The sequence below is a fragment of the Cyprinodon tularosa genome, unplaced genomic scaffold (assembly GCF_016077235.1).
Source record: "Cyprinodon tularosa strain WSP-4 unplaced genomic scaffold, ASM1607723v1 ctg108, whole genome shotgun sequence".
Taxonomy (NCBI): Eukaryota; Metazoa; Chordata; class Actinopteri; order Cyprinodontiformes; family Cyprinodontidae; genus Cyprinodon; species Cyprinodon tularosa.
The window spans coordinates 519,048-590,983 of record NW_024037871.1 but is presented as its reverse complement, the minus strand read 5'-3'; the positions used below and the strand labels follow the sequence as shown (position 1 = coordinate 590,983).

At 37.2% G+C, this 71,936-nt stretch overlaps 4 protein-coding genes across 5 annotated transcripts; 1 reads left to right on the top strand and 3 right to left on the bottom strand.

The window, feature by feature from the left end:
* Positions 1 to 4,185: 4,185 nt before the first annotated feature.
* On the bottom strand, positions 4,186 to 19,994 carry caly (calcyon neuron-specific vesicular protein). Its single transcript, XM_038291065.1, has 5 exons — positions 19,735 to 19,994; positions 11,704 to 11,942; positions 10,950 to 11,069; positions 9,590 to 9,703; positions 4,186 to 5,740 (listed from the first exon to the last, which is right to left on the bottom strand). Exons 2-5 carry the CDS (start codon positions 11,830 to 11,832, stop codon positions 5,507 to 5,509), a joined length of 597 nt encoding a protein of 198 aa, XP_038146993.1. The 5' UTR covers positions 11,833 to 11,942; positions 19,735 to 19,994; the 3' UTR covers positions 4,186 to 5,506.
* A 22,671-nt stretch (positions 19,995 to 42,665) lies between these two features.
* On the top strand, positions 42,666 to 48,368 carry LOC119787264 (trace amine-associated receptor 13c-like). Its single transcript, XM_038291031.1, has 2 exons — positions 42,666 to 43,530; positions 48,160 to 48,368. Exons 1-2 carry the CDS (start codon positions 42,789 to 42,791, stop codon positions 48,276 to 48,278), a joined length of 861 nt encoding a protein of 286 aa, XP_038146959.1. The 5' UTR covers positions 42,666 to 42,788; the 3' UTR covers positions 48,279 to 48,368.
* nsmce1 (NSE1 homolog, SMC5-SMC6 complex component) lies at positions 45,322 to 51,874 on the bottom strand. 2 transcript variants are annotated; one of them, XM_038291044.1, is made up of 8 exons: positions 51,817 to 51,874; positions 51,153 to 51,275; positions 49,662 to 49,783; positions 49,477 to 49,554; positions 49,153 to 49,299; positions 47,800 to 47,916; positions 45,898 to 46,024; positions 45,322 to 45,691 (listed from the first exon to the last, which is right to left on the bottom strand). In XM_038291044.1, the coding sequence occupies exons 2-8, from the start codon at positions 51,268 to 51,270 to the stop codon at positions 45,657 to 45,659; spliced, it is 744 nt and encodes a 247-aa protein (XP_038146972.1). In that variant the 5' UTR covers positions 51,271 to 51,275; positions 51,817 to 51,874; the 3' UTR covers positions 45,322 to 45,656. The 2 variants fall into 2 exon arrangements, with proteins under 2 accessions (XP_038146972.1, XP_038146980.1); XM_038291052.1 differs by having other exon boundaries at positions 51,744 to 51,871.
* A 4,402-nt stretch (positions 51,875 to 56,276) lies between these two features.
* On the bottom strand, positions 56,277 to 71,506 carry vps37a (VPS37A subunit of ESCRT-I). The gene is made up of 11 exons (XM_038291017.1): positions 71,061 to 71,506; positions 68,340 to 68,414; positions 65,391 to 65,508; positions 64,833 to 64,936; positions 64,421 to 64,634; positions 60,554 to 60,624; positions 60,328 to 60,455; positions 60,173 to 60,231; positions 60,021 to 60,089; positions 59,793 to 59,936; positions 56,277 to 57,690 (listed from the first exon to the last, which is right to left on the bottom strand). The coding sequence occupies exons 1-11, from the start codon at positions 71,165 to 71,167 to the stop codon at positions 57,610 to 57,612; spliced, it is 1,170 nt and encodes a 389-aa protein (XP_038146945.1). The 5' UTR covers positions 71,168 to 71,506; the 3' UTR covers positions 56,277 to 57,609.
* Positions 71,507 to 71,936: the final 430 nt, after the last annotated feature.

The following is a 71,936-nucleotide window of genomic DNA, read 5'->3' as shown; positions in this document are numbered from 1 at the left end:
CATGACTGTTAAAGCTTTGTGTTCCAGATTTGGCGGAATCAGGTTAAAAAATCTGATTCCCCCACTGCACGTTAAGGTACGGAAATGTTCTGAAAGCTGTACAAAATGAAAATTCATTTTGTATACACTTCTGTGTTCAAAATGACAATAAACTTCTAATAAAAGTATAAGTCTAAAAGGGAATGGGATGTTTGAGATGCTAACATCTAGTGACTACGGAGTAAAAATGTTCAGCAGGATTACGAAAGAAAACAAGGTGGACCTCTAAATTGATTGATGCTACAAAGTCCAAAAATAGGTTGGGCTGAGTTCATGTGAATATTTCTACGTCATTTTACTCCGGCTCTGACTCTAAGCCTTTTTGGCACAACTTGCTATATTTTGATGAAGAATGGGATCCTTAAATCCCCTAGTAAATATTCTTTAGCACTTCCCTGGGCCAACAGCTTCTAGAGTACATTGTCCTGTAATGGTTAGGAGAAGAAAACCCTACAAGCTAAACTAAGCGTAATGTAGCTTTAATTAAAAGGCCAAGCATATAGCTGCTGTTCTCACACTATACACACTCTGAGAGATGCATTAAAAAAAGCTTCTAATGCAGAGTTTAAGGTTAAGGATTTCAAGTGTTTTACACGCACATATTTACACAGGTTTCAGGTCCTCACTTCTCTGGGTTTAAAGCAATAGTGTTAAAATATGTGGCTGCAAATGAGATGCAGACAGACTCACACCAGCGAATCCAAAAATCTGAGAGAACGGAGGGATGTGGCTTGGCTTTGAATTACTAAACTATAGTTTGAGGGGAAGGAAAGAGTCATATTTTGAATTCTAAGCATAGTGAACATCCCTGTGCTACGAAGTGTAAAGGATCTGCACATTTTTCTTTAGCTTTTCTACTAAAACTTAGGGAACTTTATCTAATAACAAAATATAATATTTATCACTTTAAGCATTTTAATTTGAGTCAGAGAGCAATAAAGGACAATTGTCATTAATGCTGAGCTCCTTATAGCATTTTGTCAAAAGATTAAACAAAATTTTAAGCAAATCCGACAAATGAAATTTTCCACTTTATATTTACCCTGCATATCAGAGAACGTCAAACCAGAAATGTAGAAAGATCAGATGTGAAACATTATTCAAAAACAGATAGCTCTTTTTTTTTGTTTTTGTTTATTTGGTTGATGTTTTTACACGGGGCTTTATTCCACAAAACTCCTGTCCAGAAATCAGTTGCTTGGACAAGCATTTTACTTTCAGGTTTTTCTCTGTGTATCAGTGTGTGAATGTGTTATACCACATTCACACATAAAACAAGCTTATGACCTGATTTGGCTTTTTGAGAGTCAAATCTTGGATCAGCAAATCTTTTGACACACAAACAAGGATGGAGCCCAAAAGGTGCACATATTAGTGCTTTCCTGAAGGTTCTGAATGTACAGTTGGCCTGATCTAACTGATCAGATGACTGAGAGATGCAAACATGGCAGAGCCACTTGTGGCGTCTGGATCATTCCAACTGCCACAGCAAGTCAAAATAATTGTTTTACTTTTGAAAGTAAATTTACTCAGAAATGTCCAAGACAATTCTTTCAGACGCTCCAAATGCACAAAAGTGCTGAATTTATGAATGTATATGTTCTCAGATTTCTTACGGTATTATTATTATATAGTTTAAGACAATTATACAAATTTAAACTCATATAAAGTAGCATTTAGTTAACCAGCAGACCTTTTCCAAAATAAAAGTTTCACATCTGCGTCGACAAAACAGAAGAAATTAACTTTTTCCTTTTCTCTTACCAATTATCATCATTCCTAGAACATGATAACAAGAATAACATTAACTACATGAGAGGTAGTGTAGATAAAACCATGAAAAATGCTCAGTCCTCTTTGGTTAGGCAGCACCTTTATATCCATCATCTTTATATCCATTTTTGCAAGGTACCTTTCTAGTAGATGATGGTGAATAAAACTATGCACCTACAATATAAGGGGACAGATAATCCCCATGGTCCCACTTACCTTAAAAAAATGAATCCAGCACTGCTGTAAACCACCCAAAGAAAACCACTCTGGGTGATACCACTTAATGCAAAGGTGTAACGTTCCACTCACATGCAAGAAAATGCAGTAGTATAAGGAGTATTTACTTGGAAGTTATTGGATGGATTCTAGTTATGGCTGGCTCCAAGTCAGCCCTTAGTTTCTGGGTTCTCCAGACCCTTAAGTTTTACTCCACTTTAGTTTATAGATGCTTCCCTTCTCCAGCAAATTTTAATCAATCAAGTGGCTCATTAACAGGCCTTCAGCAAACTTAATGGCAACATGGCAACAGACATATTCAATCATTTGAGTCAGCTGTGTTGGAGCAGGGATGCACCTCAAGGTTACGATGCTGTAGAGCAGTGATTCCCAGCAGGGGGTATGTGTACCCCTAGTGGTCCGCGAGGGTATTGCAATGGGTACATGAAAATATTTTCTTAGGTAGTAAAATAAAATAGGGCTGGAATCTCTTCTGCTTTGTTACAACCCAATTTAAAAAAAAAGAAAAAAAAAAGATTTTATCAACCAAAAAGTGTGTTTTTCTTTGATTTTACCTTCGGCTGTGACACACCAAAACCAAGCAGAGGAACATCCTGGAAGTAAAGAACAGCCTGTCATCAAAGCAGGTCAGGTGTTTTGATGAAAACAACTAAGATGAATTAAGTCAGCCTGACTATCATTTTTGTTCTTCATTTTGTTCCCAATTCATCAAGTTTAAATGTATTTATAAGGGAGTTACTCAGAGTAGCTACAGTTTTATAAATACAGGTTTATATTATGATTTTAATTTGCATTTATTTCTATGTCTTACTAACTTCCAGGCAACATATTTAAGATTTTCTATTTGAGATGGAAAGAAATACAATGATAAGAATTAAAGGCTCAAATTAAAGGATTAAGTAAAATTGTCTTTATTTTATTTTTATCAGTTATTGTACGTTCCACTTTTGGACAATCTTCAATACTTTGACTGAGAGGGGAACTGTAGAGGACCATAGTTGGAGATCCTGCCTGAGTTAATACAGCAGCCCCAAAACAGCATTATAGTGATAGATTTGTTAATATCTAAATGTCCAGACATTTTAGGACATATACAGAAGACTCTTTTTCTCTGTTGTCTGTCATTGCACTGTAGTCCATTCAGCTACTATGAGCAAAGGGATTTTTGCAAGATGCTCTCAGATTTGATCAATTCCACTAATTGATAAATTCTGATAAATGCATTTGCATATTCTCTTACCAGTATTTTACATGTTCTGCTGATCAGCACGTTCCACATATCAATACAAAGAGCTGCAAATGCTGCGCTTCTCACTTTACAGTTGCAATCCTTTGTACACTTGGTTAGAAGATCGGCTTTTCCCATGCTATCAAATTTGCATATATACCCTATAACTTCATTTGATTAGGGCCAATGTCTGTAAAACACACATGTCAAAGAATCAGTGTCTCCAGCACTATCAGCGAGATATGTACACTTCACCAAGGGGATTTTTTTTTTGGTCGTGTCGAAATTATTATATTTCTGAAAGCTGCAATGGAAAGACTTAATTTTGCATAATACGAGTCATGCAATCTGTGACTGGACCTTTCTGCCTGGTACACGACAAACAAGACCAGCAGTAGTTGCCTGTTGGCGCCCACAGATGGCTGAAATATGGATATCTCATGTGTTTACATCCATCGCTGCCATGTTATTTTCAGTTAACACTTGAACAAATATATTCTCGTGAAATTGTAATTATCTTTATATCTAATGGAAATACTGCAATCGTGAAACATTTTTCCAATATGCAGAATATCAAGATAGTTTTGTGGACATTTGTAAAGGAAATTGAGCTACTATTATTCTACACAAAGCAAGAAGGGACTACAAGACCTAGAGCAAAATGTTGGTGAGAAAACTAAATAAATACAATAAATAGATGGATAGATAAACAGATAACAAAAGTGAACAAAACAATTTATACTTTATTTGTATTCAGTAGGTAATGCCAGAGCAGTGTTTGACTCTTGAACACTGGGAAGAGGTTTTGAGCTTATAAGTATTCGAGATCACTTATAAACGTTTATTCTAAAATATTTAAAAAATAATAAGAAATATGTAGACGACAATAAGGCAAATAGCACAATTAGTCAAGTAAGTTCTGTTTATTTCCCTATAAACAATATTTAGGTTTGCTTTAAATTATATCCTATATGGTTTCTTTATGTTCATGTCAACAATTTGTTTACAAAAAAAAAAGAAAATGTAAATGTCTGAATGATTTATACATAAATAAATATCTACAGTACAAACATTATGCCAATGAATAACATCTAGCTATAAGATTAAGCAGGTACTGTACACATTAATAAGACTTAATACTATTTTTTATTTTATACATCTAAGACCAAGAAAGTTAATCTTCTTAGAAAATAAGAAAATATAAATACTAACAGAGGCAAGGACAAAGATGGCACTTAGATGCATTGTGTTTACATTTAGCGAACCGTCATGAAGGTACAGCATTACTTAGATGTAGTTCTCATCAGCTAATACATAATTAGCAACATTCACAATAGAGTAAGAAGCTCATATCATTATTTAGCAAAAGATTAGCTTAGTGAATTAGACTCCAAGGCTCTGAAATCATCAGATCCCGTTTACCTGGTGTTCATTTAGTTGCAATTTTGATTAAACACTGATTAATTTACTTACGGTGAAAATAAACTAGTTTGCAATATCTTAAAAAAAAGGGTACAAAAATGCAATTTAGTCAGGATATTAGAGGAATTTACTCATCTTAGATGAATGAAATATAATTATCTCGTTAGATTGAATTTGGAGCACTTCCTCATGTTAAACATTCTACATCCAGTCTGATGAAGACATAGCAGGAATACAAGATTCAAAACTTTGCAGCAATATTAATAAAACGTGTTGACTTCACTTCTCACTCCAAATTCTCACACAGCCTTGTTTCTTTCATCTTCAATTTTCTCACATAAGTGCATGTTACACAGTATTAGACACATGTGCTTAAATGCAAATATGCATGCACTACCTAAACCTAGCTATACATGTTTATAGAGATCGGGGTATTTACATGAATGCATGCAAATCTAGTTTTTTTTTTTTTATTAAGATCTAGTGTCATTCTAAAAATGAGCCCCATTGCATTACTCTATGTTGCAGAGTGAATACTCTATCTAGATGAAAAGGCTTGGAATATTCACACAAAACACAACTACAGACCTATCTCTAATTCGTTTTTTCTCTCTTTTTTGATATTTCAGATAAAGATATCCCCCTTGGATATATCTATGTGATCTTCAACTAAGATTCCCTTTAAGTTGGTCTTCTGTTAGTTTATGGTCCCCGATAGCTCTAGAAACAAGTATAAATACATGCATACACATATACACATTCACACTACCCTCTTCTGTTGTTTCAACTTTTTTTTCACTAAATCCTTTATTTTTCTCCTTCTAGCTCTTCTTTTAGAGGCTCGTCTCTTTCTTTGGCGTTCTCTGCCCCTTGTCTGATTACTGGTAACCACTGTGACATCAACCCGGTGCCAGACCCTTTGACCTGGTTGAGGCGGCTGAGAGCTGCATACAGCCCAGTGTTGGTGCTGCTGCGGGCCCCTGGATCCTCCTGCTGCTCGGTGTAATACATCTCCAGAGCTGCAGGGGTACAGTGCTTCTGCTGTTGTAACAGAAAGAAAGAAAAACTTTTGTTTGCATCAATAAAAGTTGTTTATAGAATCAACAAATACCAGAAAACATCGGGAGTAAACCTCTTTTCTATAACTTTGTATAACTTTAATACTTTCATAAGAAAAAAAATAGCTACAATGCTTTAAAAAAGTAATTATCAATGTGATCCAAATAAAACAAAAAAAATAGCATAAGTAAAAAAAAGCATTGTTCAAATGAAAATTTTATTTATTGACAGAAATCATCTGTAACATCACCCTGAACCGAGTAAAAGAAAAATGTCTGTCTTTGGTAGATTATTGTGATTAACCAATATTTTTATATAGATGGGGTAAATGCCAAAGTCGTCATTAAAACCAGAGCTGAAAAAAAAGAGAAATTCTTTAAAAATAAATTTTCTGTTAAGGAGGCTTTTTCACAGATGCCAAACAGAAGCCCACTATGTCCTACCTATAGCACTGCAGGCTTCACTTGCTAACTGTTTAGGAACTATCAAGAAGCAAAAAAAGCTTTAAACAGTAAAAAAAAAAAAAAAAATCCAAGGACTAAAACACTGCTTACCAAACAAAAACTAAAAAACAAAAAAAATTTGATAATCCTTTAGATTTAATTGATAACAGTAAGAATACATCTAGTCAATTAAATTTAGCTTGTAACAGTGCAATATTGGTTTAAATATTTTAAAACTAATCTAATGAAAACTGTAATGAAATAATTTTTTTTGTGGTATTCATACCCCCTGTCTTTATGTAATATAATCAAGCAGCCACTATTGTTAAACCCCTTAATAAGTTAATGTAGCAAACAATGAAGATGTATTATTTACAGAACATTACAAGGCCAATTGACTTTACATTTTGTTTAATTAGATTTTTCAATTTCAAACAATAAAAAACTTATATTGCAGCTTTAATGGGATTGTTTTGCTAACCCTAATGATAAACCTTTACATAAAATTTGGGCTTTGTTAAAAGAAGTAAAAAAAACTGTATTTGATAACCTAAAAAAGAACATCAAGACATATGCCTCTTTCAATCCTTGTTATGTTCCAGACAATGAACTAATGGGGAAAAAAAGCTAAACTTGTAACCTACAAAAACTTCAAAAGCATTGCCAAAGGTTCTCTCCTACTCCCCCTCTTCTCTTCCCTCCCACCCACCCACCGTTAAGCCTTTAATCACAGTTTAGTCATGCTGAGTCCTAATTAAAGACCCCTCTGATTCACAGGCAAGCATCCCAATCTTTGCCTGACCAGAAAGCAGGATCCATCGCTCCCTTCCCCCCCGGCCTCTGTCTCTCCCACCCTGTGGTTTTTCTTCTGCGTGACAGGCTCTTTAGCCTAACATGCGTGGCAGTGCTGGTGCGTTACACGATGCCTCCAAGGTGCTTTGGGAGATAATGAGTTTAGATTTCAGGCACCAGTTTACAAGGAATCCCTCTGAAGTGACAGTTGGGAGGGTGTGGCGAGAAACGAGAAACTATAGTCATGTTTGTCCACCCAAGCGGGTCAAAAGCCAAAGCGGTATTGATCTTTGAGCTACTTCATATCTGGCTTCATAAAATGCTTTGGTCCTCACTGCTCAAAACCTATGCACTTGAAAGTAGTGAATTTTTTCACTATTTATCTTGTTTATCTAACTAAATCATCTGCTAACCAATTTTCTATAAATATACTTTCAGTTATAAACAGTGATTTCACCACAAGATCTTATATTAAATTTCTGCAGTATTTCTTTGCTGTCCCGTAAAAGGCTATACCAATGCTGTCACTATGTGACTTTGGTGGGAAGTATGTTAGCTATTAAACTTAGCATTTGTTACATGGCCTAATTTCTGTGCTATTTATGGATCAGAGCTTCTATGTTCCTTTTGTCTACGTCTCTCTCTTTGAACCCCAACTTGGCTTTGGCAGATGGCAACTCACACTGAGCCTAGTTCTTTCTTCCTGTTAAAAGGGAGTTTTCCTCTCCACTGTTGCTGCATGCATGCTTGATGTGAGGGTTTACTGTCGCATCAATAACAAAATGCAGCTAAATATCTACTCTCGCCACATGCTTATCCAGGAGGAACAAGTGAAATCGAAAACCTTAAGTCAATCTGTCTGTATTATTTGACTGAATTGTCTCATTTAAGTGCCTTAAGATGACGTGTGGTGAACTGACAATATATGAAAAACACTAACCTGAAAATAAAATAAACTCATGCAGTTGTTTCTTTTCCATTTGTCTGAACTCCGTTTGACCATCTGTGGTTCAAAGTGTAAAATAAACAGACTAAGCCAGTAGGAGAGTTTGTGAAGCATTAATTCTACTTGTAAAGAAAGAATTTTATGTGTAGAAAGTACTGTAAGCTAAAAAATTTAGTTTGTGAGCAAAGTTCAGTACAGCACATTGATATTTATTAATATCATGCTGAGCTAAGCAAGGAGGTTTCAGGACTAAACTTAATTTTAAATGTTGAACATGAATGGGATGAGTTTCATCTTGCTAAATGACATATTTGATGAATCTATTATTCATTGAAAAAACTGACTGGTGTTAAAAGTCTGACCTAAAACCAATATGACGAACATGTAGTTTTAATGACTGATATAGCTGAGGGTGACATTTATCACATGACTCTGCTGCTGCAAGAAAATGTAAAGTAAAGATTAGTGGTGGGCTGCCAGGGCCTTTAAGGCCTTTACTGCTGGCCTAAAACCAATTAGAAACACTAACCTACATTCATAACCTAAACTTTAATTTTCTTCTATCCAACTGTATTAATTTATTCCAAACAATCAATTTTCATAATTTTGTAGCTTTTCTCTTGGCTAAGCTGCTTCCATTATATGTATGTGGTTGCTATATTTTATGTCCAATCAGATTTCAGCCTTAGTGCGTTGCTATGGCAATTAAATCTGCCCAGGGTGTTCAGAATCAGCACTGCTGGCTGATGGTACCTTAACAATAATATTGAGGAACGTTTTCTTCAACCAATCAGATTTAAGCTTTGCCCCAGTGTCAGCATTTTCTGCCCCCTGATTGGCCACGGCCACCCTGGCCCATTATGCACAGCCAGTAACGTAACATTAAAAATCACAAAATACACCAAGATATGAGTAGGTGTTTACCTAAGTCTTAATGTTTTGAACAGGCACGTTTACAACAATAGTAGATTCAAACCCTGAAATTATGACTTTTAGTTTCAGTGTGCCACTCCAAGATTTTTAGTGGCCCCATCTGGCCCCCCTATGAAACATATCTGGAGGCGTGATTAAAGATTAATTAAACTTTACACACTGAACTGATCAAATGGTACACAGGCTTTGCAGTCCATTTATGCTCATGGTCATGCACGTCTGAATTTTTGGTTACTCAGCTAAGACCATGTGCGCACTGCTTTATTATGAATAAATGAGATGGAGACTTTTCACAGAAAGTGGAAAAATTACTTTATAAAGAAAAAAAAAGTTAAAAAGAACAAATGTTTTTGATAGGGACCCCAGCTGTTTTCGGTGTGTATGACTCAGTTCTCTATTTCTACCTTTCCACTGCTTATGTGATTTGCTGATTTACTGATATGTATTTTGGGGTGAATAGTTTTGCATTAACTATAAATGGCTGCAGTGCTGTCCACAAAAACTTTAGACTTAGACAGATTTATTTTGTCATTTTGTATACACAAGTGTATACAAAAAGAAATTTTATTTAAAACAGGTCTAGATAATTCATGTTTTTTTTTAAACTGAGCAGCATCCCAAAACAAGAATATAATTCAGCCTTAGAGGAGCTTCCAAGGATAAAGGGTCTGACAGTGTAATTGCTTGTAATTGTATTCATGCAGTCGTGGAGCTCACCTTCAGGACAAAACCCTCTGGACAAGTAAGCTGGTCGTACCACATAGCTTTGTACATAAGCAGAAGGAGCAGGCTGGTCAGAAAGGCCAGCGTGATCAAGATCAGACCTGTGATCTGGATCACAGAAGAAAAAAACACAAAACAAGTACAGACAGAGCAAGTACAAGGTCAGAAACACATTTATGGATTTAGAAAAAAAAATCTATTTTGGTTTCATCTGAAAACAAGTTTTTTTCCAATCCTCTTCTGGATTATCCATTTGCTCTCTGGCAAACTTCAGCAGGACCTGGATAGGTAATTCCTTAAGCAGGGACACACACCGAGCACTGCAGGATCTGAGTCCCTCTGATCGTAGTGCATACTACCTTTTTATATTAAAATATAAAATATTTTGAAATATAATAATATAGATTTTTGTTGTTGATATGCAAGATAAATATTAAATCTTCAATGACTAGTAAAAATCCATTCCATTTTTCGTCAGATTGGTGATGTATTTCCGCCCTAGGGTGCAAAAATCTTTGCCCAGTGACTCGTTAAAAGCTGCAAATGTGCAGTAGCTCTGCAATACAGAAGTATAGGAGAGCTCAGAGTGCAGCTAAGCTGCGACCTGAGGTGACAGGAAGTGTATTTGCTCATCACCTCCCGCCACAGTCCAGACGTTTTGTGGGTGATTGACAGGTCGAGTTGTTGGAGAGAGAGAGAGAGAGAGAAACACATTCTCAAAAAATACATTTTTTTATATATATTAAAAAGTATAAAGCTGACTAACAGCGTCTCCATTATTAAACTGGTAATTTTTTTTTAGGTTTGTGACACAATGTTGGACCATGCAAAACACAGATTTACCTTCACAAAGCCTCAGAAGGGCAACATTTATGTACAAAAAGTAAACCTGTGCATGAAATTATGTTTTGTTTTTATAAATTGCTTTTAAAATTATTGTTTTTTGTTGTTGGAATTCATATAAATATATTGGTGTGATAACAGTATGCACTGGATTGTGTTTGTTAAACATCTATTTTAAAATTTATAGCCCCCACTGGAGAAACTCCACCAGCCCCAGTTCTTTCCTTGTTTGTGTTTTCAAAGACAAAAAACTGCACCCTAGTATTTTTTACTGTGTACTTGAGCTGGGAAACCTATTTTAAGCCATTTTTGATTATGATTGAGAGTCACAAAAAATCACTCTAAGGCCGTAAATGACCCGTGGGCCAAATTTGAAAACCCCTGGTTTAAAGAATCTTAACAGTTTATTCTGAAGAGGCCTTAAATAGCAAGCAAAATACTCACAGCTGATATTATACAAGTTTCTGGTTATGGTCGGATTCAGTTTTTATGTCATGACATGATGTTTTACCTTGACTTTATCTGAGACATCATTGTAGAAATTGATATTGAGCTTTTTAATGTTGGGAACGTAGAGCCTGTTCCTCTGCTGCCGCTTCAGCTGAAACTGTGTTTTTGTCTTTACGGTGACCTGGAGGAGGGAAAAGCAGTAAAAACAGCAGTCTGGGAAAAGCTTCAAATGTCCATTCAGGTCAAAGGATTAGGTTGCCTCTCGTTCTCAGCACTAGTTTAATGGTAACACATCCAGCAGTCATGCAAATAACAATTTCTATCTCTTAAAATAAACAATGCACATTTGCAAAAGCAATCAGTTTTATTGCAGGCTCTTAAGAGGACATTTGGGGACCGCTTGGTATTTTCATGATATTTCTCTAACAGCTCCCAATTCTGTCGAGCATTATTCAGAGCTAAATGCTTCCTCCAGCTACAAAATGAGCAGAGGCTTTCTGCTGTCGTTATATATTCACAGCACTGTGTATATTTGTGGGCTGATGCCAAGGTTTTAACGTGGGATGGTGGGAAAAGAAAGGTAAACACAATAAGCTAAGCATACAGCAGGCTTATAAAAGATAGGTAAGTGCACCTGTGGGACTGTTTTCATAATAATTGTCCCAGACTCTCTGCAGTGAGTGGTATTCTTTTTAGCGTGTATTTATTTCTGTTGTATAACGAGATTAAACAGCCAACTTAAAAGAACAACACTTTTGCGAGCACATAGATGGAGAGGGACAGAAACGAAGTGCAGCTGAGATGATTGTTCATACCTTGTCTGCCAGTGGCTGCTGAAGCTGGCTGACCTCCAGGGGTGTGATGAGGGGGACGTTATCAAAGCCATCATCTGCAGATGGCTGCTTCTCCAGCTTATCGGATAGATTACTGCCCAGCTTCACCATGGCTGCTCAGCTGCCTTAAATGGCCCCAACAGATTTAAGCAGCAGTGAGAGACAGCTCAGGTCAGGTTGACTCAGTGTGTTTCTATCCAAATGTAAAACGCTCAGTGGTCCTGGCAGAACAAACAGAAAACACACAGGAAAATAATTAAAAAGAAAAAAACACATATAGTTTTGCTACTATCAATGATGAAAATTCATATATTTCATGTGTGGCTGTGAAGAAGATATGAGCTAGATCTCTATTTTGGTACAAAAAAGGATTTTCTTATTTAGGTATATTCCCATATAATGCCAGATATCAAATTTAAAGCCCGATCAGTGAACTTTTAAGTATCTGTATCAGCTTCACCAATAGAATTCAACTCTAAACCAACTTTTCTGCTCTACTGTCTGGGGTTTTAATGCACATGTCTTGCAAACAGTAGTAAATGACGACTAAAGAATAATATGTTCATGCAGCAAGTCCGTGTTTCTTTTTCATGTTTCCTTCTGTGTTCTTAGATATTAACCATCTGTCCCAGCTGAGATCCACAGAGGCTAGCTGGGACAGAGGGTATATTGTCTTTACTTTTTACCTGTGAAAAAAAAGACTACAGGCACAATGAACATTTTTACACAAATTATTTATAATTCACTTAAAAACAGGCCGCAAAAGAAAATATGAAATTATTTGTGACTGTTAGAAGTTTTAAAATAAAACATAAATCTAATTTAAGTAATTATAGTGGGTATATTTTTTTTGAATTTTGTATGTGCAGCATAATAAATGAATGCGAAAAACCTGTTATGAAGTAGGAGTGAATGCAGTGTCCACAACATCAAATGTGTCATAGAAGCAGATAAGAATGTCTGCTTTCAGATTACTTATGTTCAAAGTGTCAGAAGTACACTTAAGTAAAAGTACAGATATTAAAAACCGGCCTGTAGTAAAAGTACAGACTGAATGCGTGAATTATATAAAAAAATAAACTGTCAAATAACTGAATGCTCTAAATTTTGAAGCTGAACAGTCTGAACCGATGTCCTCCATTAGCATCATACTTTTTAGAGCTTTGGTAACCACTGCATAAAGTTTACAAAGAGTATTATAATTATAATACAGGTTGAATCTTATTCAACATATTAATGTAACGTCTAATAAAGGAGGAATGTCTTTTGTCTCAGAATCAGATCCATCATCTGTAATTTTTTCCAGTCGCCTGCTTTTATTCATATCACTAACAGTGTTTCCTGTAAACTGACTGGGCTCCAAAAGGGACACATTCCCTTTAGGACTTTTCCTGTTTTATTACAGCTGTTACATGATGTTGTTATCAAGAAATATAGAAGTAATGAGCCAGTTAGGAGAAAGTAAGGAGTAGAAAGTAAAAAGGTTAGAAAAAGAGATATTCAAGTAAGTTTAGGTCTGGGTAAATCGATATATTGATATAGGGAAAATGGAACATCTGGGCTTCAATACACAAATCTGGTCTTTGACTTTATGCTACATCCACCATGAAGACCCCCTGTGAACAAAGTGGAATGTTTGATTGCTGTTAAAGCATAAAGTCAGCAAAGATCCAGTTGCACCTGTTTATCAACTCGTAATTCCAACTTTCAGCATAATTATGATTGAAATTTTTGACTTAGAAGTTGGAAGTTTGGAGTCCTGAGGACAAACAGAAGCCACGAATAATGCAGGGCAGCCCTGGAAATGACATGAGGTCTGAGCCTCCTGCAGGGCAGCGCTAACCATAACTTAACCCACCTAAGAATCTGCTTTTTGGTGTAACCTCACTGCGAAAAAGTCATAAAGATATCAAAAACTTAACTTAAAACAAGTCAATTTTCGATTAATTTGAGCAGGTAAGTAAAATGAACTCCCAATGGAATAAGTGTTTTGCTCCTGAAACGAAATATGTATATTAGTGATACAGTTATAACTGTATGATCTGACTAAATTGTCTTTGATTGACATATTTCGTAAATTAGAGCTATATAGATAAAATAACCTGAGGTTTTAATTAAATTGAAATAAGACAATAAAACAAGATTTTGTTACTTTTTTTTTGAGTGCAAACATAATTTTACTGTTAGGAATCCAGTTTGTGTGGGTTGTGTTTTTGTGTCTTTCTCTCCCTCCACTTCCAGGTGGTGCCCTGTCCTCTTTGGTCCTCTCACACACCTGCGGCTGGTTGACTCATCACTGAGGACTATTTGAGCCATGGACTGTCACTACCTTGGCGCCAGAGTGTTTGCCAGTTTTGGGTACTCTAGCCAAGCTGAGGTTTGCTGAGTCTAACTTAGTCTTTGTTTTTCGCTGAGCCTAACCTACTTTTTGTCTTTGCCTTTTTTGCAGGAAGCCTTCCTGCAAGCTGGAAGTTTGGCCTTCTCCCCCTGGAAGGATTGTTTGAGTCTCACACTGAGCAGGAGATAAACCTCCACAAGTTAGGTTGAAGTCCTCCTGGATTCCCAAGTGACAGTCCACTCAATAGCTCCTCTGGGTCTAACCAAGTCTATACCTGTCCGTCCTCCAACGAGTCTCAACCTCTGGAAGAACCCACAACGACTGGATTCTGGGAGTCCCGTTTTCTCTGTCTCACCAAGTCATCGTTCAAAGTTCCAACGGATCCTGAACTAACCCCTGATAAGTCCCTTCCCTCTTCCAGTTCCGGTTCACCAGTTTACTGTGTTTCCTGAATCCAACCCTGCTGGTTTCATCAATAAACCTGTTCAAACTGTTACCCTGAATCTCTGAGTGGTTTACTGCATGTGGGTCAGATCTCTTAAGAAAATCATGACATTTACCCTCACTGAAGAAAATGTGACTGACTAAGTCTTAGCTCACCTTTAGCTGAGTGACTTCATGTAGCATGGCTCCGTTTGAAGTGCCTGATTCCTAAAATCTAAAGCCTGATGTAAGAATCTGACGTTAAAAGACCTAAAACATTTAAACATGCTATTCTGGGGAATGCCATTAATCTTAAACTAAATACATTATTATAGCGCTCTATGAAATTAAGCTATTCTTTAACTGCTTCTTTAGTAATCTATTGGGGTTATGGTTATCAAAACCATACAGCCTAAAGCCTTATAAAGCAGCACAGCCTGTTCTGTGTGTTTATTCAAACAATCCGGGGTAAACACGTTTCATAACCAGTGTGTGTGATTCATGTTTGTACTTTTCAAGCCTATCTCTTTCTAGAATCTCTTTTCCTTAATGTTTCCGAGCAGATGCTTGAATCCAACCTATTTAGTTCCTCTCCCGCTTTGATAGTGACTACGTTTTTTTCACTTTCATCAAATGATCATCTAAGTGTGGAGAGAGAGATGAGCCACTTATCTCAATCACACAGAGCGACACAACACCTTCCCCCAGCCAAGGACCCCACTGGCCCGCTGAAGCCAATGACTCACAGCCATGATACACAAACCAGGAGGAAAAGAGCCACAATGTTGGCAGGGAGAAATCCATGAAGGGCAGGAAATGTGCTTTTAATGACGCAGGATCTGTTACTGGAGCTTCCAGCCACAAAACCAATGAACAGGTGATTGAATAAGGAAGTGCTTGTTGTCACCATGTGGGAGACACAGAGTGTCTTGCAAAGGGATGACAGTACGCAGTGAACCTTTTTTCTTTTTATCATACTGCAACCACAATCATCATCATTTAATTGAAATCTTATATGATATACCAACACAAAGCAGTGCGATATTGTGAGGTGGAAGGGGAAAAAAACTGTGGTTTTCAAAGTGGTTTAAGAAAACCAATCTCAAGAATGGTAGCATGCATTCTTTTGGTCATAATGAATCAATACTTTTAAAATAAAAAGCATGAAGTTGGATAAAATGAGTAACATACCGTAAATAATACCTCTATTCCCTTTAGGTAAAAAAAAAAGTCAAAGAATGTGTTAATTTAAAAAAGAAGAAGGTTTTTGGCAGCATCTCCAACTTGAGGACAGCTGAAGCTAAATTAATGACGAGGTTTACAACCGACTTGTGTCTCGTGGAAGAAGCCCCTTGATCTGCTTCTTAACAGACCAAGCTGGGTTATTGGTGACTCTGGGTGTTACATGAGCAGGACTGGTAGGGAGTGTCTCTTCATTTCTCCTTCTTGCAAAAATGCCTTTTATTTCTTTTTCCAAAAGTTTGATTTTGTTTCCTGTCCGTAGGATGGTTACCTCGTAGCATGCAGGCAACTGTGTAGGGATCTATTACTAAATGATTTAAAAGATGAAATCATAACAACCTAATGATGATTGTATTTGGACAATTTTAGGCGCAAAGTCAGTGGAATCAGCTTGATCTAATATCCAAAGGTCATTTTCAACCGTCGTAATCTGAATATTGAACTGTCTACTTTTATCTTTAAATACAGTTGTTTAAGGTCAACTTTAGAGGTCTGTAGAAAATACTTTTGCTGAAGCACAGACTGAGGTATTGAATCCCTTCATTTTTTCTTTGCACAGCAGAAGCTCAGGACGCATTTAAGAGGTCTGTCAGTCCTCATGTTTTATCTCACACCAGAGAAATGTACCTCTGCATTTAACCCATCCCCTAGAGGAGCAGTGGGCTGCCATTGCGTGGTGCCCAAGAAGCAATCAGGGGTTAAGGGTTTTGCTCAGGAACCCAGAGTGGAGGAAGTGGGGATTGAACCGGGTACTTGCAGCCTTCTCAGAGCACAAGTTCACGGCTCTAACCCACTAGGCCAACACTCTCAAATTGGATCCTTCTCACATATAGATATTCTCAGTTGTTTTAGGGTAATTTGCTGCTGAAAGGTTTACCTCTGGCCCTGTCTTCTTGCCTTATATCTACAGTAGTTTCCCCTATTTTCCAAGCAACTTTGACCAACTGTTCTGTCACTGCTGGAAAATAAAATCCCATTCCCACAGCATGATGCTGCAACCGCTATGATTCACCATCATAACAGACTGAGGCTTTATTTTTGCTAGACTTAAATTAGACCAATTGTTAGGAGTGCATCAGTGTGCTGTCAACAGATTATAAGCTTTGAATTTCCTCCAAAGTTGTCATGATCCTTTAGGCTGCTTCTCTGTAATTTCCCAGCCCATCAGATTAAGCCGATAGTAATGTCTCCGTTCTCGCAGTTTGAGTCATCTGTGTATTATACCCTATTTCTCTCCGTTGGCACGGCATCTCATGCTGCTTCTCTAGAGGCTTGGGGTAAGATGTCCTTCCTTAGGACAGAGGAAACTAGATGCTCAGTTAGGGGTATGAGGAACATTTGTTTTTATAATTGGCTTCTTTTTATCTCATCATTAGGGGGTCTCATCCCCTCATTGGTTTACCTCCACATAACACCTATTTATTTATCTAATTCTTTTCTTATATATATATATATAGTGGTATGGTTACAATGTGTGACATTGTTTTTTTCTGATTTTCTAGAGAAATATTTCCTTTTTAAATTAAGTTGTTCCTTTATTATTTTGAAGGTTGAATGTTCAAACCCAGTTTCAACCTTCTCTACAACTTCCCGCTTCGCTTTCAGCCATTTTCCTTGGGTTGCAGTGTGCCTCATGTTCACTGATGTTCTCTAATAAACCTCTTTGACTGTCACATAACACCTCTATTTATACCATGTTTAAATTACACACAGGCGGAATTTAGAAGTGAGCAGATTGTTGCAGTGGATTTTATTTAGGAGTGTCAGAGTACAGTGAGATGAACAGTTTTGGATCTAGAGGAAAATCTATAAGGCTGTGGTCCAAATGGATAAAAACAGGCAAAAGATAAAAAAAAAAAAAAAGAAACTGGCAACAGTACATAATTCAATATACTAAGGAAGCTAAAAAGCTAAGTAAGCTGAAGCTTAAAGCTAGCCTCAATTTCTAAGTAATTGTTATAGGAAATTATAAAGGCGAAATATTAAGTTGGACCAAGAGGCAAATGAGGTCGAGTGTATTCTGACAATGCACATTATAATAAGAAATACATTAAATAACCAAAAAACATCTTAGAATAAGTGTATCCTCCCCTAATAAACTAACTTACTTATATTTCAGTTATGGCATTCTGTTTTTCTAGAATCCTGTCCAAGAAAAGAAACATTTTATGAATAAATAAATGCTATACTTCTATATTTTGCATGATGATTCCATAATAATCTATAATTTCTACGATGAAAGACAACAATAACCACCTACATTATGAAAACAGAAAAAATTTGAAGGCATCTGGGAAAACATGCGTATGAAACAGTTTCACTTTATTTTTTTTTCCTTCTCTTCATCTGTAATCTCAAAACATTTAGAAATGTTTGAGCTGTTTTCTTTTTTGATATAAGCAAGTATATCCTAGTAATTTGGATCCTAGTAATGGAAAAGGTTAGGCTCTGCTTAAACCCTTTTATTCATTGTCCATTACTAAAAAAGGCCTGCAGTGTACTGTATGGAGACATATTTTAAAATTTGTTCTGATGACCAAAATGAAACTTAACTGAACTAAATAACAGGGGCCACGCTGCAAAAATTATCTAGAAATAAGTCAACATTTCTTAAATTAAGTGTATTTACCCTTAATTTGAGTAGGTAAATAAGATGATTACTTCCTTACTCTTAAGATAAGATAATTAGATAATATGCACTTGAAATACGACAATGCAATTATTTGTTCTTATTTTACATGTAAATTGTATTCTTCCATTGGGAAACTGACTCACTTACCTTCTCAATTCAAGAAAAAAATGCACTTATTTTAAGAAAAAAATACTTATTTAGATTTCCATTCTTTGCAGTGCAGTGCCAGCTTTACAGGGGTAAGGGCCCCTGTATATCCCTATTTAGAACCGCCCATGAGAATGAATATAAAATGGACATCACACGGTTTCTTATTTAGTAAAAGAAAACTTTGAAAACCGTATATAACATTCAGGCTTCCCCACATAAATTTTTTTTGGGTCTATTAGATCAGATCTCAAAGCAACATAATAATAAAAAGAAAATGTGGGAAAAAAGAAAACATTTTCCAGTGCACTGCAAATATATTTCAATCATTTGCTGTCATTTTGGAATATTTTTAATTGACAGGGAAGTATCTATGTAAAGAAGCAATAATTACTAGATAGTTTATGTTAGAAGAAGATAGTTGTGGAGAGGTGGGCGGGTGAAGCGGTCATCTGGTGCTGACCACCCTTTTTCCTCCCCACAGTTGGAGTGAAATGTGGGTACGATGAATCATCCTGTATCTGTGATTAACAAATGAACTGTGCTGCTGTCAAATACTCCATGTTCCCACACTCTGCTGCTGCGAACAAGTTCTGCGAGAGCTGTGAATCACATCTTTACACTTGCACTTGCAACATCTCAGCTTCCTTAAGAATTAAAACCCCTTTTTAATTTGGTTCCTTACCTCAGTCTCACACAGGGCCTCCATTAATGTAAAAAGGAGCTGTCTAAAGGAGGGATACACTCTGTGCTATGAATAGGTGAGTGCTTGGCACCTTCTGTCAAGTTCTTCAAGGTTCACTGCTCATGCATATCTAAACTTGGTGCATTGAAGGCTGCTGCAAGAGGGCATGCAGCAGGGAAGAGGAAAAATGAGCTGATATAACATATTTATTTCTCTCAGCATGTTTTTCTGAATAGGATCTGCATAATCACACTAAGCTGCAGTAAATGTCCACGAGTTCAAATAAATCAGCTTTTTGTCTTTAGGATCCAGAGCAAGACTGGATCCTTCTCAGAAATACATCTCCATAGACGTGAGTTTGTTTTTTTTATCTCCTCCCTGAAGCATATATTGATTATATTTAGCTTCATGTCTAAAAGCGCAGTAATGCGTGTCCCATTTCTGCAACTTGTTTCGCAGAAGCAGCCAGAATCAGCCTGATGGAGCCCGTCTGTTACGCAAACAAGCAGCCGCAGTGCCGCATGCGAGGAGGGGAGAGAAACTTACTGTGTGTCAGCGAGGAGCTCCTGGTCCGGGAGAGGATGCTGACCGGCTGTGGATGTGAAAGCAGGTTGCCGTGGTGATGAGTGATTCAGGACAGGACTGCGCATGTAATGAAAAACCCCAGCAGCTCCGTCCTACTGTGGAGAAAGCGCGTCTGTGCGCGATTCTGGACGAGACTGCTGCTCTTCAGGAAAAAAAGGGTCTGCGTGATCGCGCCGTGGGTTTATGTGGAGTGTTTTGTCACGGCGACGATGAGCTCACGACCCCTTGAAAAGGTCTGAGGTGGTCTGATCCAAACACAGAATTACCACCAATGAGGGCTGAAACATTTAAGGAAGCTTGACTTTAATACTTTTTTATTTCTTTTATTAAAATTGTACTGGTGTAAATTTGAAACTAGATCAAAGGTATGGAAATAAAATGCTTTCAACCAGGGGCGGAGCTGGATGGAGGGCCAGGGTTGGCCATGGTCACCCTTAGCCAATCATTGATTATCATCTTTTATACAGATGGTGGCAACAGTAATATCCTCAAGTGGAATATTCAAAATACTTTACATTTTTTTTGGTTAAATATACACATCAATATTTACTAACATCAAAGATGATAAGTAAAGAATTCATGCTCTTTTCAGAACTAGATTTTGTGTTATATGGGCTAAAGAGAAAAATATGTGTCTCTGCAAGTCATCTAGGAGTCTTCAGTGAAATCAAAGATAAATACAAATTTTAATAAAAACGTATCAAATAATCAATTTATGTAGATATTAGTGCTTGTAAATATCAATTTTATGCAGAATGTTTATTTAGGTAAGTAATGACAATGGAAAAGATTTGAGGCCCCTGGCCTCAAAACTGAGTTTTATCCACTGTGCCTTTTATCTAGAAATTACGGATATTTTAATATATATGCGTCTATTTCTTAGCAAAAGCTGTAGGAAAGTATAGTTTGTCTTTATTTAGAAAATATGGATGTTTTGCTCATTAATTTTCCTGTTGGATCAGTGTAGACTGACCTTCAGGTTCTGATGAGTATTCACTTTCAGCCACCCCTCAATGTAGATTGGTAATTGCCTGGCCACCCTTATAAATAATTTCTGGCCACGCCTCTGCTTTCAACGAACTTAATAGTTCATATTAACGGAAAAACAAAAATAAAACAAGCAATGCGACTTGGCTTTAAAGTGTGTGGCTATTTATGTATTATTTCCTCACTAAACATAATTCAATTTCTTCTTATTGGTTTGACTTAGTTATTGATGCATTTCAATATTTTTAATGATAGTTTCACCAATTGAGTGAAAAAAAAAGTGCAAAGTTGTTTTTATTGGTGTTAATTATTCTGCTGTTAACGGGAGTCACTGGTTGTTGATTGTGGTGTTCTGTTTACACTAGAAGTGCTTAAAAAGCCCTGTGCACTGTGTTGTTTCAAAGAGTTAACTGTCCAGCACTGACTGAAAGTGACATTCCACAACAGGTTCTTTCATTCTTCCATTTGGACAAAGGACATCTTGCTGCTCGATGTTTTCCACCAGTGAAATAGATGCCTTAAAAAGGTAAGGATCATATAAATATATTAAAGTTTTAGGCAAATCAGCCAGGTGTGAGGTTTAAGCTGTTTAAACTGGCCATCTACTAACTTTGTGTTTGGACTAAACTATCAACAGTAGTCTAACAACTAGACAAAACCAAGAATTTGCAGCATAAATACATAGGGCCTACATGTAATATACAGTAACCTAAACCTAATATTCCCTATGTTTCCTTTTCTTTTTTTTTAGTTTTTGCGTTACTAGTGGCGTGTTTTTTCTGACAGTAGGCTGACAGAAAAGGGAGGATGAAGAGGGGGAGAGACATGAGGCAAAGGACCACAGGTCGGATTCAAACCCGGGTCGGCCGCGTCAAGGACTAGCTCTGACGTGCGGCTGAAGCTGCTTTGAAAAAGTGAGCCTGATGCATGTTGGGCGGAGCTAACCTATCCTTTCTTTGTCTGTTACAATGGCAGCTATATTTGGTGTGATCAGTGGGAAAAAGTATTAACATCTACTAGCCATTTTGGGGCCAGGGCTGCCCTTTGTCACTGATTCTGTTCATTACCTTCATGGACAGAATTTCTAGGCGGAGCCAAGGTGTTGAGGGGATCCATTTTGGTGGCCTTAGGATTGCATCTCTGCTTTTTGCAGATGATGTGGTCCTATTGGCTTCATCAGGTCGTGATCTGCAGCTCTCGCTGGATCGGTTCGCAGCCGAGTGTGAAGCGGCCGGGATGGGGATCAGTGCCTCCAAATCCGAGGCCATGGTCTTGACCCGGAAAAAGGTAGAGTGCCTTCTCCCGGTCAGGGGGGGGGTGTCCTGCCACAAGTGGAGGAGTTTAAGTATCTCGGGATCTTGTTCACGAATGAGGGAAGAAGGGAGCGGGAGATCGACAGGCGGATTGGCGCAGCGTCTGCCGTGAAGTGGGTGCTGTACCCGACCGTTGTGGTGAAGAGAGAGCTGAGTCAAAAAGCGAAGTTTTCCGGTCGATCTACGTTCCTACCCTCATCTATGGTCATGAACTCTGGGTCATGACCGAAAGAAAAAGATAGGGTAAGAAGCTCGGTCATCCGGGAGGGACTCGGAGTAGAGCCGCTGCTCCGCCACGTCGAGAGGAGCCAGTTGAGGTGGCTCGGGCATCTGGTGCCAGGAGGCTCTAAACCTTGGATCCAATATTCAGACAGACAGAGCTGGAAGAGTTTAACAGACTTTATTTAACAAGCTGCGTGAAAACGGTGCGTCAGCAGGGGCGGATTTCACGGATCCTCTGTGGAAACAGAAACTCAGGTCAGTGACTAAGAATGGATGGCTGGTGGCAGTTAAGAGCTAAAGTCACTGACCTGGTTCAAAGTTCAGTCCGATCACAGAAGGAGAGGAGGAATCTGTGAAGGGGAAAGGTCCTCCGCCGCAGGCGGGAGCTGCCCCCGAAGCGCAGTGAGGAGAGCAGTGCTGAAGCCAAACGGCGCCGAGGAGCAGGTGTTGCCAGAAAGGGAGGATCCAAGCCGAAGTCGAAACAGAACCAAATTTGTTTACCAGGAGATCTGAGAGCCGATGAGGTACCAATGAGGGAGTCCAAGCCGTGGTCAGGAAAACAGTCCAGGTTCGGTAAGCCAGTTGCATCCAATACACAGTCCAGAGCCGATCAGAATAAATGAGCAGACAGGGGCGAAGCAAAACTCGGGATCCACAAGACAGAAACAGGTCACCAAACAGAATAATCAGAAAAGTAGTTCGAACGCTAGAGTTACTCTCACTAGAACAGCTAGAATAATCTGGCACTGGAAGCTTGAAACCAAACAGTATATATAGGGGCTGGAACCAGGTGGAAGGGATAAGAAATGATGAGAGAACAGGCAGAGCTAAACAGGTGGGTGGAATAAGCAATCAAGCCACCAGTGCCAGGACCATGACATCTGGTTAGGATGCCTCCTGGACGCCTCCCTGGTGAGGTGTTCTGGGCATGTCCCACCAGGAGGAGGCCCCGGGGAAGACCCAGGACACGCTGGAGAGACTATGTTTCTCGGCTGGCCTGGGAACGCCTTGGGGTTCCTCCTGAGGGGCTAGAAGAAGTGGCTGGGGAGAGGGAAGTCTGGGCCTCCATTCTTAGGCTGCTGCCCCCGCGACCTGACCCCGGATAAGCGGAGGAAGATGGATCGATGGATGGATAGCCATTTTGGTTGGTGATGAAAAACATAAATTTAGAGCCCTGTATGTACATAATGCTTTTGCTCTTTGGTACACCTGGCAATAGACTGACAGTGGGAAATTAAGCTAAATATACAGTGCTGCATTGCATGGTGATCAATGCACACTATTGAAAATGTTTATAGGTATGGTATGTAGAATTGCCAGATTCAGATTTGCAACTGTACTGCCCATTGCCAAATTCGAACTTTCCAGGAACATTAAAAACACTAATAGTTACTTCTCTTGTACAACATTACTTGTTACAACAACAGCCCATGTCAAAATGGATACAACCACAGTCATATATTAATTAAATGATGTGTTGTACAGCTTTCTTTTCTTTAGACCACTCAACACCTTCTACTTCAGATACCGCATCTTCTCTCACACACACCTTGTCCTTATCATCAAGCGACAGCGACATAAGAGAAAAGAGCATTACTACAGGTTGTAGTAGAGTGAACAAAGAAGGTAGCCCATCTGTGGTGAAAGCTCCCCTGTCAAAGACTGCAAAAGAGGTAACATTTTAAGAGAACAGTCGTGTGTTGTCAGTAAACATACCACATTTCTGTGGCACAGACACAGGCAAAGTTTCATACTAAAACTCCTCAAAAGCAGCAAGAAAACCACTCAAATATAACATCTGGTACATGACACTTGTTTAATAATGATGATAATTACTTTTGTGTTTTTTGTGTGTAAGCAGATGGACAAAAACCCGCCTTGCTTCAGAAATCTGGAGGAGAGGACATTCTTGAAGAGTATAAATCAGAAAACACGCTGAAGCACTGCACCAGGACGCAACTTGTCAACATACTGGCAAGTGATAATACTGAGAGACTTGGGTAAGAACTAGCAATTGAACTTTGAGATGAGTTTAGATTTGTGCAAAAATGTTATCCTACCTGTCAGTACTAAGTGAATTTCTTGTCTTGTCGCTATAGCCGGATTCTCACCCGTCAACAGAGGGAGAAGTATTCGCTGGGAATAATTCTACTTTTTCCTGCACTTAAGGATCCCTTCTCACTAAAAGGATATGTACGTTTTGCATTGATTTTTAGGTGTCAGTAGAAAAAATTTAATTGAAAGGTGGCTAATTCAACCGATAGGATGGTTATTATTGCATTATATTATTTTATTCATAGCAACTGAAGCAGCACACTTTAATGAAACTGGAGTATGCTATGAACCTTTATTTGAAAGTACAGAAGAATCATTGAGATAAATGCATGACTTTATATAGGTGATTTTACCTTTGTTTCCTTTGGCTGCACCTGATGTAAGACTATTTTGATGTTCTTTCATTTGTTGCTGAAGCATTTTTATGATGCAGAGAAAGGCAGTGGATATTTGGTGTGGCGTCTGAAGACAATGGGCAGGGCTGCAGCAAATGAGCCATCATTACCTAAAGACCAAGGGCCAAAGTGGAGAAGACAAGTGGGACACTGCCCGAGCAGCTTGCTGGTGACGACTGCAAGGAAGCCATTTAGTTTTTTATTATTCACACCCCTGAAGAAGCAGGGGTGCTGGAGAAAATGAGGAGAATGTTTCAATATCGTCAGGACTTGGTGCATGACCCAGAAAGAAGCGCGGATGCCTTCAAAACATTCCCACGTTTCCTGGATGTAAAAGGGCTCCTGAGTAGAACATTAATTTCCTTATAATTGAGGATTCTTTTGTTGTCCACCAAAGACATTTAGGTTTGAGACGAAAAGATTAATATGAATTAAAAGTTCAGAGTGTCAGCTTTTTTTCCTGGTAATTAAATCTAGATGTGTTAAATACTTTGGATCCTAACATACACTCTTTTTGGTTTCCATGCATGTAAATATAGATGACATCAATGACCTAAGGTCAAACTGAGAACACCCTACATCTTAAATGATAGTTGATACAGTCAGGAGCAAACATAATTCATATTTTATTTAAAACAATATCATAAAATAGTTAACAAAAATGAAGCTAAGTGCATTAAACAACAGGCCATGTTTAATGACCTTGAAGTTATAATGAAGTAATATTTACTAACCATTAATCACTAACTAATAATAACAATTTTCAAAGTAAATGTGAGTTTAGCATTCCAATACTGACCAAAGAAATCAATTTTTCAATTTAAATCATCACTTTGCTGAAAATTAATTAATTAATTGGTTAAAAACACGATTAACTGGGTTCAGATGGTGCACTTTCAGCGTCAAAGTTTAATGACCTCTAGAGGTCAACATAGGCCAGATAGAACTCAACATATTGCAGATTTCAATTCAGCACACACAAATTGACAAAATAAGATTGTTTGCATACTTTGTCTCAAAATGCCTTTGGGTGTCACAATCTAGGATTTCTGTGCTATAGTGATCAAATGTTGAGTAGACAAGGCAGAGGGTGAATTAGGTGAAAAAAAGGAGTTTGAATATTGTTCGGTCCTTCAGTTGTGCATCAATGTTTCAACCTTGCGCGATAAGCGCACTGGTGGCTCAATCCAAGAGCTTGGATTGAGTTTATTACTCACTTTCTTCACCATCTCCTTATCTTTCTCCATCTGTATCCCTCACTCAAAAACATATATACACAGAAATTCATGCACATGATGAAGGGTGAATATGAGCTATGATTTTTTTCCTTTTTAAATTATTTTCCTCTATGCCTGGGTCAAAATGACCTGAACACCTTCTATGTAACAAAAACAATAACACCTTACAAGTGTTAATTACCAGTAAATAAAAGCTGAGATTCTGAACTTTTATGTCATGCACATTGTTGAGTCTTAAACTAGAGATGCACCGATCCTGATATGGCCCAGATATTTGCTCATTATACTTGTACTCGTCAAACACTTGCCGATACCAGACACCGATACTACATGAAACAATGGAACATCTCATCAAGTTCCATTGACTTGTAGGCAACATGGGGGGGGGAAGCACTGCCTCATACATTTACTAACTTAAGTTTAAATCTACAGGGAAATGGACAGTAAAAAAATTATCACTGGTGGGGAAAAAAAAGGCTGTGCATTTTCATTATACGTTATGGGTAAAGGTATTGGTGGGTAAAGGTATCAGTATTGGCAAGTACAGTCAATGTACTCGTACTCATATCGATTTTCAAAAAAAGTTGTATTGTGCATTCCTATCTTAAACCCAATTATTGTCTGTAGACAATAACAACAAGAAAATTTGTTTTGCTGTTTCAAAAATTAAGGAGGGGACTCTGTGATGTTTCATCCTTCAGCCTTAGTGTCACTGTGTCCTTTGTGTGCCGTTTTAAAAACCTTGTTCTAGCGATGGTTAAATTGCTAGTTTTAACCCTGGTTCAATATGTTATAATCTTTTATGTGATTAAAAGGTAAATCAAGACTTCAACCTGCTGTTTGGTGCTGAAACAAGTGGGACAGAACATTCAAGCAGAAGATCATCAAAGAGGCCACCCAGCTGACTCAATCAACTGATCTGTATTGTCTATTAAAAGCGGCTGAGAGGCACCCAGATAGTGATGGTATGCCGGCACACAGTGTTTTACAGTATAAATAATACCTGTTTAATCCATTGACGCTGGATGCTGCGTACAGCAATGTTGACCCAGGTGCCTTAAACTGAGATTAAAGTTGTTGTTTTTTTAAAGTCCCTGATGCAAGATGAGGGTCTTGGCTTTTAAAAGCGTCGCATTTCATGTTTTTATGTGCTTCGGAGGCTGAGTAAGTAAGGTTTTTATAGGCTGAGGCCACTTTTTCCCCAAAAAGGCCTTGGGCATTCAGCAGGGTTTTTGCAGTTGCTTTAGGCAGAAATGGGTTATTGTTATCTGTTCATATGTTAATCTCTGACTTCTCTCTCTGTGTCTTATAGATTGGGACAGTGACATGGCCACTCTGCTGTTGCTACTTCATCTTTTGCCTCCCATGGCTGGACGCAAGAAGAAGGCCAAGATCAGCCCAACTGATACAGCTGATAGAACGGTGCTTCTCCACAAGGTAAATTCATCATAAAAAATGTACACAACGTACTAGTGTTTGCGTGTTTTTTGAGAAATAGCCTATTATGGAACATGATCTAAAACCAACTGTAATGTCTGAACCAAATAAGTCACTAGAGATGATGTTTTTTATCATCTGTTTTGCAGTCATGCAACAGGATAGATGAACATCTAAAACAAAGAGAAAGAAAGCAGCCATTCATCCTTGCAGGTGGCCGTACCCGTAACCAGATGGCCACCTACTATGTTGCCCTTGACAAACAGCTCATTCCATGCCATGCTACCAGCTCACTGAGTACGTTTGACGAGCTTTTCAAATGTCACTACATGTTCAACCTCTCATATGATGAGTCCTTTGTCCATCTGTACACATTTGTACAGACCACTGTATTTAACATCGATGTTACCTCCATGGATGAGTCACTGTGTGTTCGTGAGTTGCTTGCCAAGATCTTGAATGACAATGTTTAAATGTTTTATCTGTTAAGCCTTGCATACCACCAGTAAGGCCTTAATAAGTGTGATTGTGTCCTATCCACAAGCAAACTTGTGGATAGGACACAGTTTTTATCCAAGCACCGAGTTAAAATTGTATTTTTTTCCAGGACAGTTCACTACAAATGCAGGTTTGAAAAAGCATTTGACTACTGTTCATGGTAAAGATTCATGTCACAGTGATGATGCAGAAGAAGGTGGCTGGTTTGATGATCTTCAGCTTGAACCTGACTGTGTTGCTTCACAAAATCCACTGAAGGGAATTAATTCTTGCAAGGTGCTAGGTGTTCTGAAAGCAGTGGTTCTGGTCACATTTCAGCACACATTTGTGCTGCAATCATTTCTACACTAACTGTTAGTGGTGTGACAAATAGCATAGTATCAGAGTTGTAAGTCATTTAGAAGATTTTGCTGAAGGACTTCATTCTGAGTTTAAGCACAAAGTATAGTGTGCTATACCGGGTGATAATCCCTTAAAAAGTACATTGGTAAAATGTCTTTAAACCTTTGAAAACCCTGTTGAGAACTTTAACACTGAAAGTAAATGAAAGAAGTATTTAAGTGAAAAATGGGGAATTGTGGACCCCGTGGAAAAACTGTTGGGATTCTGCTATGATTCACCGTTGTGTATGTTCCAATTTTGGAAACAATCAAATTTATTTGTCGCAATACTCAGATTTGTGGACTGCTTAGCACACCTTCTGTATCAAGCGAAAACCGGTATGAGGACTTCTGCGATGGAAGTTACTTTAGATCACAACCATTGTTATCAGAACACCAATCATCCCTGCAAATTCAGTTACATTACGATGACTTTGAGACAGCAAACCCACTTGGTTCTAAACATGAACATCATAAAGTTGGATCACTGTACTTTGTTTTGAGAAATTTGCCCCCAAAGTTCAATTCTGCACTAATGAATATCCATTTAGTTGCATTGTTTCATGCAGATGACGTAAGAAAATACAGCTTTGATCCCATTTTACAGGCGCTAATTGATGACATAAAAGTGTTTGAGAGTCATGGAATTAGTTTGCCATATTCAGCTGTAAATGTCCGCGGCACAATTTGCCAAATCACAGGCGATAATTTAGGCATGCATGGGATCATGGGTTTTATTGAGTCGTTCAGTGGATGTTATTTTTGTTGTTTGTGTTTTATTGAAAAAAATGATGCCCAGAATGTGCTCAGTGAGCGGTCAGTTAACTGAGTTTGCTATAAAATCCAATGCCAATTAACCTAACAGTCAAAAACATGACTGTTAGGTTGATTGGCTTCTTATACTGGATGGATTTTCATCTTTTTTTAAATATCATTTTATACCGTTTCACCCAATGCATTCATCATTGTAAATGCTTGATGTGATATTGGTTCTTATAGTTAACATAAAACTATTTTATTAACCAATACATGTAGCACAACAGATAGAAAACTTGATCAGCTTTGTCTGAAAGGTCAAAAAGGTATTTTTATTGTTGAAATTCAAAATTAGTAGAAATAATGTAAAAAAAAAATAGCTATTTAAATCTTAGACTGCTGACCATGTGTCCTTAAAGGAGTCATTGATATTCTGCACTAAGAGAGTCAAAAGCTGGCCCTTCACAGAGTTCTGTATGAAACTTTTGAGTGGAAAATTAGGATGAAAGACAAAAAGGTTCACAAGCATCAGGGACAACCCCAGTAGGCCGATCCCATTCATGAGTTTGGGAGCTTTAGGATATGTGGACCTCAGCAGGAGTCTGAGCTTCAACAGCCATCACACCAAGATGAAACTCCCGCATTTCTGGTGTCAGCCCACACCTGATTCCAAAATCAGAAAATCCTTTCTATGTAAAAACATATACATGAAATGTGTGCACTACAGTGCTTGGTGAGAGCTCCTTTGGTATGAAGTATTGCACTAGTGGTTCTGCTGAGGTTTTAGCCAAAGCCAGGTTGTTTTTATCACGAAATTCTACTCGTCCACATTATTGGGTCTGGTGTAAGTTATCTTCTTCCTGTCAATGCTCCATAGATTCTTGCTTTAAGGAAGTTTAGTGGCCGATAAGTGTGAGTGATACCATGGTCATTAAAGCAGGCGTTGGCATTGTGGGTCGGCTTCAAGTTATGCTGGAAATTAAAACAGCTTTTCCATAAAACTAGCGACAAACTCAGCAGACCAACGCCACATCACTTAATGTGGAAAATTCACACTGGACTATAAGCACCAACCATGCCTCTAAACTGTTCCAACTCACCTTGGGACTCCAAATAAACTACTGTACAAACTTTACTTTAATCTGAATACAGAACTTTGGACCACCGAACAACAGCCAAATTCTTTTTATTTTAGAAAAGGCTTTTAAAAATAAAGTATGCAGAATCTTTTTGTTTTTATGTCACCACGAAGACTCTGTTTTTTTTTAAAACACAAAAAGATCATCAAGAACTGGCCTTTGGGGAGACTTAAAAATGTAAACAAAGTTTTGACATTGTGTTTGGTAAAGAAGCAGCTTGATGTATCTGTTTCAGCTCATTTCTTGGCTACATCAGCATACGGTGGCTTTCTAACACTGAAACTGCATGAGAATCTTCCCTCCCCAAAACTAGAAGGGATTCTGCTTTATAAACACCTCCTGCTGGTTGCCTTTATCCTTGTTTGTGCATGTTTTCCTTCCAGTAAACTTTCCTTCACCATATTTTACTCAAACACTCTGCGAACAATAACTTTATTTGGCAAGTACCTTGTGGAGATTTTCAGTAACTGCTCTCTCGACAATTATCAGGTAGTCTCCTCAATACCAGAGTGTAATGATAGGACTAAAACACAACATTTCAGTATCAAAAGTCATTTTTAATCTGTTTTATGTTGTGTCATATTTAGGATACAGAAGGTTTTATATTATAGTAGCATTTTATTTTAAGGTAATTTAACAAAATAATGGGTTTTTTAAATTTATTGAGATGAAGTCATATAACTTTTAGGTTTTAAACTCCTATTAAATTCCATTCTAACAGTTACAATCAGGGGGCTCAACATCCTGGGGTGGTGGCATTGAACTGAATATGATCTTACATTACATTTTTTCCAAATAAAACTTAGATTAGGTTTTTTTTACAATTTCTTAATTAAATGGCAAAAAGGGATTTTCTCTCATATCATTCCTAAATAGTTCACTTTAAGTGTTTGCAACATGTGTATTAAATTATAAGTTCTATTATTTAAATTTCAATATCAAAAAAGCTAACAATAATTAAAAAAATATGAGAGACTTTACATTTCTGTATATGAAGAAATATTACTTTTCAAGATGAGATTTGAGTTGCTGTAACAAAACATTTAGCTTATTCTAAAAAATATATATAATAATAATTTGCAGCTTTGTGCCCAAATATTCTTTTTGTGTTATTAAATAATTAACTTAATTAAGTCAATAAATTTCCCTTTGAGCAAAAATATAGGATAAAAATAAATGATGCAAGGATAAATTGTGTTGTTGAAAGCAGAAAGAAAATAACTTGTATTTTTAACAAAGCAAACATATTATTGGATGTCTAAAGCATTTTTTCCTGTTAATGCTATTTAGTCATTTTATATTTTATAATTTGAACTGTATTCAGGTATTAAAAATGCTTAAAGTGTTTCAGTTTGAATTCTGGAGGTCTGACAGGTCGTGCATGAAGTTGATCTGTTGGATCAACAAATATCTACATATGCAAATCTTTGGATTTTAAACAGAACATTTTCTACATGCTGCTGGATTTCTGCACAGGTTTATGCAGCAGGCCTGTTACTCTGCAACTAAAGTAAAATCCCCCCATGGGGGATGAAGAGTTCACTCAGACACAGACCATGGTGTCCTACAGATGGACTTTTCTGTATGAGCTTAAACTTTTCAACAAATATTAGTTTAGTTTAATAAATAAACACGAATGAAACAATTATTCAATTTCAGGAAGAAGGAGAGAAAGTCTACAGAAAGCATATAACACCAAACCAAAACACTGCATAATTGCACCATAAATGCTCTGAACTTCCATATCAATGCATTTTTTTGCACCATGTTTTTTCTCCCACACTGTTTACATTTGATCACTGCTTCACTTTAAGAAATGGAAATGTCATGAAAGCTGTACAACGAAATTTAGTTTTGTATACACTCTGCGCATAAAAAATGACAATAAAAGTTATCTAAGTCTAAGTCTAGAGAACACCAGTCAAACATTTACCATGCTACCAAATAACAGAAAGTAAAAAAAATCATACAATTTTACACCACAATTTACAAAATAATAATAGAAAGTATTTAAAAAAAAGTACAGAAATTAAATATGAAATAGTGGATGTCTTTCACAAAAAAATTAATAGCAATTAATTAAAGAACAGAATAAAAATGATAGTTTTAGTCATTTCTTTGTTGGTCATTCATAAGTAAAAAAAATTTTTCTTTTCTGTTATAATTGGAATTAACTGACGTAAGCTTTAATGGATGAGTGTTTGTCTGTTTTTCCAGTTCTGCATATAGCTGCCAGTCTTTGCCAGCATCTACATCACAGTCATTCCCATGGTAAAAGAAAGAAGGAAATGAAAATCACACTTTGAAAAAAAAATCTGTTAAAATCTTCCCTCAAAATAGAAAAAACAGGAAGACATTGTATGTGAATTGTTCTTATCTTTAATTATTAATCCAATCTTATTTGCATTATCGCCACATCATTTCACACCTTTAAGAGCAGGCAGCCTTCTGATGCTCTTTGGGCCGAACTAAAATCCAGATGTGGTTTAACTATCACTGTGATCACTTGATTATTGGAACATTTTATCACTTTTTATTTGCTCTGTTTAATTTAAATAAACTAATATAGTTTAATTGGAATTAGGATTGAGAAGTAAATCAAATCCTACATAGTTTTAATAAGTGTTTCATGGTTGTTTTAGTCCATTTATTGTATTTTTAATATTGATATTTCTGTTTTGCCAATATAGCTCTGGTGCCAACATATTAATCTTTCATTTTTTTTATTTGTTTAAATTTTGAACCACTTTGGTCAAGCTTGGTTATTATTAAAGGTGCTATAATAAAATGTTGGACATGAACAAAATTCAGGAAAAGGCCAAAAGAAAGTTGCTGTCCTCCCAAACTAATTCAAATCAGGAAGTTTCCAAAATGCTAATTGAACAGGCCTGGTAAGAGCAGCAAAGACTGGCATTACGGGGTTGTTTAAATAATTTTTCAAGTACTGCTAGTGAAATGGCAGAAAGTTGCACACAAAAAAAAATCCTCATGCTGATTTCCTGTTAGGCCGTGGCTTAATGTAAGAGTTCATCCAGCATGTTTGGAATCCCCCCAACAAACACCAGAACCCCCTCCCCTCCCATCAATAGAGCCAACATTTATTATCTTGACCTTTGCATACATCAAAGTGGATTCCTGACTCGCTCTTCTGTAAGGAGACAGAAGTGTCACGCTCACAGTGTGAGTCGAAGCCTGCTGGTCTCTTGGTGTTCTAGCCTGTGTAGAAGAACGTTGTAATCTGGCTGAGCGTAATTAAAGAGAAAATCAATTATACTGCTGTTTGTTGTTCAAAATAAGGTGTTAAATCAGGCAGAAAAGGCACATGAGCCCACTCCTGTGTTTGTGGTACCAGATATGATACAAAATCCCATTGTAGTTGTTTACATTTGTGAACCCTGAATAGTTTCTACTGACTTTAAAGGATAACAATTTGGACTTCTTGCTGATTATGTTTCATAAAAGGAGAAAGGGCTTAAGAGAGGTTTACTAAAAGAAACAGTAAAAAAAAACCTAAACAATGAGAGAACTCAAGTTTGTAATAATTTGTTCTTCACCCCGAATATAAGACATGTTGGTAGCAGTATCAGGAATTTAATTTACAAGGATAGGGAAGAATGTCAAACTACATGGGGAAATTAATGGAGCTAAATACAGGACAACAGAAAAAAACACAAAAAACTAAGGACTGAGGCTAAACTTCTCCTTTTCGCAGAACAGCAATGCTTATAAAGACGCCTGAGCTAGTCAAACAATGTATATATTAAACTATATTCATGTGATGGATGACCTTGTCCAATCTAGATCTTAATGTGTGAATCTATGGCAACACTGTATTTTTAAACATGCTGTCTATTCAAGAGCCTTGTAGATGAGATGAAATAAAAAAAATAACATTAATATTCACTATGACAAACACCAGTGAAATAAGTCTGTGTTTTGCAGAATAGTATTTTTTATTTTTTAACATTCTGTATCACTTAAAACAGTTGCTGAAAAGGAAACTAAACACTTAAAAGAAAGAGAAACTGAGTCACTGACAGATTGCAATGAAATTAAAGTAGTCCTTTGGCACGCTGCAGCGTCTCAATGTAGTCTGAATGAGTTAATCTCTTCTGCAATCATGTCTTTTAACCTGTCCTTGTGGTCTCTGAATGGTTCGTCTGTCGCCATCAAGTTTATGCTTTCTCTAAACCTTAATACATCACTTAAACATCAAAACTGTCATTTGTCTCTTTAGTTTGAAAGCAATAGCAAAAATATTGAGATTAAGATTAATTCAATCATTAAAAAATTTAATAGATATTGTCCCTTGGTTACAGAAAACATGTTTATTAGAACAGACTTTAAATTGTCTATCATTGATGATGTAGAGAATTAAACAATTTAATGTTAAATTCCTATTCTTACATTTTTAAATAGAAGAATTTAGAAGGTTTTTTTCTTAGTTTTTTGTTGATTTAATATACTATAAACTAATGTGTATAACATAAAACTGAAGTTTAACAGTAAAAAATAAAAACAGCAACACAAAGAAGCAACATGATACATCATTCCAAGTATTAAGGGCAATTAATAACAGTTGTATCTAGAAAAAATGTAATATCTTTACATTCATGTGTATGAAAAGTACGGCTCAGAGTGTTTTAAGACTGATAAGAATTCTGAGTTCTTTACTGATAGCGCCATCTGGTGTCCAATATCCAGCATTACAATGTAAGCATGAGGGGTTTATTTGGCAGCACTGTCATGATGGGTCTATTATTTTTTGCCCACATGCAGAAACACAGAGAGAGATTGTAAAAGTTAGAATGTTTATTTTCAGTTAAGCAAAAACAGGAGCCAGGTTAAGAGAGCTTGGAGGGACCTACGGCCAGGAATCCAGGTGCGACTGCACATAAGGAGAGAGAGAAAAGGTGAGAGGATCTGAAGGTTTCCTGCTGAAGATTCACAAGAAACACAACAGGTAAGAGCATGAATTAACCACAAAAGTTCAGAGATAAACTCAGCAAAAACTCAGAGGGGCTAGAGTACGCAAAACAGGCAAACACTCTTGCTAAGAGGTGATGACAGTCAGCTGCTCATATACTCCTCTGAGGTGATAATGATTCCTTGCAGGTGTGGGTAGTTGAAACGTGTAGGCAGGCCCTCCAAGACAGAGTAACCAGATGGCACCCTCTGGTGGAAAAACGGTGGAACTGAAAGGGAAAACAAACTAACCCCACAAAACTGGAACCCAACAAGTGCTTACTCTGTTATTAGCATAATTGAAAAATAATGGTTAGAGCTAGGTTTTTACAACCATAAAACTTTTATTTTAACTGAATTTAATTCATTTAATTTCAGGATTTAATAATTTAAGCCACTCTAACTATTAGATTTATTAAAAAGGAAACCTCTTAAGCTAGTTTTAAAAGTAGAAAGGGTTTTCTTTAAGGACTCAACTCAATGAGCTTGATACTGTAAAGACTTGCCTCCTATATTCTGCTTCTAGAAACCTCCAGTCCCCCAAGGTATGTCAGTCCAATCTCACATCTATGACAGAGCTGGATTATTGAGGGTTTTACATGTGATGTGTGAATACATGTCAGATAATATGTGCAGTGCTGCTCAGTTTGTTAGCACCGCTGCTTTGCACTGATTCTAGTTGGATGTCAATCACTTCAAAATCATACTTTTTAGTTTCTAGAAAACTTCACGTCCAGTTGCCTAGACTGAACTTTTTCAAGCTTGACCATGACCTGGATGACTGAGGATTTTTACAAATATCATTTTTTAGGTATAGCAGTGTATTATTACTTGTCCTGATGAATCAGCCTGCATGGCTGCTTGTCTCTGTGTGAGGAATCTATCCCACCTCTTTCCCTTTGACCCTGCATATATAGGCTAGTATAGAAACTAAATTAAGGCATACAATGTGTAAGTTTAAACAAACCAAGATTGTTATTATGACCCCAGCTTTTTAAGTATTTTCTTGAGTTAATGGTGAAAACCAACAAAAACATGAATAGTTTGGCCAAGTCAGCAGTTAAGATATTTTTTCAGCCTTTTCAGGACAGATTAGCAAACTAGATGCGAAAATGAAAAGCAGGGTTCTAATAGTACTATAATAATAATAATGTACTCAAACAGCAAAAGCTATAGCGGTCCCTAAAGGACTGAACTCAAATAGATACTGTCTGGTGACATGAAGTAGGTTGGAAAAAAACTATTGAATGAAATCAGACGATAAACAAAACCAATAGTTTGGAAAGGTTTATAAACCAACCTCCAATGATTGTGCAGAGAAACGAAGGAGCAGAGAAATTCTACAGGAGTTCCTGGCCATAAAAAAAATATCCAGGACTCCCTCAATAATTCAATAGTTCAAATAAATGATTTTAATACCAGTTGAAATGAGAGTGGAAGATCGCTAAATGTGGAAAAAGATAGGGAGGATGTAGGACGCAGGAGGACGCCTGTTTCTGTCATCTGTGGCTATGATGCAGATCACCATCATCAGTGTGTGAATGAGTCACTGTAATGCTAAATGCTTTTTAGTCCATCGACTTGATTAAAACAAAAATGAAAATGTGAATACTTTCTGAGGACTCTCATGATTATTAGTCATTGGCAGAATCCATCATTTCACAATAAGCAACCCCTAGCTAAAAACCACTGTGGACCCAAAAACATGTCGCATATTTAACTGAAACTTTTTTTTAAATCCATGAGACTTTTTGGAAATGTTTGTGTCCTGTGATGAGGTAGTAGGCGTGAAACCCTGACAGTGTTCAAGAGGAAGAATATAACACAAACAGATAATCGTGGTGATGTTCAGTGATTTGCCGTAACAAAGAGCAGCACGCCTTTATTTTATTTCCTACATTAGAATGTCTTCAAGTAGAACATCTGTCCTTTATTTCATGTCCTTAAGCTCAAGTATACTTAATTTTTGAAGTGGGACAATTATCCAGATGACAGCAACAAGTCCCCCTCTTCTCATTAAAAACCAAAATCAAGACTTTAAAGAGGCTATGTGGAGGTTTCTACTTAAATCTGAATCAGATGCTGGGTTGCTGGTAAATGTTGATGCTATAGAGCAATGATTCCCAATGTTGGGGTCATGGACTTACAATTACGGGTTCCTGAATCCAACAGAAATTAAATACTAAAACTGATAGTGATACATATTTATGAGTTTAGATATATAAAAAAACATCACTTAGAAACAGGTAAAATCAACTCCATTGGTTGGTGAGGCTGTTTTAATTATTTTCCCAGTAAAATATGTTTTATAAATATCTATATTTCAACCATTCTAGAACAATTTGGGGAATCTCTGGTCTAGAAAGCTCCAATGGGGCTCAGTGAGGATAAATCATCAGGAAGGAGGGCTCAGAGTTTTCAGACTCAGGTGATCACAACCAGTTATTAGGGGCTAGAAGCTTCTTATGTGGGACCAAGAGAGGATCAGGTTAACAGTACCTGGATTCTGATATAACACATGATTAGAGAAGAAAGTGGCTTATTTTCATTCTGCTGTCTTCTACATTATCCAGTGTTTGAAAGTCCAAAGAGTCCAAAGAGCAACTATGTTTTATTTCCAGTTTTTTTTCTTTGGATGGTAAAAGGGAATGAACATCAAATTGTTTTAGTGCCTTTTCTACTTCCAAGCAGTAGTTTGCTGAGGTTAAAACTATAAAATAACAGCATCACAATCATTTGCATTGACAATGCAAGAATATATTTTAGAGTAACAAAGTTCAATAAACTCTATTTTCACATTTTCTGATTATTAGATTTCTTTTGGGCACCCCATAACATGACTGATGTACCGGCTTCTCTCCACGTGTTTTTGTGTATATATATATATATATATATATATATATATATATATATATATATATATATATATATATATATATATATATATATATATATATATATATATATATATATATATATATATATATATATATATATTATATATATATATATATATCAACTGGGCTGAACATTTATGACACTGATGATTGTGATAAACCATCTAAACATTTGACATTGAGAAATACTGTTCATCACAAATAAGACTCTAACTTGTTACTTGAGAAGAACACAAACCTGACAGCTCCTCAGATGATACACTAGCACAGGAAAACAAAGCGTTAGGTTGTTGTTTAGCTGATGTTCCAGAGGGATATCGGCTTGTAATTATACCCGCTAACACATCAAACCACAGGTGAACTGCTATCTGAGGTGTTGATGAATACACTTTTACAACAACAAATGATGCAACCTTTTTCCTTGTGACTATTGAAAATTATCTTGAATAAAAACTTGACAAATTCAAAAAATAAAAAGAACAAAACAACAATCAAACTGTGTTTTTAATGATGTTGTTCTGTTTGAAAATTCAGGATAGATATAAACCTGAACATTTCAGCCTGAAATCTCGCGGTAATCCTCTAGCGGCAGTTTTTATTCTGAACTGTTTTAATAAAAACAGCTGTTATCCAGTGACAGTAACAGTGGAATTAAAAACAACAACTAAACTAGTGTTCATTTAGATACTGTTATGTGTCTATTATAGATAAAGGAAACTATCTTATCAGAACAAAGCCAGTTATTTTTACAAAACTTTGCAAAAAATGCACACAACCACTGAACTTTCATAGTTGTAATCACTCAGCATGCTGCTTCCACCACCATGTTTCATTTAACTCTATTCAAAAACACTTCATTAATAAATAAGGAAATTAATTGATAGAGAGGTTTAAAAGGCTGATGCATAAATATGTAAATCAAAAAGTTCATTTTAGGTTGTCTGTCCAGAAGACTGTCATCTGTTAACTGTTTTGACTTTATGTCAAACTGTAAACAGGAGTTTTACTTTCATTGCTTCAACAGTGACTCTCCTTTCCTCTCCTCCATAAATACCACAACTCACAGTAGTGGTGAAGTGTTAAGAGTTTTAAATATTGTTTTATTTTAAAAAAACTGAAAATGTTAGAACCGGTAATTTACAGTCATATGTTTATATTACTGTTTTTATATATATATTTTTACTATTTTTCAAGGCTGCACATAAAAAAAAATGAAGTTGTCCAGAGAGCTGTTCTAAATTAAATTTCTTTTTGTTTTACAATTGTGTAAACAAAAAGACAAATCTGTCCAAGTCTATAACTTCATGCCACGTTAGCATCTCTTCATGACTGTATTTTTGTCTGCAGTGTTTCTGACCTGAAATCACAGAAATCCTTTTCAGCACCTTGCAGATCCTGATGTAGAGGCGCGCTCAAGGACTGGATGTGTTAAAGCTTTTTTTTCAATCAAATTAAAAGATTTAAAAAAAACAATAGTGTCATAGTATATTAAGGCTTTAAAAGTTTTGTTTGTGGCTTTCCAAAAAAATCATTTTTTTTATTCAATTTTATACTTCATGATGCAATTTGTTCTGTTTTCTTTTAGACAATCAGATAGAATTCTTATAAAATGGACAACATTTTGGACTGTAAAATATTTTGCCCACTAATGTGCACTGCAAACAAGAATTTCCTCATTTCTAAATTTGGCCTAAACAACACAAAGAAATGTCGGATCAGTTTAGCCTGTTTGATCAGACCTTAAAAGCCCCAGCTGTACGTATCTCAGGACATTTATCTGCTTAGCTTTTCTCTTTCCAACACATTTCTTATACACAATTAGACATCCTCTCAAACGTGTTATTTGAAAGACAAAAAAACCTGAAACTCCAGTACAGGGAATTCAGTGACTTTGTATTCAAAGTGCATCCACCTTCTTGTCGCACTGAAAAACTGATTCACAAACATCTTCAGAGGACTACAAGAGCATATCTTGACTGATGTGCTGAAAGAACAAAGCTTGAATAGTTATTAGCAAACTGAAAACAAACAATGTATGGAAACCTGTTCAATATTCAGCCCTTTATTTTAAAAAGTTCACGGATCGCCACCTAATTTTATTTTTTTTTTACCTCTGAAAAAGAAGCACGGCTATTTGCACCCAGGCAACTTAAATAACCTTGGATGAAACCAGTCAGATGAAGGGTTGCCTCAGGCTTTACTTTGAGCTGTCCTGCATGTACCACCTATTTACAGCAGCTCATTGAGATCAGGATCGTGGCTCTGACCAGAACCTGAACTCGGCGCCCTCTGTTACAACTCATGATGGATGCTTTGATGCTAAACCCTGAAAGGAAGCATCACCAAATTATGATCCTCTTCCATTCTCCACTTAAGGGCTTCCTCTAAATAAAACTGTACCCAGGTTATCCCAAACCTGACCTCTGTTCTGGTGACCAAACAATTAAGTTTTAGATAAATTTAACATTTCTGAATCTCTAGTCTTTGTTTAAGGTCTCTACTCCTAATTTTTCTCTTGCATTGATGTTTTATTTCTTAAAGATCAAAGGTTTCCTTCTTGTACACCCCTCCAATGGCACTTTGACTTGTGCAGTTCTATACTGATTGTAAAAGTTCACACTTCTCCATTAAAAGCACTAACAGCCTCTCAAAGCTCTATTGTTTAGATATTACTGAGTTTTTAGACTGATGTTGTAGCATCTTCCATTCTGCTCTCAGAAAATGGTTTGGGAATGGTCTTGATTCATCAGGTAGAATATTTGGCTTGTATTGAAATTCAAATGAATATAAACCCCTTATCAGACTGACAACCTGAAGGCCTCAAACATCTCTTCTGATCTCACCATCATATTTGCTCTCATTTCACAGTCAGGAGCAAAAACCTAATGCTGAGTTCATTGAAACATTATAATTGTTACCATGTAAATGAGTGGGATTATAGCCAGGTAGCTTATTTACATCTCTGGTCTGTGAAACTCACTGGTGTAATGCTACTAATAAAATAAAGAAAAAGAACATAAAACATATATACTAGTTTAACTATGTCAGAGGTTTAATAAGGGAAACTCTTTAGGCAGCTGATGAATAATGTTCATTTATTCTGTACATTATAATGTGCAGAAGACATGTTAATCACCAGATATTCCATTTTGTTTCATTATTTTTACAAATAATTATATATAAATAATAAAAATGCAAGTTTTATGGTGTCGTTACTGCTCACATTTGTGACTATTGGTTACATTTATATTAAATATTTGTATGCTCTAATTATTTCACAGAGCTTTATATTTCATTGTATTGCAAATCATTTTGATATTTTGTAAACTCTTTGAAAAATATGTCTTCATTCGAAAGAATAAGTTAAACAATATATTCTACGGACAACTGGACTTTTGATTTTGAATTCTTCCCACAAAAATTGGAAAATCACAAAAAAATGGCAAATATACCTTCTGTCAGACAGAAAAAAAAAGAAAATCAAACCAAACATTGGTGAGAGCTGTAGAGGTTTTGACAGCAGGTAAAAAGCTGAGGCAGGCAATTAGTTAAAAAAACAAAAACAAGGTTGAACTAAAATGAAAGTGAAGAAAGCAATATAGAATAAATATCTTCTGATTTTATGTGCTGGGACATGAAAGCAAGCTGTTGCACAGTTAGCTTTGGTTATATTCAGATTGGATCATAGTGTTAGAGGTGCATCAATTGACATAATCTGGCTAATAAACCATCTTTAAAAAGCTAACATGCCGATTTAGATTTTGACCGATGTTTACTTTAAATGTTTTTTAGAAGATCATAACACACCTTGATTTCAATCTCATTATATTAAAAAAATAAAGAACATTACCTGTTAAACAATAAAAACTTGCTTTAATGGCTCAAGATAAGGTTCTAGATGCTTAGATGTGAAACATCTGATCTCCCAAAATAAGAAAATCAACCCATATGCACCCCGACTGTTTATCTGCTATATCTGGGGTCTCCAGAGTCACAAGTTCCTCTATGAAACTGTGTCTCACCTAATATATGAACAATTAACTATTGTCCCATTTTTGGTTTCATGCTTTTTTGTTCAGTGCCTCCACAATAAAACTGACTCTATCCTGGCCTCTCTGGTAACTTGGGTCTAGAATCATCGCTGCTAAGAAATGAGGAGCCATGTTGCAGTAAACTAAAATAGGACTCCAAATCCTCTCACATTCGTCTCATGTAGTTAGTTTAGGTGATGTTTTTGAGTCATAGAACAGAAGACACCTTTTGTGTAGAGCTAAATCAGAAACAGCTTTGCATAATCTCTATAATTAATGCTTAGGATACAGGACTGGATGATAGGTTTGCAAACCTTTACAATCATTTTATTGCAGCTTTTTACATTTTGGTAATACAGGACAATAAGGAGAAAAAGCTAAAACTTTTAGCAGGAGTGTGCACATTTGTGTATAATTTTCTATGTGATATTAGCACTCTGATGTTTTAGAGATGACAAGAAACACTAAGTCTTGCATCATACATAATGATAATTGGGGTGGAGGGTAACACGAGGAGGAGGAGGAGAAAGAACAAGAGGAGCAGAGAAATGCAAAGGAGGGTGTATTGCATGCAGATGCAGCAGAGAGTAAGGAGCTTAGCAGGCATAAAAAGGAGCAGAGATAAGCAGCAATTGTTAAGAAGTCACAGTGAGTCTAGTTAGTGAGGTTAACAGCTCTCCCTGTGCCCCACCCTGAAAGATCATGGAGGACAACCTGGACAGGGCTGAACTCTGCTACCCTCAGCTCCTGAACAGGTCCTGCAGCGGAGTGAAGCGACCTCGCTCTGAGGCCGTCCTGCTCTACACGCTGCTCTCCTCCATCACCATTGTCACTGTTGCATTAAACCTGCTGGTGATCATCTCCATCTCTTATTTCAGACAGCTGCAGACCCCCACCAACATGTTGCTGCTGTCCTTGGCCACCTCAGACCTCCTGGTGGGGCTGCTGGTGATGCCGGTGGAAGTGGTGCGCTTCATTGAGCCCTGCTGGCTGCTGGGGGAAGCCATGTGTGCTCTGTCTTACATTGTTGGCTTCACTCTCACCTCAGCCTCTGTGGGGAACATGGTGCTGATTTCGATGGATCGTTACGTCGCCATCTGCTTTCCCCTGCAGTACACCACTAAAATCACTCGTAGCAGAACTGAGGTATCTGTGAGCCTTTGCTGGGCCTGCTCTCTCCTGTACAACGGCGTCATCTTGAAGGACCATCTCAGGCAGCCAGACAGATACAACTCCTGCTACGGGGAGTGTCTGGTGGTCATTAGCTACGTCTCAGGAACCGTCGACCTTGTGTTCACATTCATCGCCCCTTGCTCGGTTATCGTCCTCCTGTACATGAGAGTGTTTGTAGAGGCGGCGTCGCAGGCCAGAGCCATGCGGTCTCAGGTGGCAGCTTTCACAGTCACAGCAAAGAAATCCGAGAAGAAAGCAGCCAGGACTCTCGGTATCGTTATATTCATGTTTCTAATGACTTTCTGTCCGTATTATTACCCGTCTCTTGCAGGGCAAGACATCTCCAACAATGCCTCGTCTTGGGCAATCGTGTCTTGGATGGTGTATTTTAATTCCTGCTTGAATCCAATAATATATGCCTTTTTCTATCCCTGGTTCAGAAAAAGTATTTATTTAATAGTCACCTTGAAAATCCTTAAGGATGACTGCTCTCACATAAATATACTTTAGAGCAGAGGTCAAATATTAGCGGACTGCGGTCCGGATCTAGACCCAACCTGATTTAAAATGTTTATAAATTATTGCATACAGCAGTGTCTAACTTCACTTGCGCAGCTTCTCCTGTTAATATCAATATCAAAGATGACCCTGAACATTTAGAGTATGTTTGGCTCAACCTGTTGCTGTGAAGCAGAATTCTCCACCATGAACAGAATCAAAAATAAATATGGATCCAGGCTCAAAATGAGTACCTTGATATGTGCTTTAGAATGGCTTTGTCTCAATTTAAACCCAGGCTTAAAGCCTTGCAGGGCAGCATAAAGCCCACTGCTCTAATTAAGCCATAAAAAGAAAAAAAATAACAAACAGTCAGTTCAGGTGTTTTATAAAAGATGTGAATCAGGAAATTGTCTAAATACCGAACTGAACAATTGTTGTTGTCTACTAAAAAATAAAAAAATAAAAACACTTTAGATTTTATATTGGAAAAATTCTTTTTTTATGTCTTTTTATTTAAACTTTCAATGTATAAAATGGATGCATAAAAACTTGCTTTTTATTTCAGTGTTTAATTCTTTTTAAAGTAACAGATTATAATTATAAATGTCTCCGGACCTTCACTGGTTGATGATTTTCTTTATTCAGACCCCACTAATTTTTAATTGGTTACATCTGCTTTAGAGAGACTAAAAATTTTAAACTGTAAACCGGCAGGAGAAACTCCTGTCACATGGTTTTAGAAGCAGAACTGGGACTTATTATGCATCTGATTATTGTCAGCAGAGATATGAGAGAAAATAGGCTGCAGCTAGAGCAGGATGATGATGATGATGGGTTTCACTGTTTATATCAAAAGGTTTAAATCATTAACATGTTACAGTTTGAAATGACCAAATCAGTCTCCATATTTAATTTTTGGACATATGCTAAGACATTTAAAGAGAGATTTTAAATAAGTAATTAAGTTTATTTGTAAAATTGTAATAGACAAAACTTTAATAAGAAATATCTTGATCTTAAAATCTAGGCAAATGATCAACTTCATGTATTGCTTCCTCTTGAAAATATTAAAGCATAGATTTGATCACTGTATTCACTTTCTGATCCTCAATAAAATATAGTTGTATTAATGCTTGTAAAAAAAAAATAAAAACTCATGGCTTTTGCTTCTTTAATGGGGTCAATTTTTGTTTCCTATACCTGTAAAGAATCATTTTGAAAAATAAAAAAAGTTTTATTTCTCAGAAATACTGGACTCACTCATAAAACAACCTTAAATTGTCTGAGACCGTTTCAAAGGTGAAGGTGAGAACTAGTTGAGATCACAGGGTCAATATGACTGTTTCTCTTACTAGCTGATTTCACTGGTTAGATCAAAGTTATTTTGGTCTTTCTTTAGACATAATCTTAAAATATTATCAAAAGTTTCATGGATTACACTCTTAAAAGAAAGAAATATATATATTACAAGCCCCAAAGAAATCCTTTTATTAGTGCTTTCATGGTATTACATATTTTTCCCAATCTAAAATGTAGATGTATTAAAAAATAAAAAACAGGATTTAATAAAAAAGAAATACGTTTTATTCTTAGTTAAAAACCAATGTTATGAAGTCATAGCAAATATTATGAATCCATTTACAAAATCTGGACAGACATGAATCAAGCTGAAATATAAATTACATCAGAGAGGAAAAGCTATTAAACACTAAATTAAGGTTTTCTTTTTAACAGGTAGATGCAAGATCTTTGGATGCAAGTTAAATGCAACAATAAAATAAAATTTAGTTTATTTCCATAGAAAATTGAGGAAATATAGATAATATTTAAAAATAGAGGCTATAACAAACCTTGTGAAAAATATGAAACAATTAAAAAAACAATGCAGAGGGGTCGTCATCTTTTGGACAAAGAATGGAGCTCTCTTACTTCTGCAAAAGAGGAGAGCAAAGAATACGAGATGTCTGTTAAACTACAGAACAGGAAAATACTGATATTATTACTTCATGGCTATATATAATTTATATAGATGTATTACTAGAAATAAAATTACAAGATGACTGCCATTTCCTAGACTAAAAGTAAAACTATGTTAACAGTTATTCCTAGTTATGATGTAATAATATGCAACATATACCAGGGATTTCATGGGGCCAAAAGTCATCACAGGCTGGACAGTGAGGCTCCATTCTTCCTTTGAAGTATCTGGCCACACAAGGGTTGTGGATTTTTATTCCACAGGAGGGATTCTCACAAATCTGGCACTTTGGTAAAAGAGGAAAGAAGCTTTATTCTACCGTTAACTTTCCATAAGTTTCAAAACTTGTATTTTTTTTTTTGTATTAAATATAACAAGCTTTTTATTTCATATCTGAACAACTTTAGGCATTTATGGAGATGTATTTTTAAAACAATAAAACCAAGGAATGAATAGAGACAATCATTTTTATTGAATAAGTTCAATTTATGCTTCTTTTATGTTTAGCAGTTGGATAGTAAAGTTGAATCTGCTATATATACATATATATATATATATACATATATATATATATTAGTGCTGTCAAAATTATCGCGTTATTATCGCGTTAACGCGAGGCCATTTTAACGGCGATAATTTTTTTAACGTGAGATTAACGCTATGTGGTTTTATGGTACAATTTTCCAAGTACATCCCGCTGCAGCCTGCGGGAAGGCGGGGCTATTTTCCCCCAGTGTATGCATTTCTCATAGGCTTCGAGAGCGGACCTCCTCAAGGGAAAAAGACGCTCATACACTGGGTAGCGCTAGTGCCTTTTCTTTAAGCCCCACCACCAACAAACAAGTTGAGTGTCTGGTAACTAGTAGCAACCTGAAATACGCTGAGAAAACAGATTACTGAGGTGAAATGGAATCTGCTACAGCACTCTTGCCGTCTGTGTACGCCACAGGTCGGTATCGTGTGTGTGTGTGTGTGTGTGTGTGTGTGGGTGGGTGGGTGCTTGTGTGTTCTCATTTTTGTTAAGAGGCTGAAAAGTAACTTTCTAGAGCATAGACTACCTCCATCTAGTGATGTCGGTCTATTGATTTTGATGTATTGATTGAAAATTGTTCATTATTATCTTGGTTAATTAACATCTAATGTTAACTCTACTGCATTTTATAGCAGTAGGGTAAAATGCTTAATAACTGTAAAGACTGTCTTTTACATCAGCCTGTTTTCAGGGCCTTTTTTTTGGCTACATATTTGTTATTTTTGGCATAAATCAGTATCTGTGACCTGTTTTCATTTTAAAAAAAGAACATTGGCACAAACCTAGCCTGTATGTATTTTTTTGTATGTCATCGAGAGTATTTAAATGATTTTCAATCAGGAAAAAAATGTGCGATTAAAATGCGCGATTAATCGCGAGTTAACTCAGGCATTGATGCGATTAATCGCGATTAAAAAAATTTAATCGATTGACAGCACTAATATATATATATATATATATATATATATATATACATATATATATATATATAATTGAGTTGAATCTGCTAGTCCTTTTTTAATCTGTTTCTGGGGATGAAGTGATGGGCTTTTAAGAGACAACAGGAACCATTGAGTAACTGGGGAGAGGGCTGCATTAACAATAGAGATGCACTGATCCGATATCAGAGATCCCATTAATTCAAAACTGTATTTCCTTTATATTTGCTGCCTCCTTGTTAATAAATCAATGAAGTACATATATATCTGTGTTTATTTTAATATCTTTTTTTAACATACAATCAGTATCGTATTCGTAGCAGGAAATAAATGGATCAGTGCATCTCTAACTAACTACAGCTGGTAAAGCACGCAGGTGCAAATAAAAAGACACCAAACAATATATATATATATATATATATATATATATATATATATATATATATATATATATATATATATATATATATATATATAATTGACTTAATGATTTTTAACGACCTGTGGAAACCCTGTTGAAGATTATTTCTGTAATCGCTTAATCCCATTATTTTTTCACACCTAATATATGTTTAGTTGGAATAGATTTACCTGAAAGGCCATGTTGTGACATATGTGGCAGACTTTCACCTGGTCTTGATACATTGCACGGATATATGGCTCCATCTCTATGATACATCGAGTGGACAGATTGTACTCCCCCTGGCTCTGCATTCAGAAAAAACAACATTTTAAACAAAAAAAACACATTCTCAAAGCAAGGAAAGAATTCATCAACCTTTCCTACTTTATCTCTGTAGGTATAAACTTCACCGTATTCCCTCAACACCAAGAAACATGCCATGCTGTTCATCCCCTTTGGGATTTGTTTCAGGTTGTTCTTTTATAACACGGAGATAAAATAGATTAAGTATTTTTAAAGATGTCTTCCTTTTCTATGTGTTATAACAGAAAACCTCAGCATGCTGAGGATAACTGGAATCAGAGGCTCTAAAGCACCGTCTCTCCTCATGCTGAGGTTGTGCATAGCTGTAACTTGCGCCATGTTGGCTTACACCAGTAAACTCTAGTCCTTATTTATACATGGTAAGTTACGAACAACTAATCTGTTTAAAATGAAGTAATGACTAATGCAATACCGAGTTTAACAAATTCACTAGTGACAGTAACTCTGCTGGAGGTACCATACTCCCAAAGCACACAATATGTGATCGAGGAAATAACAGAAGCAAGTAAGTAAACGTTTCCCCATGTATGCATGGAAACAAAGAAAAGTCTGTGATCAAGAGTCAAAAAGCGCAAAAAATACTGCATGAAAAAGGGATAATACCTGAGCAGAATATAATATGGACATTGGGGCTAACTGAAGTGGGAGCTAAAGCTGCTAGAATGAAGGATGCCTGAGTAAGTACTGATGGGAGATGGCAACAGATAACAAGATCGGACACTTGGTCTATATCATTTCATTTTAAAATTAATGTATGGTTTCTGTGTTTTTTCCCCCCAGATATGTATAAAATTCAACAGGGCATCTTTAATGAGACAAGCAGCAAGAAGGTCTGATGTCTCCCTGGAGGGGCTGCTAAGGTCCACAGCTCAAGTGTGGGAGATCAACTGCCTTTTTTAGAGCGGAGGTTATCCTGGCAGCAGATCCAGACTAAACCACTGCTGCTGCTTATTGGTTGACAGTAAAATATGTTTAGATGTGCTGTAATGGCCCAGTCAATGGCTGGACATAAGATTTATTCGATTTCCAAGCTTCAACAAAATGCATTGAAGTTTGCTGTAATGTGAGAAAATGTGACACAGTTTGAATATCATTACTACATTTGTAGTCAGCCTGCTTTGATCCAATTAGCTGACTAAAATATAATTCAAATTTAGACCTGCTCAGATGTAAAGATGTCCAACAGAAAGCAAAAACAGAAAGGGTTCTTATTCCACCTCGCAGAGCCACTTGTCCTGAACGAGTCGAAGCAGAAGCTGCTGTGTTTCACCTTTCTTCAATTTTTTAGATGTCATCATGTCGGCGCTGTTCAGAATGTCAGTGGAAGAGGCCTTTCCGTTCTCAGAGCTAACAATTAAATCCATCTGAATTAGGAGAGATTAACAACACATTTTGGTGGACAAATCAAACACTATAGTCATTCCTAAACATAAGTAAGCATATGTTACCAGATATTTACAAATATTCTTAATAGAATTGATATTCAAGATTTATAGCATTTAATTAAAACTGGAAGCTAAAACTGAAAAGACTTTTCTCACTATCTTTCTGAACAGTTCCAGTTCGTTGTCCGCGTAATCTGACGTCATCCTGGTGATGTCAGTTTCCGCTGTGTTGACCTGCAGGGCATCACAGAGTTTCTGTTTTATTTAATCCAATGCTATAATCCCCACATACACATACAACAATGTTTGCTTTACATCTCCAGATCCGTAAACCCACTGACCAAGGCGTAGTGCTGTTGGCCATCTTCCTCAGACATGCCTTTTCTAATCTGCATGAACATGGGCTGCAGCCTGGAGTTGATGGCTTCAATGAACTCTTCCAGTCTGTCAGGAGCGCACTGTGCTGCAATAATAAAACACACAAAAAAAAAGATTTTCTATGAGAAATTTAAACAACTTTAAAGCAAATGTTTGCAGCTTTCAAATGTCTACATTCAGTTAAAACAAAGTACATTTATTAATAGATTTATACATTTCTAGTTAACCTCATCTATGTCCAAATAAACTCACAAAGTAAATATTTTCGTACTCCTCTTTCAAGTGATGTAAACATTTGGCCTAATGATCAGAGATGGACATTCACAGGGCTGCCAACTTTTCATCAAACCTTGGGCTGAGATTTAGAAACAGTTTGGACAGCAAACCCTGTCAGGGTTACATGAGGATGCAGCTATAGGTTGGAGGTTTTCAGAGGATTTAACTGAAACAAAGCAGCAAAATGTGGAATTTTTATAGCACAGTAAATGTTACTGAGTAACAATAAGTGGTCCAAAGTGATGTGGAACATTTTTCTCACAATTTACATTATTTTCTACATTCTGCTGATTTTTAGAAGATTAAAGTAAAGCAGAATGGACCCTACTAAAATACTTGCATATTAAATATACATTAAACTAAGAATTTCACAACCTTGCTCATTAATTATTCTCTACAGTTTAAGTAAATTAAACAATAGGCAACTAATAAGCTATTACTGGATTACTGGCACTGATACAGGAACCAGTGCAATCGAAACCTATGCCAACTTCACTGTGTATGAATATTTGATAATAGGCTAAGGATTTAAAATCTTAAGTTATTATCTTATTAGTTGTTTTTTTTTTTTGACAATTGACAAAACAGCTAAACAATTCATACTTCTAGAAGGCTGTAGATTCAGTATAAACTCACCATGACAGGAGACAGCACTTCTCTGGATGTTTCAGTTTGGAAAGTGTGATGAAAATTAAGTTTTTAACATTTTCAATGGACCAAAATAAAGATAAATGAATATGATCAGTAATAATAAAAGAAGAACATCCCTGTGGTTTCTTCTCTATGAATCCTGGATAACTGAGCTGCACATCCTCTCTGGATGCGGTTGGTCTTTTCTTGAGTGGCTGATCTTATCAAAAATAAAATGCAATTTGTTCTGTTTCTTTTTGTGGAGCTTCTATGGGTTTGAGAGGTAAACCTGGAAGCTTTAAGTATTAAAATATTTGTGTTGGTTTAATTACTCCTAAATGCCAACTGGAGATTATTAAACTAGACGGAGTTGAGTTTTAATTCCTGTCATTTTTTATTATGGGAAATTGGGATTATGAAATGAGAGCGTGTGAAAACACAGAGATGGGTGAGAGTTGACAGCCCTGCATTCATCAGAGATCACTGATTGCTGATCCAGCTGCCATCTTCAGTCAAATCTTTATTAAAGGGGTAGAAAAGATTCTCACTCTTGTGCGTTTCACAGCAGTGCTGATAAAGTGCCTTCGCTTCTTTTTCACTGGTGATGCCAATGGTCATCACGGTCTGCAGAAACCTCCGATGGTGGTCCCCCAGCTGCCTAGACATGTTTCCTAACAGAGAGAATCAGGGATTATGAAAACAGAAATCATGTTAGTTTGACAAAATTACCATCAAACTCTCAGCTGAAAGGTGTTCACATCACCAGCTATAACAAATACCAATGTTAAACCCATAAACTCTAGTTTAGTCTTTGTAAACATCTACAGGAAGCAAATAAAGTGATCAAGAGCATCAGAAGAACACCATGGTTACCATATTACACATAAATAAATATTATCAGTCCGTTCTGTTCATCACTTTTCCATTATTTAGATTGTCTGCAATTAAAATAATACTAAATGATGATATGTATTGAGTTAGAATGCATTAGATCTAATCTCCGCTGTGTAACTCCATTAAAAACAAAAAACAGCATTAATGCACGTTTAAACTTCTAACGTCTTAGAGAGTAAAACATCATCTAGGGCAGAGCGGAGATCCTTAAAACACATTGTTTCATTTTATATTCAAATACTTACCCGCTTTTCAAACAACACTGACAATCGATCCCCCTTTTATAAAAGTGAACAGAAAAAGGAATAGTTTGCTAACCTGCTTTCTTTCGGTTTAGCGCGTCTTCAGTTTTCTTCTTCTCGTGTTTAATGGCGGCTGGAAAAACCTGTAAAGGAGCATTAGCGCCACCAGCTGGACTGGAGTGTGGCGAGGAAATTAAAATAAAATACCAAACTAGATTCTTTCTAATGTTTGTATTGATCAAAAATAGCATTACTTGACGTTTCCTTTACTTATATAATCCCCCTTTTATAGTAAAGTCATTAATTACATTTAGCATTTCTTAAACATGTTACCTTTAGAGTTGGTCCTCCATAGGGTTGATGGGACAGATGTTGTGAATGAAACGGTGCCCAGCTTGAAAGAGCTCCTGTGTGTTGCTGAATGTGTGCATTGATGACTGAAAGACTCCATTTATCTCTTTACTACAATGTGTTGAATTCATGTTAATGTGGATTTTACGGAAGAGGATTAGGGCCACTGAAAAAAAATGATTTTTAAGTTTTATTTCAGTTTAATATGGGGGGATTAAAATCACCAGTTAAGATAAGAGACTTTATCGATCCGACAGTGGAGAAATTCACTTTTCTCGTCGGCTGAATAGTCAAAAATAAGGTGCCCAAAGGAGGAAAAGATGCATCTGGTTATATAAAGTACGGTATACGTATACAGTGCATCCACATTTATATAACGGCTGGAGTCTCGTTTGTCTTTTTTTATTGCACAGGGTATTAAATAGGTATTAGTATAAATAGGTATTTATATATAGTTATTGCACAGGGTATTAAATAGGTATTAGTATAAATAGGTATTTATATATAGTTATTGCACAGGGTATTAAATAGGTATTAGTATAAATAGGTATTTATATATAGTTATTGCACAGGGTATTAAAGGAAATGTCTGGTCACATTCAGAATACAAACTCCTGAAAGTACTTTAAGTATGAAATTATTACATACTCTTAAATAAATGATGTGTTTTGAATTAAGAGTAATTTAATTTGAATGTGCTTTCCCTGAGAAATCAAAGTTGTCAAAGTACACTACTGCCGCCTACCGGTTTGTGACGTCACGGTGCGGTATCTGCTGTTGAGCAAGTCCAGTGCAGAATCTGGTGTTTGTCACAACGAGCTATTATCCATGATTGTGACAGCCAGTGAACTACTTGAAGTAGTTTTCTCTGGCAAGAAGTTCGATGGCAAACCCTCCCTCTTCAAGTTGGCAATCCAACGACGAACCCGTCCGTGGAGGATCATGAATCAGACAAATTAATTTTTCCACTTTTACCCGAGTATTACAACATCCAACTGCCACGCACATGCTCATTATCAGTTTAACTGTAGCTATCGCAAATTTCAATGGTGAAGTCCTCTGAAAATCTTAAATTGTTGTTCATTGCAGATGTGTCTAGTAGTTCCCATTGATTTTGCTTGTAAAGCGGACAGAATGGTGCTAGGTTTACTGTTCCGTGACATCACTGCCAGAAGATGTCAGGAGTGAGGCGTTACTGTATCTGGGCAAAAATGGCCGTTCCTGGACTCAGTGATTGTGGCAAAAATATTTTTATTTTTTACTGTTTAGCGCTAAATTCATTAAATCACAGCATTCATTAAGTAGTTTAAGGTATAAATAATGACCCATTGGTTATTCCTTGCTGACTGGACTTTTCCCTTAAATACATACAGGTCACTGCACAGGGTATTAAATAGTGATTGCGAGTTAATTAATGCACAATAATTGCAGTTATTGTGCCGAATTGTAAAGTCTGCTGGCTACAGGGATTGATGACCTGATGGGGGGAATCCTTTTAACAAACACGGTGTCTTTCACTAAAGTAGTTGCTCAGCTCCTCTTCAATCTGGTGCAGGGGGTGGAAGGAGTCGTCCATGATAAATTTAGGCTTGGACAACACCCTCCTCTCAGCCACTTCCTTCACCGTGTCCAGAGTGCAACTCAAGACAGACGTGGCCTTTTTCACCAGTTTGTTCAGTCTCTTTCTGTCCCACTTTGTGCTGCCAGGGGCCCAGCAGACAATAGAGTAGAGGAGGGCTGATGCCACCACAGAGTCATAGATGGTTTTAAGCTGGGCCCTGCTCTCTCCAAAGGACCTCAGCCTCCTCAGGAGGTGGATGCGGCTCTGGCCTTCTTGTACAGGGTGTCAGTGTTATTAGTCCAGTCCAGTTTATTTTTGATATTAACATCCAGGTATTTGAAGCTCCTCACAGTTTCTTTGTCCTGCCTCTGGATGTTCATGTGGACGTGAGGTGAGGTCTTCTCCTGAAGTTAATCACCATCTCCTTGGTCTTACTGGTGTTAAGACACAGGTCGTTCTTCTCACACCAGTCCACAAAGTGCATGACTGACCGGTACTCCAGCTCGTTCCCCTCAGAAACACAGCGCACAATGGCAGAGTCTTTGAAGAACTTCTAAGGTGGCAGCTGTCCTTGTTATAGCTGAAGTCCGAGGTGTAGATGGTGAAGAGAAATGGAGACAGAACAGTGCCCTGGGGGGCCCTGGTATGCAGACTGCCACCTCTGACTGAAAGCCGTACAGCCGCATGTGCTGAGGGCGGTAAGTGAGGAAGTTGATGGCCCAGGCAGCAAAATGTTTGTCCACTCCAGCATCCTCCAGCTTCTCCCCCGCCGGTCTGATGGTGTTGAAAGCGTTAGAAAAGTCAAAGAACATGAATAACAGCACTCCCGGTAGTCTCCAGGTGGGTGAGCACCCGCTGCAGCAGGTAGATGATGGCAACTCCTTGGCATGTGGAATTTTGGGAACCAATACCACACAGGAGGTCAGGCTGAGGCTCAGGTTATAGATGTAGCTGAGGATCTCACAAAGTTCATCTGCACAGGTTCCTTAGCAGCCTTGGAGGAATCCCTTCATGTCCAGAGGCTTTCCTCTGTTTCAGTCTCCTCAGCTAGCCTCTCACCTGCATTGAAGTGACTGTGAGGGGGAAGGCAGGTCCGAAGGTATGGATGAGTCAGGGTGGATCTCTGGTGAGTTGGGAGGTTGGAGAGGTGAGGAGAGTTGAGGGCAGGGAGGGGTCAGTGTGAGGTGAGTCAAACTGGGTGAAGAATTGTTAACTCGTATGCAAACTTGGTGTCATCGTCTGCAGCCCTGCTGTTCCTCTGCCCAAAGTCTGAGATGCTCTCCACACATCTCTGACATTGTTCTGCGCCAGCTGCCTCTCCATCTTCCTCCCACATTTCAGATGAGCGGATCAAGCACACCAGCCATAAGTGACCCAAATCCAATTTTTTTTTGCCCATATGCGACCTGTATCGGATCTTTTCATGGCAGTCTAAACATCACAGATCGGATTTTTCTCCAATGCGGCCCAGGCCACTTGGCTATGTGGTCCTGAATCCGATACGAATCTGATCTTTTCAAATGCGACCTGTGTCTGAACGGCCAGGTCGCATTCATCCGACCTGAACGCCATCAGTACCCGACAAAGGTCACTATTCTGGGTCTTGCTATGAAGAATTAACAAGAAAAACAACCATGGCAGACAATGATGTGGAGAGCAGTATTTATGTTTAACCATCTTGAAAATATTGTGTTCTTAAGGTTGGGAAAGATCATTAGATGCACTACCATCCATGTTTACTTCCGTAAACACAGAGCACGGTGGCCTGCGATGTCACTGCATCCTCTACTGGCATACGGGACACTTGCATAGGGGGGGTAACGAGGGCCGATCAGCCTCTCACAACCACCTCCCGATCAGGAATCGTGAGATCAGGAGAAAATCAAACATGTTTGCTTTTCAGTCAACCGTCATGGGCAAATCTCTCAGTGCACATGCAAAAACAAGGATTCTTCTTCTTCCTCTCAGATGAAAACACAGAAGCATTTTAGTTAAAATGGAGCTCTTTCTTTAAAATTGACAGGCCGTAGTAGTAACCACGTTTGCCCAGCCATGCCTTTGTTCAAATATGTTGCCGCCTTTTCTTTTTAGGGCTTTAAACACAAAATTGCAAAGGCAGCAAGTTTTAATGTAGTGAGCTTCTTGTTCCTCTTCTACTGGTTTGGCTTCTAGATAGAGGAGTCCCAGTAGTTCCATCTCTTTCCAGGTCCAGTCCGATGTGGCTTTTAGATGTGCAGTCTGAGCAGGTAGATCAGATCAGAGCGTCGGGCTGCACATGCTTCATGAGCTGTGAACTCACACTGTACGACGAAACGCTGCAGTTATTTGGCAGGTTAGTTTTTTGCATCTCTAATTTTCCCTTGCCTACAATAAACATGTATAACGTTGATATTCAATTTGATACAAAAAGGATGGATCAAGTCTTTTGATGTGAAAATGCTGTAAAATCTTCACTAAAATCATGATATTATAAAACACTGGGCATTGCATATTTGAAATCATTGCAGCTTAGGACTTTACATATTAAAACAGGGGGCTGATTGAGACATTTAAGAGAATTCAACTGATTTACATGTAGTCTAAACTTTTTCACAATAGTAAAATGAAACATAACACACACAGGATTTATTCTAAAGGCTTTATTACTCTAACAAATTAAATAAGAACATATGATACAAGGTGTCTTTGATTATAATATAGCCTATTATTAACATTTAAATACAGTATCCGATGCCATGAAGCTTTAAACCTAATATTCCCCAAACTTTCCCATTTCTTTTCAAGCTTTTTTTTATAACTATTTTTTAAGTTCAAATGGTGTAAGGAAACAGTTCAGCTGACATTACTGTGCATATCAGAGCCCAAGCAGTGATCAGTGTGTCTGCACTGACAGAGACGACACACCTAAGGTTGTTGAACTGAAGTAATGTTGTGGCTAAACTACTCAAAGTGCTTTGAATTTTGTGAAATAAAATTAACATGGCTAATGCTGAGGAAATGCTAAAAAGTTATGATTTCTTTACAGCAAGTCTGTGCAAACACACTGATGTTTCTAGGGTTGAATTCTAGAATAAAATCCAATTCCATCACAATGAATTCATTGCTTTCTGCAGTTTTTATATAAAAGAAAGATACTTTTACTTTAAAATTAGAATTATGGTTAGTTAACCAGATGTTGGACAAATGTTCCTGTAATTTTAACATTCCAAAAATCAATATTTCCAATCTGGATATTTACTGGGCAGTTGTGTCAGCGTCTCTGTGTAAAGAAGGAGAGACCGACGAGGATATAAGCACGTGACCAGAAAGTGCACAGTAATAATACTGCTGTTTGAATTGCTCAATATTTGTATCCTGATGATGCCTTAGAAGTTTTACCTTTAAAAAGTGGTAACAGCAAACAATCTGCTATCCGAGTGTTCCTAGCTGAAAATTAAATGCGAAATAAATCCCAGAAATAAAACTATTTTTCATTACTGTCAAAACAAATGGAAAGCTTAAAGAGAAAAAAAAAAAAACATTCCACAACATGTTCAATCATTAGGTGACGTAACTCCTCGTCCTCCCAGTTCTTGCCTCTTTCAGTGGCTTCATTGTCATCATTGTCTGGTTATGTTCTTTCCAAAGTGCCCATCGTTGACTCAGTGTGCTTTCTGCCTCTGTAAAGTCTTTGATTTTATTTTGTTGGCAGCAGTTGGCTGGAAAAAAAAACAAAAAAAACAAACACTGCTCCTAGAAGATCATAAAATAGAACGTCAGGAGCTGAATAAGCAGATGATAAATTTAATGTATCGGACTGTAAAAACAACAGGAAATAAAGTGTTCTTTGCTTCTGCTTAACCGTTTGCTGAGAAATACAGTATGAGGACTCTCTCCATCAGGCAGCAGATGACTGATAATGTTTTTGGGGATTTTTCTGAGCGGCTGCTCTAGTATGAATGTGATGTACCTTGTGTTTTAGTGACTGGGAGGAAAATGACCATGAGTGTTTATAGACTGTTGCAACTTCTCCTCTTTGGCCCTTCTGCTGTGGCAAAGCTGCAAAGCAAAAGAAAAAAAGAAGAAAAAAATTCCCACATTACTCTTCTGTGTTATTACTGTTTTAAAATGTCCCATTGGTCAACTCGTGAATTTCCACTCTTCATTTCATTATGTAAGGAATCTCCCTGCTATGGCTCGGCGATAAACCAGATTTTTACAGTTACCATCAATTACTGTGATAGCCAGTGACAATTTTCCCCATGTAGGTAAAAGAAATACACTTAATTCTGGTGTTTTTCCTGTTTGCTCTGGTGGCTGGTATTTCCTTCCCCTTTAAGACACTGCAGCGTGTGTCTAATCATGTGACTCCATTAGTCAGATGCATAAACAAAGAAAACACAATTTTAGCCTTTCCCCCACTTAGAAATCATGGAGGGGTCTGAAATTGTCATCGCAGGTGGGTGTCCACTGTGAGAGACGTAATCTAAAAAATAAATCGAGAAATCCCCATGTATGATTTTTTAACTATTTATTTGTATGATAACGCTGCAAATGAGTATCTGAAACCCTGAGAAAATCAATGTTAATATGTGGTAGAGTAGCCTTTCTTTGCAATTACCAGAGGTCAAATATTTCCTGTAGTTTTTCACCAGGCTTGCACACACTGCAGGAAGAAGTTTGGCCCACTCCTCCACACAGATCTTCTGTAGATCAGTCAGGTTTCTGGGCTGTCGCTGAGAAACACAGAGTTTGAGCTCCCTCTAAAGATTCTCTACTGGATTTAGGTCTGGAGACTGGCTAGGCCACACCAGAACCTTGATAAGCTTCTTCCAGAGCCACTCCTGGGTTATCCTGGCTGTGGGCTTCGGGTCATTGTGATGCTGGAAGACCCAGCTTCGACCCATCTTCAATGCTCTAACAGAGGGAAGCAGGTTGTTCCACAAAGTCTCGCAATACATGGCCCAAGTCATCCTCTCCTTAATACAGTGCAGTCGCCCTGTCCCATATGTAGAGAAACACCCCCAAAGCATAATCTACCACCCCCATGCTTCACAGTAGGGATGGCACTCATCATTCTTCTTCCAAACACAGTTAGTTGAATTATGACCAAAATATTTTATTTTGGTCTCATCTGACCACATGACTTTCTCTCATGACTCCCATGGATCATCCAAATGGTCATGCAATGCATGATTTCAAACCATGATGTCTTAGTGTATTACCAAGCTCTTTTCAGGTCATTGACCAGCTCCTCCCATGTAGTTCTGGGCTGATTTCCCATCTTTCTTATAGGATCAATGAGACCCCATGAGGTGAGATCTTGCACGGAGCCCCAGTATGAGGGAAATTAATGGTCATATTTACCTTCTGCCATTTTCTACTGATTGCTCCAAAAGAGGACTTTTTTTCAACGAGCTGCTTGGAAATTTCCTCGTAGCCCTTTCCAAACTTTTCAATTTTGCTTCTAGTGTCTTTGGACAGCTCTTTGGTCTTGGCCAAGTTAGAAGCTGGATTCTTACTGACTTTATGAGCAGGTGTCTTTACACAGCTAACGACCACAAACAGTTGCATCTAATTTAGGATAATAAAAGGAGTGGAGGTGGACTTTTTGAAGGCAGACCAACAGGCTTCAGGCTCAGAATTCTAGCTTACAGACAGGTGTTCAAATACTTATCTGGAGCTGTAAAATACAAATAAATAGTTTTTCTTTTTTAAATCATACTTTGTGATTTCTGATTTTTTTTTTATACTATGTCTCTCACAGTGAAAATGCACCTATGATGACAATTTCACACCCCTCTGTGATTCCTAAGTGGAAGAACTTGCAAAATAGTAGTGTGCTCAAATACTTCAATCAATGCACAGTATTCGTATGAACATAAAAATGGATCCTTCAGATAAAGTTGCTGCAGTCTGCGGAACAGCATCAGAAAACTACCATACTTTATAACCATCACTGCTCTCTACAAGCTCAGTTAATTACATCTCTGATGTTAATTGGGTGGGATTTTTTGTTCTCATGAATATTTTTTTTACATTTTTCACTTCATCCTGGTCATTTGAACATTTCATTTGATCCACGTATGCAGTTTTATAGCTGAAGACTTTACAGACTGTATATAAACGCTGGTTAAATCAAAAATCGATGCTTCTCTCACCGTTCTCTTCTCCATGAAGCTAGTTAAAAATTCATCGATATCAATGCGCCCCTCAAGGAAGTTTTCAGCCGTCTCCTCCGACTCCTCCTCTGCCTGGTGGGCGGCGACTTTTAACCGAGCCTGCAGGGTGCTTAGACTGCAACTCTGGTGAAATGTAAAAATGAAGAGATCATCTCAAAAGTCATCAATGCACTCTATAATATAACAGAAACATGCACTGGTTTTTACCTCACTGAGTTCATGCTGTCTCTGCATCTTTGTCTCAAAGGCCGACTTCATCTGTGTCAGCTGTTCAAACTGTGCAAAAGAGACAGAAAACCCAATTAGCAGTGATGAGAACCTGTCCGCAGTGCATGTGCGAGCATGAGAGAAACACTAACCTTGTAAAGCATCTCTTGTCTTTTTCCTTCTAGCTGTGGCTCCATGTGGAGGTTCTTTTCTGCAAAATGTATGAATTTTCATAAAACTTCACTAAACTACAGTCCCTTCATCAAAGAATGGAAACAGAACAACAAAAAACAGTAAAGTAGCTTACTAGCCATCTCCACTATACTGTTGACCAGTTCCTCTTTATCACTGGTGACTTGCTTGAGTTGTGGCAAACTCACAAAGAACTCCAGCAGCACATCCTCATTTTCAGACATATCTGACAACTGTGTCAGACTGATGATAGGATGAAAAGATAATTAAAAAAAGCTACTAAGGCAGAAAAACAATTAACTGTTGACTAAATCTAAAAAAAAAGTTCCAGAATACTTTACGTTTTGTCACCAAGTTCAGGAAAAGACTCAGGAATCTCAGGCATCTTGTACATGTGTCCGTTCAGCCCCGCCTGAAAAAGAACAGTTTAGGATATTTTGTCTTTAGTGTCAGGATTCATACATTCTACATAAACTATGTGTTTAAATTATTTAACTTTTAAATGCCTTTTTGCAAAGTAAAAAAAAACATATAAGGAATATTACGTTACGGACCAACACAAAGTGGTCCATCGCTGTATAATGGGAGGTTATGTAATCAAACAGTTTAAAGGTGTTTTACACAAAAGAATCTGAAAAGTGTGGAGCGTTAATCTCTTGTGAGCCAATACATCCAACTTAAAGCATACATTGTAGCTCTGGTTTCAAAGCAGTGAGGTTGAATATTCATCCTGAGGGCCATTATTGGCCCCTGGACTGATACTGAGCAACAACCAAGTATTAATACAAAGTTGGACAGTCAGCAAAGAAGACTGATTGTAAGGAGACTATTATTAGAGCAACATTTTTACAGACTAATTAAAATAGTCTTTTAAAGGTAATATTAGACAAAGTCATTGTCGTTAAGGGAAAATACACTTTATTTAAGTATTCTTTCAAAGCAGATAGGACCCTATCAGTCCAAAGACCTGGTGCTGCAAGTAACGTTTATTTTGTAAATTGATTAATCCGTCGGTTATTTTATACTCAAAAAGAACTTTTTATGAAATCAAACCAGATGAAACCAAAACTTTTCCACTTGAGGAGTTCTGGAAAGAGCATACTGACAGACGAAAAAGTTTGTTTTATTTTAAATGCTAAATGTTTATATATACCACATTTTTCGGACTATAAGCCGCTACTATTTGCAAAAGTTTTTTACCCTGCATTTTATAGTCCGGTGTGACTTTTCTATGGATTTATCATGATTTTTGTGATATCGTAGGAGGATTTGTTTTGGTTTGCTCCGCTGTTGTATGGCACTACTTTGACTGGCAGAAGGGAAAGTGATCAGAAACACAGTATAGATGGAAAAGAGCGGTATGTTGGTCACATGTCCGTCTGCCAGGCAAAGTAGTGCCGTATGATTTGGCGCAAAAAAGAAACGGGATAAGCAAGAGCAAGACAAGTATTGCAGGAGCAAAGGAGGCTTTCATTCACAAACCCTCATTATGGCAAACAAAAGAAATATATATAATGCAGCTTTTAAATTAAAGGCAGTCGATGTGGCGCTCAGTGAGGGAACTAGAGCTGCTTCATGTAACCTTGGTATAAACCAATCAATGGTGAGATGTTAGAGAGGCCAGCATGCTCAGCCCAAAAAGATGAAAACAAGTTTTTAGAGGTAATAAAAGCAGATAGCCCTAACTTGAAGACTTAATTTAAGACTGGGTGAACACACAGAGAGCAAATAGGCGAGGTGTTGCAACTGTGCAGATCTGACTGAGAGCCAAAACAGTCACCACTAAAATGAAGATTGTAAATTTCAGAGGTGGACCATCGAGCCACAGATCAATGAAGCGAAAAGTTTTGTCCAAGTGTGCCAGTGGATTCTGACAGCGTGGAGAAGTGTCTAAACATCCACAATCACTAAAGTATTATGAAGGGCTGGACTGCTGCGTGATGAAGAGGAGGACACCACCACGGCCCTTCAAAGGGTGTTTGATTCTTACACTGACAATGAAGAGTTCTTTGGTTTTGAAAGCGACAGGGAAGGAGAGAAGCGGAGAGTGGATGAAGAAAGCTGACCTGTGCCTGTTAGTTTCCAACAATGAAGAAGAGGACTTTGATGAATTTAGTTGGCAGGAAGAAGACAATGCCGATGGTGACGAATTACCGACTTTTCTTCTTGTTAAAGCGTAAGCTGCAACTTAGCCCAAAAGGCCAAATCTATTTTATCTAGTGTGCTGTATGTTATTTTTATACAGTACATTTGTTACTCCTGAAAACAGCACAGTAAATGTTTCACTTGTAATTACTGGTAGTTGTACATATATGTAAAAAGTTATGCAAATATGTGGCGGTAGCTTGTTTTTCAAACAGTTAATAAAAGGCATGTGTTCTCAAACAGCCATTTTGTTCCTGAATATCTCCTTTGTGCATATTCTCTTACATAATTAAACATGAAAACATCTGCAGCGTTTAGTCAGTCACGGCTAATGTATGAACAAAACAGGATTTTCCACAAATTTAAGCTTGTGCGTCTAATATTCAGCTGCGTTTTGTAGTCAAGAAAATACGGACCATATATACATACATGCATTTTGCTCTGTCAGCAAAAGGCCTGTTTCAGAATCTCTATACTCCAGTTAATGATTAATCGTTTACTACATTTCAATAATCGATTTATCCTATTAGTCGTTTCAGGCCTTCAAAGACCCTTTGAGAATTGCATATTTTATGCATTTGTTTAGTAATATAAACATGCTAAACCCTAGCCATGTTTGCATGAATGTTATGACACATCCCTCTCCTACAGGAATCTGACATTTTATTTGTTAAATCCAAACATTGGATAGAAAATTTTTCTTGGGCCTGAAAGTAGTGATAAAAAGTTTGGACACCACTGCTTTACACTATGTAGGGAGCTGTAGTTCACTAGAGGGTAAACCTCTACCCAACAGCTTCTCATTCCTTTTCTCCTTGTAACTTACCCCCAGCCATCTCCCCAACAATTCAATTAGATAAAGACATGTTTTAGGGTAATGTAGATACAATTATGTGAATAAATGTTTTTCATATTTGTTACACAAATTACACAAAGAATGCAGTGATAGGATTTCCACTGCATCTAAACCAAATATACGGAGCATGGTAATATAAAACCAGAGCTCTCTGGTTTAATCATTGAAGGTCGGGCTCCTAGAGAGCAAAACTTCTGCTATATTGACAAACATAATCAAATTATGTTTATAAGTCAAGCCGGTGCCATGGAGACCAACCAGAAAATCCAGTCAAAGCAGCATCTAATTTGCCTAACCAGCAAAGAAAAAACAAAACTAACTTATCTGCTATATGGATACATTATTGAAGACACTACTATTATAATAGGTCAACCTGGAATAAATAAAATATTTACTAGAATTTCACCATCCTTTAGATAACGAACAAGTTGTATCTTTAGCTTTAACTCTAGTGTTACAGCTATAAATACTTTACTTCCTTGTTTAAAAAAACAATATCGTCCCTTGTCACTATGCGGTCTGTAACGGATGTAGGATCCATACCATCAGCATAGCTGCGCATGATTAAGCAGATATTCATCTAGGTCACTATAAATAATGGTATTAAAAGTACTTATTTCTATCCTTAAATTAGCAAAGAAAGTCAACTACATCTTTAAAAAAACATTCAATTACTTTTCTAAGACAATTGGATCATTTTTAGATACCTTCCATTAATCTGCTTGTCTGACATCACTGGACATGCACAGAACAGTCCCACAAAGTAAGAATAAACGTGTGTATCTGCATTTTAGTTGTTTTCTTTCTCTAGATTATGCACTATATACCATATGTTTAAAACAAAAAGCAAAAATACAAATCAAAAAGACTAAATTTATATATAAATCCAAAGCCGTAAAAGTTAACTCCAGGAAGTAGCGTCGGATCCCATTTCCGGGACAGACCAGACACAAACAAGTGGTTAAACAGAAAGGATTTTAATATATTTATTTTCTCCAAATAATAAATGATTTACCTTCTAAACATTGTAGTTAATTACGCTGAGAATTTTTTTTAGACAGAAAAGAATCATTTCAATCTTTTTTATGTAGTAAAATTGAGAGCGACACGGCTGTACATCTGGTTACGCATGCACAAACGAGCTGATGGTACGGAACGGGTAATGAGAACCCTCTACCAATGTGAAAACCTCCTAATGGGTGTGTACCTGTGAGTCTCCAGTTGGTACAGGTAGAGGTAACTCCGTTATCAATCCGTATGGGGCTGGAGCTCGAGGTACACCATGAACCATATCCACCGCTGGATGAGGCATCGGGGCTTGAGATGGAGCTGGACCAGGTCCAGGAGAGGGAGTCTGGCTGGGACCCACATGACGAGGACCATAATGAAAAGCCTGGGAAGGGTAAGGAGGCTTGTACATGCTGCAACCAGGAAAGAGGGAGAACATCATAAATAAAACACTTCCAAAAAATCCATTAAATATCATGAAAGGTCAGTGAAATTCTAACCAGATACCAAACTAGTATCAGAGTTACTTCTTGGAACAGTTTGTGAATCAGATCAGTGTCACAGATCACCTGCAGTCCAATGAAATGAAAGGGAAGCAAAGGGAAACTCACTATGGAAAGCCTGTGGGGCCAGCAGACATTAAGACAGGAGGACTTTTCCAGAACTCGTCGAGTAGACTCTGGATGACTTTACCCAGATCTGAGTGCATACTGAACTATAACACACAAAACAAAGAGAAATACAGTCAGACTTTTCCAATAAAAATAGGAAAACAACCTCTTTGGTATAAAAAGTGTTTATAGAAGTTACATTGTTTTACCCGGGAAACAAAAAAACATTAAATGGAAGTGAGATGTGAGGTACTTAGATGTAGAATGAGGGCAAACAGAGATAACAGTATATACTTCACATTTTTACTTTCTGTTCCCATTAAGTGTCCATCTGACTAAAGCCTTAAACTCATTTCAGTTTCAGTTTTATTAAGATATATTTCATTAACCTGTTTGTCTGGTTTTACGTGTTGATTCATGCACCTGTAATCAGAAATACATTTTGCATACATCCAACCATCCACCTAGCACACCTAAAAAATACTTTCAGAATGTTCAGAAAAAAGTCATTTTGCAAATCTAAAAGAAAACATCGTTTTATGAGAGGCTGCTACTTACATTAGTGATGAGGGGGCTGGTGATCACTGTGCCATTATTGCTGTCTATTAAATGATGACCAACTGGGGGGTAGACACTAACCACCGGCTTCTCCTGAGGGAACTGAGGAGGCAGCAAACTGAGGACAAAAGCAAGCAGGGTTAGTATTACATGCCCCGAATTATGAAGCCATACCTCTGTAAGTAGTTTCCAAACAAGCAAACTATTAGATATCTTACAATATTTGAAATACTGCATGCATTTCAGAAATGAAAATGTAACAAAGAATATTGAATATTTAGATTATAAAGCTTAACATTAATGTGTTTACATTAGACATGCACCAGTAAGTGGCGATCGTAGATCACCGATCACAGCATCAAATGCATAAATTCAGAGTACATGAACCAGCAGTTGATGTACCCTGACATTCTATTATTAGGAATCAAAATTATAGTAGAGAAACTATCATGAATAGACCATAGTTTTAGGGAAGGAAACTGTAGAGACTAGCTTTTAAAAAACAAATTGTTGACAAGGGATGAAGAGAGGGAATGTTCTTAAAGGGGTCATAGAATGCAAAGCTGAGTTTCCATTGTCATAGATGAATAACAATAGTCCAGTGGATGAAATTGACGTACAGAGAAGTTTAAACCCCATCAACACCTCCTTTCTCAGCAAATCTCACAATTCTAAACTTCCACCATAAAACGGGTGAATTCAAACGAAGCCACAAATTGACATAAAATCGGGGATGTTGCTTTATTTAGTTCTGGCCTTTACTTTTGTCTTGCCCTGAAATTGACATACAGACCAGACCACTGGTTCACTGACCAAGTGGGCCTTTCAACTAGGGGGGGTGGGGGTGGGGCAGCATTCTGAAGTGTCGACTGCTGGGCCGCCAACTGGAACAGACCTCAGCAGAGAGCCATGAGCCGCCCGTCCTCCGCCAGAAGAGGGGGGCTGGGGAACGGTAACAGACATCCCAAGTCTCCGGGAGTCTCCTTGACATAGATAGTTGTTCATGGATGCACTTTAGTCAACCAAAATCCCGGACGATTTAGAAATTCCCCCCGGAACTTTTTTTAGGTATGTAAAGAAGGACATGTCCTGGAAAAAGGGGACGTCTGGTCACCCTACCATATCAACAATCTTGATGTTTCAGTGAGTGAGGGCTTGTTGCTATGATGCGTCTTTGCTCAGCAGCTTCACTCGTTGTAAAACAACCAATAAGCGTACAGCTCATCTAAATATTCATCAGCATACCACAAAAGGAAGAAAACTTGTTGTTTCATTCTCTTAACCAGGCTGCATTAGGGCTCATAGAACAGCAAATATGCCATTTTCAGCCCAACCAATGTTACGCATCCTAATCAGAGACCTTAAGGACCAGCACCAAACACACTATATAATCATTCTATGACCCCTTTAAGAAGTTAGTAGGTGCCTTTTTAAAAAGCCATTTTAATTTGCAATTAAAATTTCAATTTTAATCAATTCATTTCAAACAGAGAAAGAAAAAACAAAAATATTATACATTGGGGACATGGTGTCATTCTGTCCAAATACTGCTGTCCTACTCCTGCCCATCATCTTCCCTCCATGTTCCTTCAGTTCTCCGCAGTTAGCCTAGCTAGCCTGTGTCAGCTGTAGTCTCTCCCCATCCTGGCATTGTTTCCGCAGTGCTTCTCCGCTCTTGAACAGCCTTATCTTCTCGCCGCGGTGCTCTGTCTGCCCAACGGGCTCCTCCGATCTCCTGCTGTGGTTCCTTAGCTCCAGAGGGTGGCACAGCTAGCCCCCCTTATCCCGGTTATGGTACCCTCTCCCAGTGTTCTCACACTGATTCCCATCTGCTTCTGTCTCAGCTCAGGGCAAGAAGCTCCTCCATTCAAAGCTATGTCCCCCCCACATACTAGAACACGCAACTCAGAGCAGAGCGGACTACGCCATTTTGTTCAATACATTTTGGACTTCAACCTAACTACCTCATGTTTCATTCACCTGTTAATAAACTATTTTATTATTGTAGCTTTCAAAGTAGCCTGCTAGGTTTAGCAATACTAACCATACAAGTGCTAGCATTTTATTTTTATGCTAAAAAAAGAATTATTCACAATAATGTTGTGAAGAATTCTGGCTATGGCCAAACCTGATGAGCGTACACGAAGAGGAGGAAGGTCAAAGATGAAGGCACCTGATCGTTTTTTTTTTCCATGTGGACCAAATGGCAGGGATTGGTCAGAATCTTTACTGGCTTGCAGCTCTCACAGATGCCTGAGGTTTTTATTCCCTTTCTTTTTTCTGAATACATAAAGTATTGACCACTCTCAGGGTGGAAGGACTATTTTACTCATAACAAAACAAGAATAACCAAACATGAGAGTAATGAGAGTAAGGTTTAAAACCTTGAGTATTTTGTTAAAAAAGAGGCACCTCATGTTATTTTTTTAACCCTGTACCAGTTTTCTGAAATATTGTTTTGATGCTACACAACGACAATACTAAGCTTCACTTCATAGCGCCCTTAGATCTGCATTACTGTTATATTTTTTGAAAAGCTGACGAGGGTTTGGGATATGACCAACTAGATTTAGAAATCACCTGGGGCAGCACAGACAGCGGCTTGTCTTTGTGAGTTTATGCCAGAACTGTTCTGAAAAAAAGAAGCTCAAAGTCCAAGAGTAGTCTTTATCTGTTATATAATCTACAGTGGAAAATAAGTATTTGGTCAATAACTAAAGTTCAACTAAACACTGTGTAACATAACCTTTGTTGGCAATGACAGAGGTCAAACGTTTCATGTAAGTCTTCACCAGGTTTGCACACACTGTAGCTGGTATTTTGGCCCATTCCTCCATGCAGATTTCCTCAGAGCAGTGATGTTTCAGGGCTGTCGCTGGGCAATACGGACTTTCAACTCGGTGTTGAAAGTCTGTGTTAACAGTCAATCAAAACCTAAGATATACTCACATGTTAACACTAATGGTGGAGTTGTTGACTGTAAATGGTAATCTGTATTCAACATCTTTCTGGATTTCTGTAAGGCTGTGGAAAAAGAGAAGAAAAAAAAACAATCATTGAGCATTAAACTAGGAAAAAATGTGGGATTTAAAAAAAACAAAAAAGTTTATGAAAAATAAAGACAGTTTTTCCCCCCTTATTTTAATAGATTTTAATATTTCAAGAATACATCAAAGACAAAAAAGGCCTGACGTTTCTTTAATAGTGATAGCAGCTTTTTAATGTAATACTTTATATTAATGTAGTTTTTACTACAGTCAAAGTTAGTTAAGAGAAAAATGCCCATTTCAATCTCTGTTTAACTGATTGTAAGCTGCAGTGAAATCTGTGAAGAAAATGTCTTAAGATGTCCAAGAGGAAGTTATTTCTGTAATACCATAAAAAAGCAGGACATACTGTGCTACTTAGGATATATAGGATATATAAAATTGATAATAAAAAACATAAATGTAGACTGCATGGCATTTTTTGTTTTGAAACCTCCAGAATACATAACAATAGACTTTTACCTTAGATTTTGAACTAAAGAACAAATGTATCAAAAAATGTGAAATTTTAGGCTTTTCTTTAAGTTTTCATTATCTGATGTCCTTTCCTATCTAACAATCATTCAAGTTCAAACTAAATTGACTTAAAGAAGGGACTCTGCCTTTTCTGTAGCTCGTTCCAAACTGAAGTGATTTTCTGCGACATATCAGGCAGGTTCCTCTATGATAATTTTCAAATCTCTTAAAAACTCATCTATTCTCTTTCACTTTTAACATTTAAAAGAATGTTGGCATTTGTTGATTTTTCTTAACGTTTCTATGTTTATCATGCTTTTTTTTTAAACTGAATATATTGGTATTTAAAGTTTTAATAACACTTTTAGTAGGCAGGATTTCTTTTTATGCCCAAAACAAAACAAAAATAAACTTTTTACTGATGAAATAATAAAATGTTAATCTGACTAAATTAATTAAAAAGGAACAATGGTGGTTGGTGCTTGATTGAAACCAAATTTTCTATTCCATTAATGTGCAACAGCTTATACTTATACTGACTTATAAAGTAAAAACCTTTGGTATTTAGTGAATCAAATTGTGTTGGAAATCACATGCAGTTTGCCTTAAATGATTCCTTTCTTTTTCTAAAACAACCGTGTAATTTCATTTTATGTTGGATCTTTCCCATACATATGAAACTATACCTTGACATCAGGATGTTAAATGCAGAATCTAGAGCAAATTATATCCATATTAGCTTTTTTTTCACTGTCCTGTCTGGCGATGTGGCAATAAGAATAACTGTCTTGTTGCCAAAAAGAGTCCAACAAATTTTGCTTTCACAAATGGAGCAGTACGGCTATCACTATAGTGTTCCTCTTGATTTATGCATATCAATAGCTTTATTATAATTCATGCAGGGAGTTTTACAGATTTTATGGACACTGCATTGTAAGTAGAACAGGAAAGGAAAAACAGAAAAATAAGGAGAAAAGATTGAAGAAAGAGGAGATAAAAGGGGAGATATAATATATCTCCAGTCTGCTTCATCACCTGCAAAGAAATGTAAAAAGAACAGCACAACCAACAGATATAGTATAAGAGATACAATAAAGTAACACCTTGATACTATCGCTGGAGTATAAGTTGTAATATTTAATCTGACATGTATAATGTAGTAGCTGAAGATAAGAATATGGGTTTTCTGTATGGAAGTGAATCTCTAAGTACCTGGAACCAAGCATCTGTAGTTGTTTGTGAGAGTGTGAATGTTAAGTTTAGCCAAAGGAAAAATGCTCAATGATGGTTGTGAAGACCCGTAGACGCGCCCCTCCAAAGCACAGAGGCAAACGCTGGGGGACCCAAAGCCCCAGACGCTCAAAGGAACCCCAAGAGCAGAGGTGCCCAGGAGAGCCCAATAATGCTGATGCTTTTAAAATGTATATGCCTTTTTATGTTTTAGCCAATGAATGGAAGATCTGCAAACAATAATATTAGATGTTAGAGGCTGTTTTACTTCTTGGCAGGACTCCTCTTGTGAGCTGTTTTTTTTTTTTTTTTTAGCCATTTAGAGATGTATTGTAGCCATTTGCTACGAAGTAACCATAGAAGTTGACCAGATCTTTTTTTTTTTTTTAACAGTGTCCTGTCTGTCACTCTCTAACTCCTAGTAAACAAAAGCTAATACTTTAATCTCCGCCACTAACAAGCTCATCCTAAAACTACAAGCGTGACACCCTCAGGGTGATCACAGGACATGGTCAGCAAGCTACAACTTGTACAATCAAACTGGAATTATACACTGTAGCTGCCACGGATTGATCTTATTAGCTTCAAAGCTAACAAAGCTGAAACTAACACTAACACTAGCTGCTTTATAACTACGTTGGCTGTGAGGCTAAACGACGTTATCATACCGTAATTCACTATGATGTAACTTCATAAATACAACAGCATCGATTAAAACACATATTTAAACCGAGGTTTTGTTTATATTGAACTTAATAAGAAATGCGGTCAGGTGGCTAGCTAGCTGAACAGTTTTTGTGGCATTTAATTCCCCTTTCTACCCATGCTGATAATAAAAAATCCTATAACCGTGATAACTATAGTTAATTTGTTGATTAGGATGATTTTGTGAAAGGCCAGAGTTGGGTTTGGAGTGACCGAACATGGTTGATGTTACCTGGGGTGAGCAGCTTTGAGGGACTCGATCTGCCGCTGTCTCTGCTGCTGGAGGCTGTTCAGGGCAGGGAGAGCTCCGGAGCCTTTAGATGAAAAAAACCAGCTCATTATCCCCGGGAGAAACACCCGACTGAGTGAAAAGGCCGATAAATAAATAGGTGAAGGATATAGTGGGCATTAGCGGCATAAGGTGTGGAGATTTGTGTTGCTAACCGCTGTTAGCTGGCTAACCAAACAATCCCGTTTCCTCTCTGTAGAAAATAGGATTTGCATTTACGTTACAAAGTAATGTCTACAAATGATAGAACAATAACAAAACGTTGGCTTCTTTTCTTAATTCGAAGGTTCCTAAGCTATTTTTGAGCTGTCATTAATATACACGAAGCAAAAATAAGGAGACAACAACCCAACTATTAACGGCTTGGTCAACTTATTTACCTATAACAATACGTATGATACGTAAAACGCAACTTCCTGTTATAATCGGATTTCAAAATAAATGTGTGGATATCAAACTAAACAGAGGCCCGCCTTACAAAATAAAGTCCCTTTATTTATATTACACCATATATATATATATATATATATATATATATATATATATATATATATATATATATATATATATATATATATATATATATATATATATATATATATATATATATATATATATATATATATATATATATATATAACCTGGAGAATAGATAACCAATATAGAGCTATGGACAAATTAGCAGCAACATCAGAGATGTGCAAATTGAGAGCAGCATGTTATTTAACTGACTAAGGTTTATATTATTACCTTTTCTTTTCATTTATTCATGCGCCAGGTGGTTGGCACCTTTATTCCACTCTGTATTCTTATGAGTGT

Excerpts from the sequence above, each read along its gene's own strand:
- caly (XM_038291065.1), bottom strand. The coding sequence starts at position 11,832 with ATGGTGAAGCTGGGCAGTAATCTATCCGATAAGCTGGAGAAGCAGCCA. Across the intron at positions 9,704-10,949 it reads ATGTCTCAGATAAAGTCAAG|ATCACAGGTCTGATCTTGAT; the intron begins GTAAAACATCAT and ends TCTGTGATCCAG. Across the intron at positions 5,741-9,589 it reads CAGAGGGTTTTGTCCTGAAG|CAGAAGCACTGTACCCCTGC; the intron begins GTGAGCTCCACG and ends CTGTTACAACAG.
- nsmce1 (XM_038291044.1), bottom strand. The coding sequence starts at position 51,270 with ATGTCTAGGCAGCTGGGGGACCACCATCGGAGGTTTCTGCAGACCGTG. Across the intron at positions 49,300-49,476 it reads TGGAACTGTTCAGAAAGATA|ATGGATTTAATTGTTAGCTC; the intron begins GTGAGAAAAGTC and ends CTCCTAATTCAG. Across the intron at positions 46,025-47,799 it reads GTCACAACATGGCCTTTCAG|TGCCAGATTTGTGAGAATCC; the intron begins GTAAATCTATTC and ends CTTTTACCAAAG.
- LOC119787264 (XM_038291031.1), top strand. The coding sequence starts at position 42,789 with ATGGAGGACAACCTGGACAGGGCTGAACTCTGCTACCCTCAGCTCCTG. Across the intron at positions 43,531-48,159 it reads GAAAGCAGCCAGGACTCTCG|AAAACCTCAGCATGCTGAGG; the intron begins GTATCGTTATAT and ends GTGTTATAACAG.
- vps37a (XM_038291017.1), bottom strand. The coding sequence starts at position 71,167 with ATGAGCTGGTTTTTTTCATCTAAAGGCTCCGGAGCTCTCCCTGCCCTG. Across the intron at positions 65,509-68,339 it reads TCCACCATTAGTGTTAACAT|TTTGCTGCCTCCTCAGTTCC; the intron begins GTGAGTATATCT and ends TTTTGTCCTCAG. Across the intron at positions 60,456-60,553 it reads CCTGAACTTGGTGACAAAAC|TCTGACACAGTTGTCAGATA; the intron begins GTAAAGTATTCT and ends TCCTATCATCAG.